A 72,089-nucleotide genomic window follows, 5' to 3' on the forward strand; every position below is an offset into this window, starting at 1 on the left:
GCCAGCTGGGTGTTGCTGGACCTCAGTAAAAGACCTCTCTGGTAAATACCTGGTGGGATGCATGCTCTGGCCTACAGGTTGGGGGCACCACAGCCACCCATAGGCCACCCACACATCTAGCAGACATGAGCTGAACACGTTCTGGCTGGCTGTGGCTCCCAGCATGCCATGACAGCTGCTGGCGATACTCAGCACCTGGAGCTGCAGACAATGCCATGAGGTACATGAGTGGGAAGGGGGTGGGTGGGGCTGGACTGCCTCTCATGGGTGGGAATCCCCTCATTGCCCATGCTACCCCATGGCTGCCAAGCCATTGGACAGGAGGGTGGGGGTCTGCTGCCCCCTGGGGTGTGGGGGGCATGGCTCTCAGGGCACTAGTGCAGGACTGACGTTCCTTCTCTTGTTCCAGACAGTCCACAGGAGGTGGTGAAGAGGGCCCAGGCACCCCCCGCCAACAGCACCATGGTAGGCTGGAGGGCATGGAGGTGTTTGGCGGATGATCCTGCCAGCTGTCACTAGGCCAAGGTGGAGGAGTGGCATCTCTGCCTGGAGGAGGCTGACTTAGCATGGCAGCGGCTGACCTGGAAGAGCTAATGGCCAACCTTTCGGACCTGATGGGCATGCTGAAGGAGCACTTGGCCTGCCTGGTCCCCATCCACCGCCTCCCTTGCTGACCCCTATCAGCCAAGCCTGACTGTGCTGATGCCCTCCCATGGCCCTACCTCCCTGTGCTTCCTGCCCCATCCCAGCCCTGATGGGGATCCTGAGCCCATGGAGGGGGGGATAATGGGGCTCATGGACATCCCCCCCCACCTTGGATTTACTGTCCCCCCCTTCCCCCGCTCCCCATGTACATAGTTTCCCCCTGTTCCTCATTGTAAATGATTCTGGTCCCTGTTTGTAATAGCCACACAGTTAAGTTTTTATCAAACAATTTATTTTTGCACCATCTCTGTGTCCTATGCTCGCTGTAGCAGGGATGGTGAGGGGTGCATATGTGTTGGGGAGGCCTTCGTAGAGTGGCTGTGAGGTCACTGGGGTCCATGGGAAAAGGTCTCCTGGAGGGCCTTCCTGGTGGGAACCCATCCTGGTGGCTTGGGGCAGTGGCAGGACCAGCTTTGGTGTAGGCTGTAGGTGGGGCCAGCCTCAGCTGCCCACCCCTGCACAAGGCCTCGCTCTTGCCCTCCATTGTATTTTGGAGGATAGAACCGGCGCCCACCACCTGGGGGACATTATGCAGGCCGACCTCCAGGCATGTGAGGGAGCACCACCACTGGCCTTTCAGGCACCTGAAAGCCTGCTCCACCACATCAAGGGCCCGGTTCAGGTGGGTTTTGAATGCCTGCTGGGTGGGGCTGGGGTGCCTGTGAAGGGCCACATCAACCGGGGCTGCAGGGGAGTACATGGTGTCCTCCACCACCAAGCATAGGGGCAGGGTGGTGTCCCCAGCCTGAAACTCAACTGGGGCGGGGGACATATGTCCTGGCCTCCTTGTGGCAGCAGAGGCCGGAGTTCTGGAACACCCAAGCATCACATGTCCAGTCTGCCCACCCTGCACTGATGTCCATGAACCGGCCCTTTCTGTCTACCAGCACCTGGAGCACTACTGAGTGTTAGCTTTTTCAATAACTAGCTGCCCATGCTGTGTTCCAAGGCATGGATGGTGAGGTGCATGGCATCCAGGGTGCCCAAGCAGTGTGGAAAGGCAAGCACAGCAAATTCCGTGATGACAGTTTCCGTATCCCCCATGTGGACGACCATGTGGAGGAGCCTAATGTTAATGGCGTGGATGACCTGCATTGGAAGGAGGGTGTGCACTCTCATGAGGGCATGATGGGGTGTGCCCAGCCCCCACCACCTGCCCCCTCCCAGCTCTCCTCCCCCCATGTCCCCAGTCTCCAAGGGTCTCCCATTCCCTAGACCCGCTCCCTGTGGCAGGTGTGTGACCTGAGCACACCTTACCTCCACAAAGGCAACCCTGATGATGGCCTTGTCCACCCCAAATTGGTACCCCACAGCCCAGTAGGTATCTGGGGTGGCCTGCTTTCAGACAGCAATGGCAGCCCTCTTCTCCAGTGGGAGGGTGAGCCATATGTGGGTGTTCTGGGTTTCTCATTGCAGGGATGAGCCAGTGGCAGAGCTTCTGGAAGGTCCGCTTGCTCAAGCAGAAATTCTGGAGCCACCTGGCACCTTCCCAGTCCCCCATCACCAGCTGCTCCCCATAGTCTGTACTGCTGAGCTGACTCAGATGCACTGGGGCACTCAGGGGTGGCACTCCGATGACCCCGTGAGAGGGCTCACCTCCCAGGAGGTGGAGGATGACCACTTTGGCCAGGTGGGTGGCCACAGTGCTCAGGACAGCCAGTGCCAGAAGCTGCTGCTGATCCATTGGGCATGGGCAGCTGTCAGAGCCGGGCCCAGGCACTGTGGGGTGTGTGGAAGCTCTGCAAGCCTCAGTGTGTGCAGGGTATGGGTGCCTTGGAGTGGCCTTTTAAGGGAGTGGCTGGCTGCAGGCCCTGGAAGGGCTTGTCCAACATGAGACTCCATCTGTGGTGTTTCCTGCTCCACCCTTTCAAAACAGGGGCTGTGTCGATGTTCTCTTTCAAAAGAGCAGATCTCCGGCTTGATCTGCTTTTTGTATAGAGACATGCTCTTTCAAAAGGCGATCTTCTGGAATATCACCTTTTGAAAGCACACTATAGTGGAGATGTAGCTCAGGTATTCTAGGTCTTGCTACGGAATGGAAGTACTGGGAAGATCCCGCAAGGTTTAGAATGCATTGAGTAATAGGAAGCTTACAGTTTGCTATAAGAAAGTTTTAACTCAAAACTTGGCTACTGTGAGATTTATTTTAAATCTGAAATTCAGAACTATAAACATTTTTTTAAATAGAACTATTTGGCAAAAGAATGGTTGCAAAAAATCTGGTTTTGCACAGCTGGTTATTGCAAATGGAAACAATAAAACAGCTGTAGCTTGCGGTGTATTCATTGCATATGTGTCATAGTGAGTTGGTTTTGGAGTTCTATACATTTGCTGCTGAAAATCCACCATGCTTTGTTTTTGTTCTCTTTCCCGAAATGGACCTATATAAATTTGTGTAGACAACTCTTGCTATTTTATCATAGCTCTTGAGATATTTGATGTTTTGCCTGTACCCCTGGCATCTGGATTCATGGGTTACATGAAAATCCTAAAAATAAGTCCTGTGGCATGCTAATAAATTACCCAAAATATGCTAATGAGGTGTGGATGTAAATTCCTGGTGTCTCATAAGAATAAGGTCACATGATTTGGAGTCTGGAAGCAGCTCTTCTGGACTCCAAAACGGCATGTAGAAGCATGGCCCTGGGGAGATCTTCTGGAAGGAAGTTCTCCTTCCGGAGGCCCCTTCTTCCCAAAAATTTTCAGGAAGGGGCCTCCAGAAGGAGGACTTCCTTCCAGAAGATCCCCCTGGAGCCCTGCTTTTACATGCTGTTTTGGAGTCTGGAAGAGCTACTTCCAGACTCCAAATCATATGACCTTATGCTAATGAGGTGCTGGGAATTTACATCTGTGCCTCATTGGCATGCTAATAAATGGCCCAAAATATGCTACTTTTAGAGAAAGTGGAGTGTAGAAATAGCCCAACAGATTTGTCGGAGCATAAGCTTTCAAAGGACATGACTACCTCTCTGATGCATGAAAATCTCAGCTGCCCAAGGTCAGTTTATGGCCATCATGACTTTGGAAAAGCTTGAAATTATGAATGTTTGAAATGCTCAAAGCTGAATGCCCATTTAGGCTCCCAAATAGATATTTGGATATCTTTTAGTATAAGTGGGTTTCTTTTTATTTCAGGTTAATTTTGACTTTTAGCTATGTGCTGTGGATAGGCAGAGTATCTGAAACCTGTCCGGTTTTGGTTTTAAAACTCTGAAGAAATCATATTTAGTAAAATAGCTTGGCCTTTCTGCAGATATCTCTAGTACACTAGCCATTGTATAGCTGTTTATCTTTTTCTCATGTCACATCTGTTTCATTTACATCTGTAAAAATCTGATGTTGAAAATAAATTTATAATCACAAAAATAAGGAAGTCTAGCAATGTCTAAACTGGAGAACATAGAAGAATTAATAACTTCTGAAATCTGCAAGGGTCTTAGAACAGACCTTGCCACCTCACAGCTGCAGTATATTACTGAATTTATCATTGAACATATTGTTGAATAATCAATACTTACTAAATGATGTTCTTTATCATGGTTAAATGTGTTTTTGAACATTTGTAATTACTATACATAATATATGGAGATATACTTATCTCATACAGCTGGGAGGTACCTTTAGAGGTCATTGAGTCCAGCCCTCTGCCCTCCCAGAAGGACCTATCACCATTCCTGACAGATTATTTTAATTTATTTGCCCCAAAGCCCTAAATATCCCCCTCAAGGATTGAGCTCACAACGCTGGGTTTAACAGGCCAGTGCTCAAGCTACTGAGCTCTCTACTCCCCCCTACGTGACTTTATGGCTGACGTAATTAAGACTGAGAACCATCATAAGGTACAGAGGGCGAGACTGTAGTTTCACCATAAGTTTTTCCCAAGTGTCATGATTCAAAGAGTTCTCTTTCCAACTCTGCTAAAGTAATTTTATGCGTACTCAGTACCAAGTTCAATTATATAGGAAGCCATATTGTATGGGTAAGCTCTGCTCATTTTCCACCTCCCTGAGCCAGGTCATGCCCCCCTATCTGGTTATGGGAGTCGTGGTTCCATGAAGGCTATTCTTCCTCTTGTGCTAGACTCACCACGATATTCCTAGTGCAGGGCAGATGACAAATACCAGATGCTCCCTTACAGTATGTGTACACAACTCTGATTCCAAATGTGCCCAGAATGAGTAACAGGGCTTTCTAAAGGGCCCTAGTTACGTACAAGGACCCATTCAGTTTGTCAAGTCCCATATGCTAACTGGGAAATTTAAAATGACCTGTGGCATTTCACTATAGAAAATTTTGTTTGTGTTAAGGATTTGCTTTTAAGTCCATAACTACCACCACAACCAAAATTAAGGTTGATGTGATGGTTTGGCTTGGGCTCCTGCTGTAATGACAAAACACAATGCAGTGAAAGAGTCAAGCTATGCTTACCTTGCTTTTGAGCATTCAGATCTGAAGGATCTTAGCATTCCTATTGGTACATACAGCAAATAAGTTACTGATTTGCAATGAGTTTTACAGGGATAAATACCTGCAATTTGAGGTCCTGATCCTGCTGTGAACTCTGAGGGAGCAATATCTTTCATCTGGTCATGCACCAAAGGGCCTGAAGCAAAAATATGAATCAGTGAGAGAAATCTCCTGTGACAGGGAAAGTCAAAATCAACACTCAAGTAATGTTTTTAACTGAACTTTTTTTAAAGACTTGGAGATGAAATCAGATCTTAGTTACCTTTAATGTAAATCCAGGTTAATTGACTGCTTTGCACTCTTGTAAATAGGCAGATAAGAATCTGTCCCCATGGGTATATTTTCATCTTTCTTCATTTTAGAATTTGTATTCTGTGCTAGCTGAAGCCTTAATATAACACTGACATTTCCCCAGGCTTCAATGTTTTCTGACTATAACCTTCAAAATTGTTTTTAAAGATCTGACTTCATTTTTTTTAACAGTACATTATTTTTGTGTGACTTGGGTAAAGCTGTACAACTCTGATACATGACAGAAAATTCTGTGAATATCATTTTAGTGGAGGATCCACTTGGTTAGCAGATTGTGAAGGCTGCCACTTCCTGACGACTCCTGACCAACAGAACAGATTGCTGAGCATTTTAAAGGACAAAGGGTACAAGACAAAATCTGTTCTGAATTTGTGACTTGGACATTTTTTTCACCAATTTAGCATTTTGAGTATGTGTGTTGAACATTAATTTATTTCTATTGTACCATTATTTTGCTTTTATTGTGGTTCAGTAATATACCTTTCCTGTACTACACAAATGCAAATTTCAAATATGAAGGGCTTAAAACAGGATACTCATGAGGAAGATAGTGTTGTGTTGTCTAAATGAGAGTAGAAGTAACTCTTGCAGTACAGAATCTATTATCCAGCACAGAAAGGGGTTTTGCTTGTGGGACTTGCAATTTGTACTCATGAGAATTAATAGAACTACTTGATACAACAATCTGCACTAAAGGATATGGCCTTGGATTTTAATAGGGACAGCAGTCTAGGGACTCTTTGGAGTACTACCGGAAGGTCTACTGATGTTCCAGATTTTTGGACGGCTCAAATAGCAATCTCTCCTCAAAGATTATCCATTTATAGAGGTTGCATCTCTGAAAACTGGCACACTCTGGTCTGGTAAAATCCACTGTTTGGTAGGACCACAGAGCCTGGGAGCCTAAGGGCAGGAGGGACTAACCAGACCTGCAGACAGTGTACAACCCAGGGCTGAAGCCCTGCAGCAGTCCCTAGTAACCCTTAGGAGCATGCAGAAAAAGCACCCAAGGAAGCTGGCAGCAGCTGGGCTTGGGGGCAGTGTAAGGGGATCTCCCCTTGTCCAGCAAATTCTCGTCCAGGTCTTGTGAGGTCCTGACAGGGCCAGACCAGGCAAGTCCAATCTGTATTTAGATATTTTTTTGAATTTTCTGTTTTCAACCATTTATTAATCAGGACACCCAGGCAAATAAGAGAGAGATCCAGTCAATAGCTTGGCTAATTTAGATCTTCTCCCGGTTGCTAGCCACTTATCCTCCCTCATGTGCCAGGTATAAACTCCTGCTGTCATGAACCTGATGGGATCTGAGCCAGGGGTTGGTTATAGCAAAAGGATAATCAAAACTATCAACTTTTGGAGTAAGTTAAAAATAAAGTCACCTTGGACAAAGGATTTTAATTAATAATAAAGACTAGGAGTTGGTATGGAGGTCACCAGCTTTTTGACATCAGGACCAGACAGCGGGGTTTTCCTCCCTGCTATAAGGAGGGCTGGAGCTCTGGGCCATCAGTGCCCCCATGTTGCAGGAGAAATAGCTTTCATGTGAGCCCTAGGTTGTAGGAGCTGAGGTGGGGACCCACTCCTTAGTTTGCATCCTGGGCTCAACCTGTGGCACTGGATAAAAGATTTGCACTCAAATTGCACTCCCCCCAGCTTTTTTTTTAAATGGTACTGTTGTTTGGGCTTCAGGGATTGGGTTCATTATAGGCAAAGCATCATCATAACGAAGGGCATTAGAGAGAGGGTGTATTGTAGTTGTGTCTCATATAGAGCTCTCACTATGTAATGAATACCTTTGGGTAGGTTTTCAGCCTACCTCTTAGGACTCGGCTTGTATTGGAGTCCTCTGGCTCTCCCCTATCATGAGGGATCTTCTTATCACAGGTGGGGGCTGGCCCTTTTAGCCTTCAACTGTGGCAGATGGGGGACGTGTTACAATGAACTAAACATTCCTATGCTACTGCCTAATATTAGAATTCCTGGTCTCACTCCTCTTAATCTAAGATGGCTTTCAGTATGCTCCAAGGAAAGCAAAAATCCTTCCTGATATACTTATATGAGCACTTTGGGGAAAAATCCTTAATACTGAGAAGAGGTGATTGGTCAGACACACAGCGTCCTGGAACCATGACTGTACAATGAGCTACATCAGATTTTGTCAGCAACCAGTCCATTCATGCATACCCATCCCTGAGTTCTCCCTGATACAGTTTAGGTGGGCAACACAATAGTCCCTGCTATCAAAAAGGCTGAAAAACAGTGGACTAGATGATCTCTCAAGGTCCCTTCTAGTCATATCTCCAAATACAGGGAAGGAGGGCAAGTCAGCAGTCTCAGCATGACACTAATCTTCTAGGAAGGCTTTATGTCAGGGGTGGCAAACCTTTTATGGGGCAGGGCAGGGCAGAGGTCTCCACAGACAAATCAGTGGGGTTTGGGGGGAGTGCATAATGAAGAAGCAAAAAATAAAAAACCTCTCACTGATATGGTCCTTGACTGGGCAATGAAAGCCATTCCTCTCCCGCACCAACCCCACAGCCCTGGGGGTGGGGCAGAGGCAGTACACTTTGTGGACCTCTCTAGGTTGTTGGGGGTTAAAATAAGGGGTTCAGTGTGGGAGGAGGCTGCCGCAGGTGGACATGGAGTTGGAATCTGGGCAGGAGGGAGGGTGAAGGAGCAGGCTGGGAATGGGGGAATCTCAGCAGGAAGGAGAGGGTAGGAGTGGGCTGTAGGCGGGGGGCCTGGGTAGGAGGAGTATACAAGAGCAGGCTGTGGGGGTCTGACTGGGAAGGAGTGCAGGAAAGGGGAGGGGGCCTGGGCAAGAGCAGGCTGGGGGTTCAGGGTCTGGGTTGGAGGAAAGGTGCAGGAAGTTTTGGGGTGCATGTTCTGGAATGAAGGGATCGGTGTGGGTTTGGCAGGTCTGGGAGGGTACAGGAGCGGCATGGATGTAGGGGTCTGGGCCAGAGGGAGGGTGCAGGAGCTGTCTGGAGAGTGGGGGTCTGGGTGACAGGGGGTGCTTACCTGTGTAGCACGCCAGACACATTGCTCTGTGCCTTCCCCCAGCTCCCACTGCTCCTGGGCACCCTCTACTCTCTGGCTAGAATTCCACATAGTGGGTGAAGTGGGGTAAAGCCTCCACGTAGTGCTGATGCTGTTCCCCCCCTCCTTCCCCAGCTGGGGGAAAGGCAGCAAGTGGCAGCAGCACCACATAGAGCCACTTCCTCCCCCCAGCGTACTAGCAGCTCACATGGGAGAGATCCTGCCCCAGCTTATTTGGTCTGGTCCACCAGGTGCGGACTCCACACCACCACCTTCCCATAGGCTGGATGCTGAGAAGGGGAGTCTCTGAGCCTTGTGGTCAATTCTAAAGGACTGGCACTGCATGTTTTGGGTAAGATTCAAGAATATATTGAACTGGGACTGTCGCCGGGCCCTTTGGGGCCCCAGAGAATCTGTGCGCGGCTCATGAAATACGTTTAATAACCTCTCTCCTGAGTAGAGGGCTGTTGGTCTGGGCATTTATGAATGGCTGGAGAGTCTGTGGATTTGCTTGTGTGGCTTCTGGCCAGCCAATGGGACTGGCAGAGGTACTTTTGCGGCTGGTTTGATTTGCCTTAGTGAACAGGAAATCACAGTCTGGTCTGTAAGTGGCCCAGTTCTAAGCAAAATACCTGGGCTGGTTCCCTCAGTGATGCCCAGAAACCCTGTCATATTACAGAGGGTATTTTCTTTGTGAATATCAGTACTGTCTTAGCTGGTAATATAGCACCTGTGGTTGGTATCCACAGAACAGTCCTGGGGGAATTCTACAATTTTACTATGGTGCCAAATGCAGCAATTGCAGAATTCACTCAGAGCTAACAAAAGGACTTGAAATGCCTAATTTATAGATGCCTAGAAGATGACTGGATTCCACATGTTTTGAATGAGGTACATGTACTCATTATGTAATGAATGTTGAGAGAGTTTCCTTAGAATGGGATCTATCAAATGCCAACCTGCTCTGGCAGGGACTGCCTAAGTTAGCTAGTGGGAGAGGCCTGTGAGATAGGTGTGTCTGAACTCTGCTCCTTTAGTTTGGCATCTAGGTCTGAGGTCAAGGCAGATTCCGATCTTTGTCTGCAATCCACAGATGGGAACCCATCCACTGGCATCAGATTGCTTATGTGCCTATGCCATTCCTTATCAGAAAGGTTTAGTCAGCTGTATAATACCACACAAAACCTTTTAGCTTAGATGAGGGAACTCACCCAGGGTGTTGCAGACCCATTTAATTTCATCCTCTGCCTAATAAAGAGAATAGAATTGAATAGCATTCTTCCACCACTTAAGAAAGTGTCCTAAACCCTAGACTGTAGTATGAGGTGTACAGGGAGGGGTAGTACCTCTGTTGGAGGGACTTGTCATACCCCTTCAGGGTAGTCCGTCCACTTTGGTCCCCGCCTTTCACTCAGCTCTCACTTGTGGCTCCAAGTAGCTGCAGCATGCACAGCAGCCCCACCCTGGGCAATGGCTTCGACAGGCTGGCCAAACCAGGTGAGTGTAACCAATGGAGCTCAAACCCTTGGTGAATTTTCAGATGTGCCTACCCAGCATGTAAAGTCAGTTCCGGAGGACTGGGTGGAAGAGATCATTTAGATCCAATGGCCAAGAAGGTGGTTCTGCAACGCTTTGTGGAAAGTGAAGGGCTTGACAAGGCACGAAAAACGTCAAGGCCATCCACTGCAACCAAAGAAGTTGGCAGTTGTGACGATTCTCCGTACCACTGGTGCCTGGCTTCCAAGGTCGAGAGAGGGGATTGCTCCCATGCAACGGCTCTACCACTTAAAAAGCTTTCACGCACACGTCCTGTGCAAATCATCATATCATCACATCACCCAAGTCTTGCGGCAATGGGGGAGGGGCAAAGTGACAGGTGGAGGTTACCACTGGGAGTCATAGTCCCAGTCCTGCACATAGGCGGCCTGTGGACAAGTAGTCATCCAGCTCTGTACCTGGGGCAGCAGAGTTGCCCAGCAGCATCCCAGGCATCTGAGCAGTCCTCTTTAGGACAGCACTGCTCACCCTAGTAAGGGAGGGGCCTGGAAAAGGTGGTCTAAAAATTGCCTGCCCTACAACAATAACTGGCCATTAAGCTGCAGCTGGCAGTTCAACCCTACTTGCAGTTGAAATCAAAAGAAAAATTTGAGAAAACTTACCATTGGTGCATGGAATGTTCTTACTTTCATGGATCGAGAAACTGTTGCAAGACCTGAGAGAAGGACAGCTCTCCTTGCTCGTGAACTAGCCAGCTATAACATCGATATAGCAGCATTAAGTGAAACAAGATTGGCTGGGGAAGGTTTCTTGAGCGAACCAGGACATGGTTATACCTTCTTCTGGAAGGGTAAGACTGAGACAGAGGATAGAATACATGGAGTTGGTCTGGCAATAAAAACCTCATTGATGCGTCAACTCCCAGACCTTCCAGTGGGTATCAATGAAAGATCGCTGAAACTACGCTGCCCACTAAATGTCAAACTTCATGCCACCATCAGTGCACATGCACCCACTCTAACATGCCCTGACAACTCAAAGGAACAATTCTATGAAGATCTCAAAAGACTGAAAGGCCACACCTGCAACAAACTACTCGTACTTGGAGATTTCAATGCCCGAGTCGGGGCTGACAATGAGAACTGGAAAGGAGTAACCGGGCCATATGGTGTAGGCAGAATGAACAACAATGGACTACTCCTTTTGAGCCTTTGTTCTGAAAATAACCTGACTATTACCAACCCTCTGTTCTGACAAGCAGATAAATATAAAACGATGAGGATGCACCCTAGGTCTAAACAGTGGCATCTGATAGATTATGCCATTGTCAGAAGGCGAGACATCCAAAACGTACTGATCACCAGAGTAATGCAAGGTGCAGAGTGCTGGACAGATCAGAGATTAGTCAGGATGTCTCTTCAATTTTACATCGTTCCCTCTCAGCATAAATACCTTAAGCATGTGCGACCTGCTTTTAACATAGCCAAACTGAAGGATGCCCAATGTTTCAACAATTTTGAGAAGAGTCTCTGACAAATTAACTTCCTACAGTCAACTGATGTGGTACTGTAACCGAAAAGTGGGATCAGTTCAAGCAGATAGTGACTGACACAGCAATAACATCGCTTGGACCAAAGAAAAGAATACATCAGGATTGGTTCGATAAGAACCAAGAAGAAATATGTTTAGCACTGGAAGTAAAGAGAAAAGCCTTTATTGAATGGCAGAATGACCCCTCCTCAGCCTCCAAACGGGACCATTTCAAGCACCTTCAGAGCAAAACACAGAAAGACCTCCGTCAGATACAAGACAGCTGGTGGGAGAGCAAAGCCAAAGAAATTGAGCACTATGCTGAGACCCACAACTCAAAGATGTTCTTTAGTGCTATTAAGACTGTCTATGGACCTTCTAAACCAAGGACTACCCCATTGCTCTCATCAGACAACACAACGCTGGTCAAAGACAAAGAGGGCATCAATGAAAGATGGCGAGAACACTTTAGCAACCTCCTTAACAGACCATCGACTGTGAATAATAACGTCCTCAATGAAATTCCACAACAACCCATCCTGACAGATCTTGACTTTCCGCCCACTATAGATGAGATTAAGAAAACTGTTAGCCAGATGAGTTCAGGAAAAGCTCCTGGAAAAGATGGGATACCAGCAGAGATATATAAAGTGGCAAGTCCAGCAGCACTAGCAGCGTTCCATAGCATGATCATCAGCATCTGGGAGGATGAAAACATACCACAGGACCTCCGCAATGCTATTATTGTCTCCCTTTTCAAGAATAAAGGCAGCAAAGCAGAATGTGGAAACTACAGAGGAATATTCCTCCTCTCTGTTGGAGCGAAGATCATCACCCGCATCATCTTGAACCACCTAATAGCCAGTGTTTCCAAGGCAAATCTACCTGAAAGTCAATGCGGTTTTCGACCTGGCCGGAGCACGGTCGACATGGTGTTTTGCTGTCGGACAAATACAAGAGGAGAAGTCCTTTTAACAGAACATGCACCTGTATGCTGTCTTCATAGATCTCACAAAGGCGTTTGATACCATCAACAGGGAGCCCTTTGGACCATTCTAATATGACTTGGCTGCCGAAGAAAATTTGTCCAGATTATACGCCTTTTCCATGACAACATGACAGGCGAAGTACTGTCTGATGGAGCCACATCAGCCCCCTTCAACATCACCAACAGCATGAAACAAAGATGTGTTCTTGCTCATGTCTTATTTAACCTGTTCTTTGCATGCGTCCTTAACCATGCAATGAAAGATCTGGACCAAGTTATATACTTGAAATACCAGCATGATGGTTCGCTTTTTGACCTTCGTCGCCTGAATGCAAAGACCAAGACAGTGCAGGAACTCCTTTCTGAGGCACTCTTTGCTGACGACTGTGCCCTTATGGCCGACACTGAAAACAATCTTCAGCACATTGTCAACAAGTTTGCTGAGGCCTCTTAACTTTTCGGACTATCAGCCAACCTAGGAAAGACAGAAGTTCTCCATCAACCTGCACCTGGATCAAATGCTTCTGTCCTGAGTATCTCCGTTGACAGCACTCAGCTTAAAGTAGTGGAGAACTTTAACTACCTGGGTAGTGTCATATGCAGTGATGGATCACTGGATAATGAGATCAATGCATGAATATCCAAAGTGAGCCAGGCACTTGGCTGTCTGCATGTCAAAGTTCTAAACCACCACAACATCTGGATGTCAACAAAACTGCTTGTGTACAGAGCTGTTGTTCTCTCATCTCTTTTGTACAGGTGTGAAACATGGACACTATATAGGTGTCACATCAAGCAGCTCGAAGCATTCTACACTCGCTGCCTCTGTAACATCATGAAGATCCACTGGAAAGACAAAGTGCCCAATCTTGAGGTCCTCAAGAGAGCCTAGATGACAAGCATCGAAATGATGATTATGAAGTCACAACTACGTTGGACCAGTCATGTCAGCTGCATGGATGCCAACAGAATCCCTCGCCAGCTTCTGTATGGTGAACTCTCCCAGGGCATCCGGTGTATAGGTTGTCCACGGAAACGCTACAAGGATACCATCAAAGCCAATCTGCAGTACAGCAGTATCAAACCTAGGGACCTTGAGGATACCACCAGTGACAGAACACAGTGGCATGCAACTGTCAGAAATACCTGCATTGCCTTTGAGGAAGATGATTGCTGGTGTCTACAACAGGCACGTGAACGACGTCACAGAGCATCAGCAATGCACAACCGACAGATTGCAAACTTCCCATGCACCATCTGCGGCAAAATGTGCACTTCTAGAATTGGCTTATACAGTCACCAGAGGGCACGCCATGAGACCAATATCAGATGATTTGCACAGATTTGTCATCATCGGATCGATGGAGTACCATTAGTAATTCCCCCTTTTAATGCCTAATTAATATTTAATTCTTGAACATTAAGTAGAATGGCTTCAACAAGAGAATTGAAAGAAGCTTCCTATAAGATTATCATGTGGGCCAACGATCGCAAAACTTGTGAGAGAGGTAGGAGAAGCCCTGTTCAAATTCCTTCTTCTCATTAAGTAGAAGGGGTGAATTGAACCAAGGTCTTCTATATTTTGGATGAATATGTAAAACACCAGGCCACAAACAAGAGAGGCCAGGTCCTGGCTGTTGTGGCAATATATGTGCTCAGAGCACGCCTACAGGTTCAGATCCCATAAGTCAAACAGGTAAGGGAATGCTTGTCTCTCTCTGGTTTGAGGATTGTACTGGGACTGAGAAATAACGTGCACTGGTGTCTCGTATGCCTATGTCCAGAGAAAGAAAGGAATGTACCATGGCAGCTTTTGCAGTAGAAATATAGGTGACCAGGAGTTTAGGCACCTAGAGGATTCAGTGGCATCCGCATGGAGATGTGGGTGTCTAAACCCCTTTGTAGATCTGTGCCCATATCTTATGTGCTTTCATGAGAAGGCTGTAGTTTACAAGAATCCTGCAGCTATGGTGTGATATCTCTTGGCACTTCATATTCAATATGCTTAAATGTAAGTCATAAAGAGAGAGAGAGAGAAATAGAATGGGGAGTTTGAAAGAATCTACAATAAATGTTACAATAAAGTATGAACGACAAACAAAATTATGCAGCATACTCATATACCTATTCTATTGGCCACATGCCTGGAGTAAATCTGTTAAGAGCTCACTCAGACCAAATTATAGAAAATGTATTATAAAACAAAACAGCATATTAGCAGTAAAAAGACCATGTTAGTGTGGGTTACAATTGTCCACCAATCAAAGTAACTCCAGACTGCAGAGGCAGTTTCAGACAGGCAGTTCAGCTCCCATAAACTTTAATGATTATACCAATTACACCAGGTCTCAGGTTACCAATACAAAGAAAAGAATAAAGGGTTTTGTCTCACCTAGCCACTTTAGTAGAGCCCCTAAGTGAAGTGAATATCACATGTTGCAATCTTTTAGCTGCTTGCACCTGTGATTTCTTTTTCTTTGCAGAAATATTTAAAGAAAGTGTCTTCCATACGTAAAGGAAAAAGTACTGTTGAAGTCTGGGGAAATACAGGCAGTTAAATACTACTTATACAGGTATTGCAGTTTCTTCCCCAAGCCAGTATGTAACAGAGAAATTCTGCAGTACTTGTAAAAATGTTAAAGAATAAAATGGAGTGCTGCCAGAGTGATAGAGAGGATAACTCCCCCCTTCTTTAAAAAAAAAACACAAAAAAATTTCTTAATCCAAAAAAGATGAGACTTAGCATTGTGGAGGACCATCTCCTGAGAGCTCTTCGTTAGCTAAAGAAAATGGAGGAATATAATATTTCTTGAACCAACAGACCTCTTGCACTGACCTAAAAGTCACTATTTTTGTTAAATTAACATAGTTGCTCTGGACTGCTGGCTGTGTTAATCAAGCTAAAGTAGGGTGTCAGGGATAGTCAACCAGCAGACAGAGCAATAGCACAATATATAGGCTTCACTCTCTAATCTATGTATTGCCTATCAGGCTATTACATATAATTAAAAATGATTGACTGAAGAAAGCGAGTGACTGCATATATTATGAAAACATGGTTTAGTATTAAAAATCAGTAAACACTTTCGAGCTCTGAATCATATTGTCCACTGATAGACGAAATACATTTCTGTAACTTGATGTTTACTTTTAAACCTGAAAAACGGTACTTCTCTGTAATAGATCTGCTCATTGTCAGTATTCCATCATAAACATTGACTTTAGATGGAAAATATGATTTCAAAATTCTATTTCTGTTGGTTATCATGTCCTGTTTATCCTAACCTCCAAATCCATTATGCTGTATTTGAAGATTCTTTGTTGGAATGTGCAACCATGTGCAATCGTCTCTTATGAAGATCAGACAGCTAGCAGAGGAGAAGCGAGCACACAGAAAGCACACAAAGGACTTGCCAGACACCCACTACATCTGCAAGAGATGCAGCAAGGACTGTCACTCTCGTGTGGGCCTTCATAGTCACAGTAGACGCTGTAAATGAAGTCCTCAATTGAAACTATAAAGGGCGCGATCCATAGTCTATGCAGACTGAAGGATGCCTACTATTACTTATTACTTCTATTATCTTTACATAGTTACAAATATTCTAGTTATCTGAAACCACCCAAATAAAAAATCCAGCTGTAGTAGATAAATTTATTCCCTTTAAAAAAGAGAGAGGCGCAGGGAAGCCCTATTTTGAACTTTTGAGTTTAACTCTTGGCTTTAGTTTGCTGTCTGCCTTGTTAGAATCTTTTAAAGAAAGTGCAGCGAAGTTGAGATGCCCTAATTTCACTCCTGACATAGTCTCAGTTCACAAACTTTATTCTTATCATTTGATATATTCATAAACAAAGTGCTGTGTGAATTCTGACAATGAGTAGAATATAGTGCAGAATATTTCCTTAAATTCATGCTGGTGACTCTGTTGATAAATTGTCAGACATGGATATTTTAATGAAGAGGTAGTGGGCTTTTAGAGCTAGAGTGACAATATTCGTGACAGCACAGTGAATCTGTCAGCCATATTGCATTGCTGGGCAGTGGGTACAGTGTGGACCACCTAGGAATACTCCTTGAAAGCACAATATGCCTAGTTGCACTCCAGGATTTTTACTGTGCTGTTCCAGGTCCTCAAAGGACACTACTGTGAGACAAACCTGTATGCTGTAGATTCGTGTCGTCAGTCCTGCATGAATACAAAAATGTGGAACTTAATCTAATCAGCAGCTGCCAGGCTCAACTCCTCATCTGATCCACCATCAATTATCTGGATTTTACTCCCATCTGCACAACAAATCTGAACTGTAGCAGGAGTACAGATGAGCAAGGAGGGGCCAGGGTCATGCAGAGAAGATGCAGTCAGCATGAAAGCAGGGCCTGGAGGTCAGGGGTGGAAGGAATCTGGAGCCGGAGCAGAAGGGGCAGAATGAATGTGGAGCCAGAGCGCCACAGGTAAGCGCTCATGAGGCAGGGCGGGGGGTGGGGGTAGAGGTTGGGGGGGAGCAGACAAGGCCAACAGTTGGCCACTTCTGCAGAGAGTTAGGACACTGCTTCTTGCATCCTTTCCCTGACAGCAGTGCAGGGGCCTGGTGCCAAACTCCCTCTTATGCCTGTGGGAATGAGGGAAAGTCCTGTACAGGTATCTGCTCCACCCAGATATGCAGTGAATATGTGTGGATATGTAGGGCTCTAGATACCTTAGCTTGCTATGCAGTACTTTGCAATGTAGACTAGCACTGTTTGTACGCTGTTCTGGTTTCCCGACAGATCCCTGATGCTTTTATACCTAACTCTAGCCCAAGCTGCATCTTCACTTGTTGAACACAGCAGTAAGAGAGTGCAGGATGCATGTCAAAACCTGTATCAGGCTTTGACTTGATTCCTGTTCCTATTGTGTGCTACAAAGCTGTGCACCTGTTAGCTTTTCTGTTATTATTTTTTCTCCTACAAGCTACACTTCTCAGTCTTCCTTTCTGCTTACACCACCTCATAAATGTCTACATGTGAAACATATGTTTTTTAAAAAGATTGATCATATTTAATAAAACCTAGATGTTGATTCCTATGTGGTTTCCATAAGTAACTTTAATGATTTCTAGGTTTTGATATTTATAGTAAAATTGGCATGGATGTAAAGAACTTGAGAATTTGGCATTTGTGAAATGCCAGCTTTCTGTAGATAACAGAAAATTGAAAATTAGCTGTACTTCTATTCATTAAAATCCCAAAGTAGGTAAATAACTAATTAAACACCATCTGTTTGCTTACACTGCACTAATAAAAAATGTCTGTTTATTCAGTTTCCTGAATCTTCCCTTCTATCTCTAAAACCAATTCTTTGCCAATATTTTTTTTTAACAGAACACTGCTTCTGTGAATCTGTATGAATAAAACGTATCTTGAGTATTATCAGAGCTTTTTGCCTTTTGGACAATTTTCAGTAGTCTGTTCATCCCCCAAATCCCTTTTCCCCCTCAAAACTTGCAGCATTTCTGTGGTTTTTGTTATACTTCAGCAGGGCGGCCAGTGCACTAGGGTGTAGGGAGCAGCTGCCAGGTAATATCTGCAGAAGGCACTGTTCTGGTCATGGACCAGCAGTGCTACTTGTTACCCTGGAGAGAGAGACTTGCAGGAGCTAGTGTGTTTTAGTACCCCGACAGCTACAATCTCTTAACCTTTCAACAATTTATTCAAAAGCTCTAAGTGCCTGTATTTTGCCAGCAGGTTAACCTTATGTATTCCTTAAAAAGCATTCCCTTACAGTACCTAGAGTCTGTCAGTGGATGGATGCTCACAAAAATAATCAAGGCCGCTGTCTCCAAAGAGCCAGTAGTTACTTGTTACTGCTTGTAGGAGCAGTTGAGGATTCACACTTCAATATATTGCACAAAAGTGAACTTACTATAAAACCATGAGTAAGTTCATTTAAAAAAAAAAGAGAGGTTAATGTGATAAAAAGCAAAGACAAAGAAGTAGAATATTGTTTAAAATGAAATAAATCTATCTAATTTTCTAGTGACTAAAACTTAATACAACAGACTATCCTTTTTCTTTGGCAGTTTCAAAGCTAATGCCATGCCTCTGTGATACAGGCCTGATGGCTTAAGAGTCACTGTTCAAGAATACAGAAGGAACAGTCTTTTTGTACCTGTTAGTGAGGGCCAACCACAATACCTCTCCCACTTCCACACACACACTTCTTGTAGCCTAGAAAACCTTTGAAAAGTATTCTTGCTATTTGTTCCTCAGACAACTGATCCTTTTGTCATCCTCTTGGAAATTTGCTTTTTCTGTTGACTTCATATGGTGGAAACACATTGCCATTTTTGGCCTACTCTGCTCCACTTATGTTCAAATTCTACATGGACAGGCTAATCATTATGCTTTGTTGGAGCAAAATTGTTTCATAACTTTGCCTGGCTTGAACATAATTTTGGTACACTGGCCTACAGCTTCTTGTTTCCTATACATACATTGCACAATGATAATGATAGAAATGTTCATAGAGCAGTCTTTAGAGGGAAATACCATGAAACTAATGTATTTTATGTAGTGAGGGGTTTTTTTAGGTATCATAGGAATTGCTGTTAAGTGGCTAAGGATACTTTTGCCAATGGTGAAAGTGATATTTTGTCCAGATACTATGAGAAATGCATTTTGTGTGTGCACTCTCCACAAGTTTTGTTAGCAAAACTAGGGTTTTCCCAGCAAAACTTGCTAGTGTAACCATAACCATAATGTTTGGCTAGTGACAAGTAGCAAACTTCTTCATGAGCTGTAATCAACAACCCAACTGAATTGCGTGAATGACTTCTGACCACTCTTGCATCATACACAGGGAAACACCAGCGAGTCCCCCAGGCTTACACCCCAGAAATATAGAGTCTTACACTTCTCAAGACCTTCTCTGGAGCAATGCAAGCTTATTAATTAGAGAATATGCAGGAGCTTTTGTAATCCGAGCAGAATCCCTAGCTCACTGGTTGGATAAAAAGTTTAATGTGAGTTTTAACTACAGAAAAATAGATTTTAGGTGATTATAACTGGTAGGTATGGAAGTCAGAGATAGTTACTAATTAAATAAAAAGTAACACATGCTAATACCTTAACTTTCAGACTAAACATGATTTTAATCAAGCAGCTTTTTTCACTATATACTGAAGGCGAGTTACAGTTCTTAATACCCGGGCTGTTTTCTTCTCAGCTTAGATCCAACCTTATCAATTTAAAGTCTTTATTTTCCTAGCATTCTTGTGGCCTTCAGAATAGGTGAAGGAGGAGACACATGGTCTCATTATGCCACTCTTCCTTATCTGATGTTCTCAGTTCATGTCCCAGGAAAGGTACTGGCCGAGGCATGTCCTGGGGGCCTTGCTGAGTCAGAGTTGAGTACTCCCCATGAGCTGTGTCTACACGTGCACTTTACTTCGAAGTAGCGGCACTAACTTCGAAATAGCACCCATCGCGGCTACACGCATCGGGCGCTATTTCGAAGTTAACTTCGACGTTAGGCGGCGAGACGTCGAAGCCGCTATCCTCATGAGGGGATCGGAATAGCGCCCTACTTCGACGTTCAACGTCGAAGTAGGGACCGTGTAGACGATCCGCGTCCCGCAACGTCAAAATTGCCGGGTCCTCCATGGCGGCCATCAGCTGGGGGGTTGAGAGATGCTCTCTCTCCAGCCCCTGCGGGGCTCTATGGTCACCGTGGGCAGCAGCCCTTAGCCCAGGGCTTCTGGCTGCTTCTGCGGCAGCTGGGGATCCATGCTGCAGGCACAGGGTCTGCAACCAGTTGTCGGCTCTGTGGATCTTGTGTTGTTTAGTGCAACTGTGTCTGGGAGGGGCCCTTTAAGGGAGCGGCTTGCTGTTGAGTCCGCCCTGTGACCCTGTCTGCAGCTGTTCCTGGCACCCTTATTTCGATGTGTGCTACTTTGGCGTGTAGACGTACCCTCGCTGCGCCTATTTCGATGTGGTGCCGCGCAACGTCGAAGTTGAACATCGACGTTGCCAGCCCTGGAGGACGTGTAGACGTTATTCATCGAAATAGCCTATTTCGATGTTGGCTTCACGTGTAGACGTAGCCATGGTGTGCCATGTGCAGGATTGAGTCAGAGTTGGGAAGTTCCTATTGTATGGTGCTTGTGTAATGGTTCATTTTTTGAATTATAAATCTTTTGTTTATAATTTCTGTGCTGATCAGTCATGTGCACCCACCTCAGTATGGGTCACCCCTTTTGTTGCCACTGGAGAGCCAGCCGTCTCCCAATCTTGCATCATTGTTCAGTAACAGCCATATAACAAAATCTTGTAAGTTCATACCCACTGGCATATGTATTTTGCCAGAAAGTGACTATCACATGGTACCTTACACGGCATGCTTTGTATGAAATATCACAACCCTGTATGAGTGGTGAATATGGGGTTTGAAGGTTCTATTTTGAGGTATGGTGTGTCACAACATCACAAGAGAGAAGGTTTACTGAACTTGTTTCCAGAAGACTGTTTTGACACACTGTATAGCTTGTCATTAAATTTGATTGAACTCTCCTCAACCCTGAGGAGGAATCTTTTTAGCGTAGATGGCAGATCAGGGTTGTACATATTCTGTTGAGACACGTCTTGGTTTGTGGCTATATGATTCCTAGATAAGGCAATGCTGTTACTTTTGTTTCAGAGAGTTATTGGCAATTAGTAGTATAAAATAAACATTAGTTTACCTTTTTGTGCTGACATAACATATATATGTCTAACTTTTATTACAATGTACACAGAAATCCACAAATCAAGGCAATCACTCTCAGTTTTATACCTACTGCTTATATGTTCATCTGACATTTGTTATGAGGGATGGAACTGGGTGGAAGAGAGGGCTTTTAAAAAAATCTAAATGCTTCCTGTGACCCTACAGCAGAAGAAGCATTTAAACTACCTTTTATTGTGTATATGCATGACACCAACTCTATTTTACTTTTTCTTTTCTTTCAGCTGATTAGGTTGTAGAAAGAGGGAACCTCAGGCCATCCTCTTTATGTACAAAAAGGTCTGCAAAAATGTGAGGTTTTTTAGTTAGAGATTTTAAATACATAATCTGTCTTCATTCCATCTTTAGGAGTGTATAATATTTTTGATGAAATAGAATGTAATTAGGAGCCTGTCCTATTTTGGGAATAAAAATTATAATAATGAAGCATTGTACAGTAATATCTAACTATGAATAATCTAAGGCGAGAGTCAGCTGTCATGCAGACTTTAAGACTGTAAGAGCCAAATTTTGCTCGTATAAGGTCCCGAAGCTCTGCACATAGCCTCCCGAACTAAGCAGGGCTCCTTAGCCAAAAGAGAAAACATTTGGCTGTCTGTCCACTTTGTTCCATTTTTTACAAGGCGATGAGGTCATAGGCTTAATCAAACATCATTTTGTGAAAGTCCTGGAGAGAGAGAGACTTTTGTTAGATGAATATTTATGAAAGCTGGTTAATATATTTATCTTAGTTAGACTTATGCCTGAAAAGCTCTTTGCTCCCCGCAACTCTCTGTATTTCCAAAGAGATGTAATTCAACAAATATAATCTCTCTCTCTCTCTCTCTGATAGTGTTTAATAATGCAATGGCTGGAGGAAAAAGCATCAGATTAGCTGGTTGGACACGTTGGATATTAATTCTAATTCTGATGGCATGGAGTCACCAGTCCAATGGCCAAGGGCAAGGTAAGTTCCTATACTTTATAATGACCTGTTCATTGATGACTGAGACAATGTTGAGGTGCGGCCAGGACATCTGATCTCTTGAGAAGTTTGTCATTGTTTAGCACTGTTCATATTCTAGCAATTAACTAGAGCTGATTGGAAAATGAAGGAGGGGTAAAGAGGTGTTTCTATGGAAAATGTTGATATTTTGATGAAAAATCTGAAACATGACACATTTTGCGCTGGAAACGTTGTTTACATTGGTGCCTCTAGCTTCCTTTTTCCTGAGTATCTCTGGCCGAACTGAATATCGCGTGGTATACCATAGTTCCACCATTAGGTGATGGTGGTATGTCATGGGAGTTGATGATCATGGTGAATTACTATAGACAAAATATGGTTTGGAGCTTGGTCCATAGTGGAAAATGGGGATTTGAGGCAACTAAATTGTAAGTCCTTGTTTAGGCACCACAGCAGCATATCTAAACAAGTTATTTTGTGTTTTGGACCAAGTATTTGTTTTCAGGGATTTGTTTGTTTTGACAAACATCAAAATATTATTAAGAAAACAGGTTCTTTTAGTGATGATTTCTGTTTATTCAGAGACAGAAAAAAAATCAGCCAGGTTGCTAATGGTTGAGTTTGTTTTTTGAAAGTGTCTGGCTTACAATTTCCCAAACATTTTGTCTACATTTAAATCTTTAGTCATGTGCTATTCTGGGAAACACTTCAGATTGTTTCAGCTCTGAAGTTCTGGGACTTGATGTAAACCGTTGGAAGAAAGGCAAAAGCTGTACTAATGCTTTTACATATTACAAAAAGGATGTGTTGTGTGTTCAGTGTGATGAAACCTGAATATGAAATCTGAGTTTACTGTAGTTTTGTGTGGGGGGGTGTTTTCTTAATGATATTGTATGCAAAATGAAATGTAATATTACACAAATCTAAAGAACAGCAACCTCATTTTCAGGTAACTCTGGCATTTTGTATTTGTGTTTTTGTTCATTTACTTTCTTGAATGTTTTTGCATTTCTCTTTGGAGAATAATCTGTGTTGGTAATAATTTTGTGATAGAAAAGAATAACAGAACTCAAAAAAGGAAGGTGAAAATGCTTGTATTTTGTGTGTGTGTGATGCTGAATATTTTTTGTACTCTGGGAGTAAGTGATTTATGAGGCACTGAAGTGAAGAGGAAAAGTGAATAGAAAATTTTGTGAGATGTGCTAAGCTTACTTTGGTAAATTAATATTATAGAAGAGATGCAAGGTTATCGTACCCTCAATTTACTCAACTAATTGTTTATGGTATGCTTTTGAGATTAGTAGAAGTAAAGAATGATGTTAGCTAAAATGTGCGCCTGTGCAATCTGCTCTGATGATTGTGGGGTAGTAATTGGGGGTGGGGTTTGATTTGGTTGTGGGCTGTTGGAATGGTCTTTATATTTAGCATATTGTGTGAGATCAGTTGAGTGTGGAAAATCTAGGCTGGAATCTGAATATAAACAAAATGTCTGTTGCATTTTCCCAAAGTAGTGCCTTGATCCTGCAGATACTTAAATGTGCAAAGAAATGTAGCAGCTGTAAAACTGTTTGAATGATTCAGGGTGAATGGCTTAATGCAAGACCGTTGCACTAATGGAAATCAACTGCTTATTTTAAGAGGCATTGAATCAGGTCCAAGATAAACTGGCTACAGCAGATCTCTAGGTGTAATTTCTTTACTGGAGTATTTTGATTGATGTGAACTATTTCTTTATAGAGGTGATTTGATATTTTCTTATCTTTGAAGAACATTTTTGAAAGGAAGTGTTCATGAATACACTGTTACTTCGAATTTAGCTGCTGCATGTGGTGTGGAATATACATTTTGAATACAGTTTGAAGGTTATGGTTATGTATGCTATAGTATAGTGATCTGCAACAAGTATGGTAGAATATTATCCTATGAAATGACTTAACACGCTGTTGATACTATTTATGAATCAAAAGAACAAAAAGCTGTTATAAGAGAGCTTCTATGTCCAATGGGGTGAAAAACACTCAAGTTGTTGGAAATAATGTTTCAGGAGAGTACAGTCTTCCACATTTATTGAAAATGAACTAAATATCACTCTTTGAAAAATAGAATGTATCATACAAGTTGGTCTATAATCTTTACTGGCTATGAGCCAGCAAAGCATGCAAGCGTATTGTGACAGGGTCAGGCTAGAGGGCTGCAGAAGAGTATTTTTGCTCTCTACACTTGGAGGTCACTGAGTTGGGGGGAACTAAGACCAGACTCCGTTTCTCCTGTGAGCTAGGCCAGATGGTGATCTTGCAGGCCATACTGCTTCCTTACAGCAGAGTATTAGATGGGATAATGAAATCTGTTTAGTGTTAATTATAGCTTACCAAAGTTTTCATCTAATTAGGTCATATGAACATGATATATTAATTATAACTAGGGATATAACACTTTAAATATGCATGCTGACAGTTAATATTTTCGTCTAGATTACAACAATCAACCTGGGTTCCTCGCCATTTTTAAAAGTTCTGCAGACACAAACAACGCAGACCCCCTCCTTTCCTAACTGAATGACCCCCCCCCAGATAAATACAAATCTTTTTCCTAATTTACCTAATTTGTTGCTCTGTAAAACTCTGTTTTAGTGTCTTTTAAGAGATGGTTACATACACAGAGAACATCTGAATCATAAAATTCTCATTGTCAGGCCAACCTATTTATCAGAAAAAAAGTCCAACTTTCTCTTTCAAATATTAACACCAATCTGAAATGAAAGGCTCTAATTTTTCAACTGCAATGCTTACTTCCAAATGATGGTCCAAATTAATCTCTGGTGCAACTTCTTTGAAGTCAATGGATTTGTACAAGAACTAGTCAACCTGCTAAGAGTGCAGGGTAAAATGGCAATTATTAGAATATTGCTACTGAACACAGAGTAAACCCTCAATTTTATGGACCCTGATTTAGCAGAGCCCCCATTGTTCCCAAAGTGTGTTGGGGTCAGTAAAATCACCCCCCGCCCCCAAAGTGAAAGGACTTACTGCTGGTGCAGCCTGGAGGAGCCGCCATGCATACGTGGGGTCTCCAGCGGCAGCTTCTCCAGGCCATGGGGTGGCCCCTCAGCTGTAAGTGGCAACGCAACTCAAACTGCATGGTAGGGTGCCTCCAGCCACGTGCAGCTGCACAACGGCAGTTGCAGGCAGTGAAGCAGCTCCAGCTGGGTACCCGCAGCCGCATGGCCAGGTGCCTCCAGCTGTGTGTGGAGGGATGCCTCTGGCTGCATGGCAAGGCACCTCCAGCTGCGCTACCGGGCACCTCCAGTAACATGACAGAGTCCACCAGCCCCTCTGGTGAGTTGCTGGGTTTTTTTGGGAGGGGGTGGGCAGGGTTGGGGAAGCCTGGCGGGGTGGGTGGGCGGGCAGGTAAACCCTTGCGTATAACAGACTTACAATAATAGTGGACAATCATCCCCTTAGATCGTTATATCAGGGGTTTACTGTAATAAGTGCACCAACTGTAATAACATATGGAAGAAAGCTCTATGTACTGTCTTAATCAGCATTCACAGATATTGAACTTAGAAACGGTTCCTTTTCCTCAGCCCAACAAAGTCTTTTCACCACTTCTCCAGAAGTGACCCTGGCAGACTCCATCCCTTTTTAAAACTCGTGTTTCCCAAATTTATATTGCTTGGACATCAGCCAGTTCTGACTTTGTATGGGGAACATTTATTTGTGTAATTTCAAACCTACACAAACATCAGGGTTTTAAAATTTTGGTCTAAACTTTTAGACTAATTATAAAAATACATGCAGTTATGAAACACAGGCGCTACCACACACTTCTACCTCAAAGTTAACTTTATACCGAAATGAATATTTCTACTCTTTTAGCATTTTACCTTTAATTTAGAATTTTGTACGTATGACGTGCAGAGATACTTAGTCGGGACAAACACCTACTCAAAAATTTTATAGGAGCTAATATTTGCATCCTTGAAATTTTTAGCTGTTGCAGCACAATCTAATACATGTCAGGAAATGTATAAATAAACTGTGATGGAGTGTGTGTGTGTGTGTCAGGCAGAGCAGCTCACAGTGGGGAAGGATGACCCCCTGGGGCTGCAACCTAAGCTGGCAGGCAACACCTCTGACCTGAACAAAGAGCAGGGAGGAACTGAGCTGGGGTTTGAATTGGAGGTGGCAGTCAGAAGCTGGGGGAGGGAGAGAGAAGGCAGCCAGCCTGGCCTGAGGGGGAAGCTAGACCCCAGATGGGGCACCCCTGGGGCTCCTCTCCTCAGGATAAATTGGAATGGCTGTCTCTGCCTGCTGTACTGACACCTCTGTACTGAGCTGTGCCTCTGTCGACTAATAAACTTCCCATTCTATCTGCTGAATGAGAGTCACTCCAGCCTATGGATGGGGTGCAGTGCTTGGGGAGTGCAGTCCCTGTCACACAAAGGAGTATTATGACCTTCATGCGTTTAATATGTAAGATCCTAGTAGTCTAACCCTGAGTATTCTCTAAAGTGTGTGCATTGTTTTATGTTGCAACAAGTGCATAAACACTATACCTTAACGAGGTCCACCTATTAGGTGAATGTATGTGTGCACAATACAACGTAAACTTCACCAACATGAAAATGATCATGCTAGCCAGAGCTTAGCCAGACCCCTAGGTACCAAAAATTCTTGTCCCTCATTGTGTATTCAGTGGATACAGTGTACTTAGAGTTTCAGAAAGCCATTGACAAGTTCCCTTACCAAAGGCTCTTAAGCAAAGACAGTAGTGATGGGATAGGAGGGATCCTCTCATGGATTGGAAACTGATTAGATAGAAAATAGAAAGGTAGGTAGAGATGACTATCTTTCAGAATAGAGAAATAGTGGAATGTACTGGGATTAGTCCTATTCAGAATTCATAAATCATCTGGGAAAAGTGGTAAACAGTAAGGTGGCAAAATTTGCAGATAGTTAAATTCCAGGCAGACTGCAGAGAGCTACAAAAGGATCTCACAGAATTGTGTGACTGGGTAACAATTTTAGGTGAAACTTCTTTTTGATAAATGCAGAGTAATGGCTACTGGAAAACATAATCCATACTATATATATCAAATGATGGGGGTATAAATTAACTGTTACTGCCCAAGAAAGATCTTGCATTCACTGGCTACATCTATACGAGAGTTTTGTGGACAAAAGCCGTGGAGTGTCCACACTGAAAATGCATTCTTTCAACAGAACTTGACACTTCTGTTGACCCAGCCTTCTGCCTCTTGCCCCTGAGACAGAATGCCTTTCTCAACAGAATCGGTTGCCAAAAAAGCTGTGTGAGTGTTCCAGGGCCTCTGTTAACAGACAGGGCTTCCAGGGCACCAGGCAGTCTTGTCTTCTAAGTTTTCAGTTGACCGTTTTGTCAAGAGAGCAGCTGGGCAGTCTGGCCACTCTCTCGACAGAGTGGCTCAACAGAGTGATACCTTTTCATGTGTGGCTGCAATCTGTTGCCCCATCTCAAAAAAGACAGTTTAAAAAAGGACAAGAAAAATGATCGGGGGTATGGAAAAGTTGCCAAATGAGAAGATACTGAGACTGGGAGTTTTCGACTTGGGAAAGAGGAGACTAAGTTGTGATTGAGGTCTATAAAATCATGACTGGTATAGAAAAAGTACTAGCACTTCCTTATGTGCTAGTCTACTCACAACACGAGAACTGGGGGTTATCAAATGAAATTGATAGGTAGCAGGTTTAAAACTAACAAAGGAAGTATTTCTTCACACAACGCACAGGCAACCTGAGGAACTCCTTGCCAGAGTATATTTGAAGGCTGGGACTGCAACAGAATTCACAAAAGAACTAAATAAACTCATGAAGGATGAATTGATGGCTATTATCTAGGAGGGGGCAGGTATGATGTTTGTGATAAGGTGGGAACGAGGGACAGGAGATGGATCACTTGATGGGTACCCTGTTCTAGTTATTCCCTCTGAGACACCTGGCATTGGCTGCTGTCAGAAGATAGGATACTGGGCTAGACTGACCTTTTGTATGACCCAGTATGTCCATTCTTATGTTTAAGAAGCATGCCCTCAGGCTTTTCTAAAAGCCCTACCAAACAGATGCCTTTTGTAGCATGTCCAGGAGCCTGCCAAAATGAATGAATTAAATGGGAGCTAATTTTATACTACCTAACATTTTGTGGTATAAAGAATTCTTGTTACCTTTCCCTGAACACTTCCACATCTGTTATTTGCAGTTGGCCTTAGATATTCAGGAGTCGTCCCCTCAGGCTACAGAAATGCTTTTTCTTTGTTCTCTGTAATTCTTTTTGGATTTTGCTGAGATGGATTTCCAATGTGCATTACTTTGTGAATAAATAAAGAATTGAATATTGGTTCTTCTCTTCTCCCCTCTATTTTCCTTGATGAGATTTTGGCTCCCTGACAATCACTTAAGATTCCAAGCTGAGCTCAAGCTGCTGCAACAGCACCAGGTATTGTGACAAGAACACTTGCAAGCTATCCAAGAAGCTGTTGAAAAAGGTGGTAGATAATGTTGGGCTTCAGTATCCCATCACTCACAGGATGCACAATCCTGAGCAGGAGCGTCTCCTGTTACTATGGAGTGTGTGTGAGTGTGTTACTTGGTCCCCTATTACTATCTCTTGATTCAGCATATAGCCCCATGTTTAGGGCAACCATATCTCCCTGTCCCAAATACAGGACAGGGATATATGGGGGCAGGGGAGGGGGAGGATCAGCTCCTTCTGGCTCCACCAAGCCCTGGGGAGCTGGGAAGGAGGCAGCAGCTGCCGATGCGCCACAGGAGCAGGGGAAGCAGCAGCCCCTAGAGCTGCCCGGGAAAGCGGCAGTCACCAGCCCTCCCCAGGAGCCCCAGGGAAGCCACAGCTGCTGACTCTCCCTGGGAGCTGGGGAAGCAGAAGCTTCCAGCTCTCCCCAGGAGCCCGGGAAAGTGGCAGCTGCTGGCCCTCCCCACTCCTAGGGGAAGCAGCAGCTGCCAGAGCTCCCCCCAAGCCCAGGGGAAGCAGCAGGCACCAGCACTCCCTGGGAACACTGGGGAAGCATCAGGGGTGCGGCAGCTGCTCATGCTCTCCCACTTCCCTGAGGCTCAGCGCAGTTGCTGGCGGAAAAGGTCAGCAGGGGGAGAGCCCAAATACGGGACAGTTGAGTCCCTTTTAAAAAATAAGCAGGGTTGCCTTTTTGGCATCCCAAATATGGGACTGTCCCACCTGATACGGGATGGGTGGTCATCCTACCCATGTTTCTTCTATTGTGTGGAAAGAGCTGAGCTGGAGTGAATGCATAAATTGCTTGGACCTAGTGCATGACCCCAGCTATCTCCCAACTCTTACATCAGTCTGTCTACACTTCTATCATTTTAAAAAAAAGTGTTGCTTGGGGTCAAAAAAGAATACCCCTGAATGACAAAAAGCCCTTATGTGGACAGTACTATATTGGTTGGAAATGCTCTCCTAACAGTGACACAACTCCCCCACGCTAAGGTTGTATTTTTGTCAGCTGGAGAGTTGTTTCCTAGTCACAAAGAGCAATTATGCTTCTTACCTTACAACAATATGGCTGTGACAGCACAGCCACACCATTGTAAGGTGCAGGTTGTAGACATAACCTAAATCTTTTCATACAGTCTAATGTGTGTACTCCTAATGTAGGTACTCCTATAGCTCAAATAGCCTGCTGCAGTGCTGAAGTCTCAGCAAACCCTGTGGATGATGCATGATTTTTCTTTTCTTTTTGTGTGTGTGGGGGGGAACATTGCACATAAATAATTTTATTTTTTACTTTTGGTCTGATGGGTGGAAAAGAGGTTGGAGAGAGAACAAACTGGGAATTGACATGTAAAATCTCAAAAAAACACAAAGCTTGCCAAGTTAAGCACTCAAGTAGGAACTGCCAGATCTACGGTTGACTGTGAAACACTAATTCAGCCTCTTTGTGCATATACGTTATGATAGTCTTTTAATTACATGATCATGTACTATTTTTCCACAGGATCCCTGAATCATTCCATGCTCTGACTGCCCTTGCAAGGAGGACAGATTGACAGTTGCTGATGCAACCTTTATCTGGCACTTCCTAGTTGTTGAGTGCTTGACTTTGCAAATTGAATAATGTTCTTTTGTCATAGTTTTGGTACAATATAAATACACTGTACAGATATTTTTATTAAACATGTATACAGGAGCCATACAATTTCAGGCTAAATGTAATGCCTTAAATTTAGATGAAGGGAAATTGTAAGATATGAATAATCAGAAATATACTTGAGTGAGTTTTTGCTCCAAAATCCTGCATCAATTATACCTTAAAAATTGCAATTATCCCTACAAACAGCAGACTTCTAGAAAACTATGGCTGCAATACAAAAAATAAAATAAGCAAAATGATTCACATATTAGTTCCCCTTTATAAATTGTTTCACTATAAGTTGCATTATTTAGGAATGTAACTTGGATTTGTAAGGAGGACCCCTTGTATTCAAGTATTTTAATGTAATCCACATGGACACAAATTACTACACATACTAGTTTGAAAAAATGTTCTGAAATTGATGTTACTTCTGTTGCTATAGAAACAGTAAACTTTTATTTCATGCTAATAAGTGGTCAGCTGGTCAGTTATTTACTAATTGTATGAGGATCTTTTACAACACAGCAAGGAAAACTCACAGAACTGAAATGATTTGTGAGTTAGGCTATCGTTTTTGTTAGGTACTGGTTGCTTTTGTGAACAGGCCAAGATGATTTTAGTATATGTAAAATTACTTAAGGAGCACTTCTTATACTGTATAAAGATTGATGTAGGTGGGGTAAGCACATATTCACCCTCTTTCTTATGTAAAGAGAGATGCACGGCTGCTTGCCCCTCCCTCAGCTAAAAATTATTTACACTGGGTTTATTAATAAAAGTTTTTACTGAGCATGACAACTAGGATTTAAGAGGCTGTGACTGGGTCTACACTTGTCCCCAACTTTGAAGGAGGCACGGTAATCAGGGCAATGGGAGATTACTAATGAAGTGCTGCAGTGAATATGCAGCACTTCATTAAGCTAGTTGTGCCCGGTGGCAACTTCAAATAGTCAAACTTCGAAGTACTGGCATTTTGAGGAATAAAGGCACTTTGAAATGCTCACAGCTACAGGCATGCCAGCACTTCAAAGTTTGATGCTTCGAAGTTGCCATAGGGGAGAATTAGCTTAATGAAGTGCTGCATATTCACTGCAGCACTTCATCAGTAATCTCCCATTGCCCTGATTAACATGCCCCCTTCAAAGTTGGGGGCAAGTGTAGACAAGCCCTGTAAGTAACAGGGCACAGAACAAAGTTAGTCAGCAAAACAAAACTAAACCCCAGCTAAATTTCATACACAAAGAAACTAATTACCTGGACACTCTCACCCTCAGTTGTTCTAATACGCTTTTTTTCACCTTCAAGTCTGGATTAAATCCTTACATCTGTTGAGTCTTAGCTGTTTCTAGCAGTCATCTTGTGTGGTAAGCAGGGGTGTCCTGATGTCCTGTTGTTTGGCTTCTCACTTTTATATAGATTTCACCAAAGGTCGGAATCCTTTATGTTCAGTTTAAACCTTTGCTCACTTTCAGTAGAAAAGTACATTAAGATGGAACTCAACATCAGGTGACCTTAGCACATGTGCTTGGGTAGAATGTGAACCCCTCCTATAGTTTGGTCCATATGAAAATCAAACTCCCTGACTCTATAAATGAACCATTAAATACCCTTAATGGTACTCCCTCAGCATGTTTATGATAGTAACAAGGGTTTATTATTCATATTTCTAACTTCAAATACAGGAATGATACATGCACACAAATGGGAAAATCTTATTCAGTAGGCTTCAGTAATATTTTTTCAAATGATACCTTGCACAAAGTATTTTGCATAAAGCATTTTCCAATTATGCATATTCATATTCATATTTCGATAAAGTATATAGCTAGCCCAATGACAGAACTTTTGAGACTAAAGATCAAGGATCAGAACTAGTTAGGTAAAACAACAACAGAGAATCCATGCTACAGCCAGAAGCAATGCACTTTGTCCTTTGCACTTTTTCTCAGTATACAAACATACTTCTTGTTTCAAAGTGATGATAATCTAAATATGCACTGACAAAGGGTAGAAGAGAAAACAGGGCATACAAGACGACATGACCTGGTTGAAGGTCAAACAATAGGTGAATGACTGAGCTGCGAAGAATACTAGGGTCCGTGACTTCCAGTCCAGCACCATACCTAACAGACCATTCTGCTTCTCAAAAGGGATACTGGATTTCAGCCATACGCTGGTGTGGTAGCTGACCACCATCTTACAAGGCTTTAATAATACAATATAAGCACAAGATTCTAGAGCTTGTTTTCTGAATGAATAGAACATAATCTTGTCCTTAACCTTTGCCCCTTTTACCGTATGCAGTCTTGAAGAGTGACACTAGTAATTGTGCAAAGAGTAGAGTTCTTCGTCTGTGATCATAAGCACCAGGGCTGTGTCTGCACAGGCACCCTCTGCCTACAGACGGTGTTGTTGGCAGCATTACCTCGGCAAAATATCTGCCAACAGAGAACAGCCATACATTAAAGAGACTACCGCTCTGTCAACAGAAAGCATCTAAATGGCAGCCAGATCTGTTGACAGAGGGAGCCCATTAACCTCAAAAGTGCAGTGTGCATGTATGGCAAGCTCTTTCAGGTTCGCCAGCTCCACCTGTCCTTAAAGGGCCCCCTGCTCTGCTGCAGTCCCTGCGCAAGGCGAGAGTGATAGAGCCCTGCTGGATGCAGTTAAGCACCTACAGGGACCACATCCAGATCTCACAGGACCTGATGGTGACACCCGGCAGCAGGGCAGGGCAGCCTCCAACCACTGCCTGGGACAAGGGGCAGCTGCTGCTCCACCTGCCCCTGGTCCTCATGGCGGGGTCTTCTACCAGATCTGGGAGGACAACCCCAAGCAGGACCCCACAGACAACGGCCCCATGGTCCCAGTACCCTAGCAACCCTCTCCCACCATTGGGGGCCCCAATGAGTCTGGCAATATCCTGCCAGCAGTGGCTGGTGGGACCAAATATTGATGGGGGAATGGGATGACCACCACTGGGTTCAGAATTTCCGAATGCGGAAGGCCACCTTCCTCAAGCAGTGCCAGAGGCTCGCCTCTGTCCTGAGAAGACAGGACATGAACACGCGGCCTGCCCTCAACCTCAAGAAGAGGGTGGCCATAGCAGTATGGAAGCTGGCGACACCCGACAGCTACTGCTCTGTGGGACATCAATTCAGGGTTGGGAAATCCACTGTTGGAGCTGTCCTGATGCAGGTATGGCAGCCTTGAGCTGCATGTGGGGGTGGGAGTTGGGGGAGCAGGTGGTGGGAGGTTGGGGGGAGGGGAAGGGGCCATGGAGCTCCCAGAGTCCTAGGTGTTCCATACCCCACCCCCAGTGACTCACAGACATGTCCTGTCTCCTCTGCTTGCAGATGGTGCATGCTATTGAGACCGTGCTATGGAGGCTCATCCAAATCCATGACATGAGCACCCTTGTGGCCAGCTTCTACCACCTGGGATTTCCCAGTTGATGTGGGGCACTGGATGGCAAGCATATCCCCATCTGGGCCCCAGAACACAGTGTGGTCATGCAAGCCCTAGTGGACCACCAAGACTGGTTCCTGGCCATATATGTTGGGTAGTTGGGCCGGACGCATGACGAGCAGGTGCTGTGGAACTCCAGCCTGTTCTGCTGGATGGAGGAGGGCACCTGTGTCCCTCCCTGGGAGCTGGCTGTGGGAGATACATGGATGCTCCTCTGTATGGTGGGGGATGCAGCATATCCACTCCTCCCATGGCTCATGAGGCCCTTCATGGGCCACCTTGATACCACACAAGAGGTCTTCAATGCCCACCTCACCCGGGCAAGAAACCTCATGGAGTTTGCCTTCGGCCAGCTGAAGGGGAGGTTCCAGTGCCTCCTCACACATCTAGACGTTGGGGAGGAGGCCGTCCCCAGGATCGTGGCCGCATGTTGGGGAGGGGAGGGGGCAGGAGTTCCTCCAGGGATGGGCACCTGAGGAAGGGGGCTGTTAAGAGCAGCCCAGGGCAGCCCACAACTGGCAGGTGCACATGAACAGCATGTGCATTTGGGATGCTGTGTGGGAGGCGTTTGCCTGTGGCCTCCTATGACCATCCCCAGGCCACACTGGGGGGAGATCACCATCCCAGTGTGCCCATCTCCTACTGCACCCTCTCATGAGTACCCACAGCTACACAGTATGGCAGCACTTTGAAGTGCCTTTACTCTTAACACTCTTTAAAATTTTGGGGATTAAAGGCACTTTGAAGTAGTGCGGGCACTTCAAATTGCCCACGACTACATGGCATGCCGGCACTTTGAAGTTGCCGTGGGGGTGAATTAGCCTAATGAAGTGCTGCATATTCATCGCAGTAGTTCACTAGTAATCTCCCATCAGCCTGATTACCATGCCCCCTTCAAAGAAAGGGGGCAAATGTAGATGTAGCCATTAAGTTTTTATTAGCGTATGTGAGAGAAGTAAACCAAACATTTTGTTTTAGAATGCTAAAGAACTGGGTATTTGAATTTCACATGTTATGGAGTAGGCAGAATGTTGCAGGTGTCGGGGGCGCTCCTTTATATTCTGAGTTTTGGACTTTCAGTAACACAGAGCTCTAAGGCAACCTCTCTTGCTCATTCATCTCTGCTGTTCTCTCCCCAGCATAGACCTCACTTACTACTTTAAGGCTACATCAACACTAGCCAAACACTTTGAAATGGCCATGCAAATGGCCATTTCGAAGTTTACGAATGAAGCGCTGAAATACATATTCAGCGTCTCATTAGCATGCGGGCGGCCGCAGCACTTTGAAATCGACGCGGCTCGCTGATGTGCGGCTTGTCCAGACGGGGTTCCTCTTCGAAAGGACCCTGGCTACTTTGAAGTCCCCTTATTATATATATATATATATATATATATTATTATTATTATTATTATTATTATATTCGAATAAGGGGACTTCGAAGTAGCCAGGGTCCTTTCGAAAAGGAGCCCCGTCTGGACGAGCTGCACGTCGGCGAGCCGCATCAATTTCAAAGTGCTGCGGCTGCCCGCATGCTAATGAGGCTCTGAATATGTATTTCAGCGCTTCATTCGTAAACTTCGAAATGGCCATTTGCATGGCCATTTCGAAGGTTTTGGCTAGTGTAGACACGGCCTAAATGATAAATGACTGGCAAAACTTGTCCTTGTGTCGCATGTAACAATATATATTCATAGCTTGCTCCCCGTCTACCACTTTCTTTAGGGATTGCTGAGTCACTGCTATAAGTAATACGTAGCTTATACACTTAAAATACCTATTCTCTGAATCTTTCTCTGTTTTTATTCTAGCAATAATGCAAGGACCTACAAGTTACAAGCCTGTAAGAAGTTAGCTTTAATATTTTTATATTTAGTTAGGTGTGAGTATGTAGAAATTTTCCGCCATCCTGATTAGGATAGTCTGACTGCACAGGGGTCAGTGTTCTGATGTAGAATGCAGCATTATGTTGTGTGGTATCTGAAGGTACCAAAATACAATGGCCCCATTAGATAAGATGTCCTATTTACCGTAAAGGGTCATCATGTAGTACTGCTTAGCATTCTACCCACAGATGCCCATTTTAGGAACTTGTCCAGGAGGACTTGAGGTCATATCGTGTGCATATTTAATAGACTTTCAGTGTCCTGGTTTAATCCTTCAATCAAATGTGCATACCCTCAAAATCTTAAGGTGTGGAAGTCTAGTTTTGGCTTTGGGAGGCTTGGTCGAAGTCACGCATGGAGACCTACCTCCCTACACAAAGCTCTTAACTCTTAACGTCTGTAGTCCAATGTGGAGGGTGAACCTAGAGCTTGTCAGCTTTGACTGGTGAGCTTACACCCAAAACAATATTCCAGATAAAATTCCCAAACCCTGGTCAACGCTACTCTGCATCATTGAAGGGTGTGGAAGGCTTTCTAATCCATTTATTCTGCCAAAGGTCTTGTGGAGAAAAGAAAGCCATTTGCTTTCACAGCAGGCAACAGAAGTGTAGGAGACACTACCTGTTAGCTAAATGGGAAGCTAAAAGATAGCCACGTTGCAGCTCTATACAAAAAGAGCAATCATATCTTACTGAGAGAGGGCACCTTTCTGGATTATTGTGTCTGGCTTGCCCCCCAGCCCACCAACCCTCCACAGACAGGACACCTGGATGCAGCTCACTATCCTCCAGGAGAAGCGGGTTGCCATTGCCCTCTGGGAGCTCACCACTCCACTGGGAACCAGTTCGGCATGGGAAGGTCTACCAGCTGGGCCATACTTGCGCAGCTAAGGCACTCTCAAGCTCCAAGGTCAGGGTGGAGAGGGGGAAGTGAGGAAGCCTCATCCCTGGGGGACCATGCTGTCCCACCCTCATACAGATCGACTACCGCTGGGGGAGAGCCTGAGAGGAAAAGGGGATGTGAAGGGGCAGGGGACCCTGCTGGAGCCCAGGGCCGCCCTCCCTCAGTCCTACAAGTGTGCATTTTGGTGTCCTCCTCCTGGGAGTAGTGACAGTCACCAATATACTCCTCCTCTGGAGGGTTGTCTGCATCACAGGCCTGGGTGTGGTCATGGGGCTACCCTGGGGCTCCCAAACTGCTTCTGTGCCAACAATGGGACCCACATACTTATATGGAGGTACAAATCTTGTAGCGCTGGAAGGGACCTTGGGAGGTCATTGAGTCCAATCCCCTGCACTCTTGGCAGGACTAAGCACCATCTCCCCACTTTTTTTTTAAATTTATTCCCCCGGAGCCCTAAATGGCCCCCTCTGGGATTGAGTTCACAACCCTGGGTTTAGCAGGCCAGTGTTCAAACCATTGAGCTGTCCCTCCCACATCCCCATCCATTCCCTGGACCATAATGTGGCATGGTACATCAACTTAAAGGGATACCACTCCATTGTGCTGCAGGCCCTGGCTGACAGACAGGGTGGTTCATGGATATTTTCATTAGGTGTTCAGGCTGGGAACACAACATGCAGGTGTTCTGCAACCCCAGCCTGTGCCAGAGGATGGAGGCAGGCACTCATGCTCCCTATCTAGAGCTGGCAGTCAGAGAAATTGGGAATGTGCTATTGTGCATGGTGGGGGATGCCATGTATCCCCTCGTGCCCTGGCTCATAAGGCCATACACGAGCAGTCTGGACCCAGCTTGGGACTTGGGCATGGAACCAACTCAAGTGTGCATTCAGCCACCTCAAGGCATGATTTAGGTGCCTCCTGACCCATCTGAGCGTGGTGGAGCACAGTGTGCCCGAAGTGGTGGAGGGGAGGGGGGACGCCTTCCTCTTGGGGTGGCAGGCAGACACCAGCCATGGCTATGAAAACCCAGGCACAGTCTGAGTCCAAGAGGCCCACAGGGAGCGGGTATGGATCCAGGAAGCTTCTCCCAAGGACCCTCCCCAGGGCACACCCAGTGGAGGCATTGGGCCTGCAGCCCTACCCACAACCCCACCCCATCCACTCTCTTCACCTACTCACACCATTTAAGGTCAAATGGGGGTTGAGCATGGCAAGGGGAGCCTGGGGAGCAGGGGTTCTGGCTATGGTTATCGGCCCCTGTAGGAGCTGCAGCATGCCTGGGGGTGGGGCACCAGGGCCGGGGGTTTGGGGATGGCAGGAGGGGGTGTGATGGTGGCAGCATCAAATTGGGGACAACAAGGCCTGGGACAACAAGGCCTGCAATATGGTGGTGGCAGCATCAAATCGGACCATAAGTTGATCCCAGGCCCATATCTGCCACTCTCATTCCCATGCCAGGGATTCCAGGTCAGTCTGAAGCTGCCACTACTGGAGGTCAGTTTGCCTACTGAGCATGGCTACATAGACCCACAGGGTGTTGTCAGCCTGGTGAGAGAACCTTCCTGCTGCAGGCCTGCCCCAGTGGTGGTGGAGTGCCAATTCCCTCGGGCTCCAGTCCTGGGCTGCCTGGTTCCAGGCCCAGGATAGCACTGGCTGTCTCTGGCAAGGGCATGGGGCTGGCCCAGCCCTCAGATGATGCAGCTGTAAGGAGAACAAGGATGAGAGACAGTGAGTCATTCCCACAACACAGTCCCTAGGGCCCTGCCCACCACCTACTGTGAGCAGCAGCCCCTGGGCCAAGGGACAGGGATGTCGCGGGAGTACTGGCTTGTGTGCCCTGCACCACAAGCCCTGCTGTAGGGGGACTCCCCAGTGCCCTGGGGACCCTGCTGACTGCTGCAGGCCCCTCCCTTCCCACTCAGTGGGCTAGCAGTCAAGGGGGTGGCATCTGGCCACAGAGGGGTCTTCTCATGAGTGGTGGGTGAGCCAGGTGACATGCAGCTTGCAGTGCTGTCCATGGGAGCAGATGCTGATTGTTGCCTGTGGGCATGCCAGCGTGCTGGGAGCTTCACTCATGTGTGTCTGGGGTCAGGCCATTGCCCATGTGGCTGGCTCACTTCCAGCTGTGGCAGGGGCTGGTGGGGGCCCCTGACTTGTGGAGCACTGGGTCTCATGTAGCCTACCCTGGGGATGGCAACAGGCTGGCACCCATGCCCAAAGGTTGCCTGCTGAGCCTGGGTGGGACACCCTGCCTTGCACATGGTTGCACATTCTGCAACTGCAGTGTGAGGTTCCACTTGAGCTGGCCTGTTGAGGCTCACAGCATGCCTGACCTTTGCCTGCCCCACACACCCTGCAGTGTGTGACACGTGGGATACTTACCAGAAGGTCCTTGAAGAGGTCCAGTGACACCCTGAACATTGTCTGGCTCAAGGGGTCCGAGTCTGGGGAGATGATAAGTGTGACCTTGTTGGCCTCAGACCCTGTGCCCAGCTCTGGCTGATCCCAGGCTGCTTCTCCTTTGGCTCTGGCAGCACTGGGATGGGCCTCCTCAGTCATGTCATAGGTCGCTGTCAGGGAGGACTCCTCACCTGTCAGGAGCTGATGGAGCTTCTTGAAGTAAGGACAGGTGGCCAGTCCTGCCCCTGACCTGCGGCATGCATCCTGGTCTGAAGCGTACCCCTGCTGGAGCTCTTTCACCCAGACTTGCTCCATCATCAGGGTAGGGCAGCCTTGGTCCCCCAGCCAGTGGACAGCTGGGCATAGACAGGGACATTCCTCCTGTTGTCTGAGAGGTCCAGGAGGATTGGCTCCTCAGCCCAGATGCTCCTGATTTCCTGCAGGTTGGGCCTGCTCCCGGACGGGGCCTGGCACTCTGTGCCCCAGGACCCTTTCTTCAGCTCTTTGGATGGCCCTGGAAGGTCACAAGGTGGCTGACTCAATGCTATGTCACTTGCCTTGGGCAGGAGGAGTGGCTGTGTAGCAGCACACTGTTGTACTACTGTCATGCTTCCCACTTTCTGCCATGGGGTTTCCTGGGCTCCCTGGGCCTTTAAGAATGGGTGGAGGTAGGCAGCATAGAGCTGTGATTGCAGTGAACAGGTTGATGCACTCCCTGCCAGCACCATAGAGGACTGTTCTGTTAACAAAAGCCCTGCCCCCTCCCCCAGAGCATCCACACTCATTTTCTGGTAACAGAATCTGTTGGGAGAGATGTTCTGTCTCATGGGGAAGAGGCAGAAGGCTATCAACAAAAGTGCCCAGTTCTGTCGACTGAACACTTTTATAGTGTCAATGCTCCCAAAGTTTGTCAAAAAAACTCTCTAATATAGACATAGTCTGAATCTGAAGGTCTAGAAAACCTGCCTTGCAGAGGGAGACTAAAGCTATTTAGTTTTAACGAAGGGAATGTTATGAGATGATCTCTCTGTGTGACTACTTGCACCTATTGCAGCCATTTCAAGTGTTATATGCACGATTTTGCGTAGGCATCTGGTAGGTGCTAACTTTCACATTTCACAGTTATTTAGCACGTGAGTTTTGAACACTTTAATTTGTTCAGTGGATATGACGTAAGAGCAATCACTAGGTTGTAGGCAAAGACAGTAAAGTGAATCACACCGTGCTCATTACCTTTATGGTTTACTTGAAAACATCGCTTACATTTAATTCACAATGGACACACTTTTCTAATTGATTAGAATCTTTAGTGTTCCTCTCAGTAGGTAGGCTCAGGATTGAAATGATGACAGCATGGCATTATCATCTGATAAAGGCTCACTGTGAAAGTTGAGGTACATTGGGACAGTGTGGGGATACTTGAATGATTTCTTCCTGTAATGTAGTTATATACTCTGTGGTTAAGAAGAGGTCCTTCATGTCAAGGCCTGTGAACTTAAGGATTCTACAAAAAGTAAATATCTCACAAGAAAGAAGGAAAGGCCTTTGTCCCATAGGAATTCTTTTTTAAAACAAAACAAAACAAAACAAAACAAAAAACCTACAGTGTAACTAGACATCCAGAGTAAACGTTTCCTTCCACTTAAAAAAATAAAAAAAGGTTTCTTTGGTTCCAAGAAAATAGATGAGCCTCAGATGTGTTCTTGGCAGTCACTGTGACATTGCTCAGGAAAGCTTGATAGAAATAAGAAAAGCTGTCATAAAGATGATACAATGTGTGCAGCGCAAAACATTTTAATCCTGGAGTCTGTACAAGTTCTAAGTGTACTAATGTAAATGTATTGAAATACAGCTTGATATTATTTATTCCATTTTAAATTAATGCAGATCAGGAGTTAAATTACTCTCTCTCTATTTTTTTAAACCCCTATCATATCCTAGAACTGGAAGGGATCTCAAGAGGTCATAAAGTCTAGTGCCCTGCCCTCATGGCAGGACCAAGTACCATCTATATCATCAGTGTTAGCTATTTATCCAACCTGTTCTTAAATATCTCCAATGATGGAGATTCTCCCGCCATCCTAGGCAATTTATTCCAGTACTTAACCACCCTGACAGTTAGGACATTTTTCCTAATGCCCAATCTAAACCTCCCCTAAGCACATTGTTGCTTGTCATATCATCAGAGACTAAGAAGAATATTTTTTCTCTTTGTCTTGTAACACTCTTTTAGGTATTTGAAAGCAGCTATCATCTTCCTTCTCAGCCTTCTCTTTTCCAAACTAAACAAACCCAATTCTTTTAATCTTCTCTCATAAGTCTAGACCTTTCATCATTTTTATTGCTCTTCTCTGCATCCTCTCCAATTTCTCCATCTCTTTCCTAAAATGTGGTGCCCAGAACTGGACACAGTACACCAATTGAGGCCTAATCAGCACAGAGTAGAGCAGAAGAATAACTTCTCATGTCTTGCATTAACAGGAGACTTGTGGGTATCCCAGAATCATGTTTGCTTTCTCCCCCTCAACAGTTTCACACTCTTTACTCATAGTTAGCTCATTGCATTTACTTAGTTTACTGATTAAGGTCACGTGATAGTGTATTAAATGCTTTACTAAAGGTCTCTTGGCGGTCACTCGATAATGAATAGGATGTCTTCATGTCACCTCCTGTCTGTGAGTTGATGGCTGATTAGCCCAATTCTGGATCCGCAGATCTGATCACAGAAGAGGCAGGTGTTACTAGCTGTTGGAGGGGTGTGGAGCAGTTATTGACATTCTTTACTTCTCCTCTGCCTCTCCTTGTCTGCACTGCGGTGGGATCTCTCAAATTGTGCTACTCCCTCATGGATTACTGTTCTCCACTGGGAATGGTCGTGGGCAAGGTTCTCCCACGTGTCGACAACGATGCTGCACTTTTTCATGTGTACCTTCAGCACGTCCTTATATTGATTCTGCTGGCCCCCAACACTCCTCTGTTTTCTGAGTTGGAAGAAAGACACTCTGTTTTGGGAGGTGCTGACCAGATATCTGAACCATGAGACCAGACTAAAGAAGTTGCTGATGAATAGTAATGGCTTCAATGCTGGTCATGTTTGACTCTTCCAGAATGCTAGTGTTCATGCACCTGTCCTCACAAGGGATATTTATGATTCTCCTGAGATAGTGTTGATGATATTGTTCAACTCCCTTCAAATGATGCTTGGATGTTGTCCAGGTTTCACATACATACAGTAGTGCTGGACAACCACCACATGATATACAAGGAGCTTTGTCGTGGGATAGATGTCCCAGTTCTCAAAGACCCTTTGTCTCGGGAAGGTGAAAGCAGAGCTTGCACAGTTCAGATGATGCTGGATTTCTGCATCAGTGTCGACTTTAGTGGAAAGATGACATCCAAGGTATGGGAAGTGCTCCACATCTTCCAGCAGTTTTCCACTGACTTCAGCAGAAGGTACATGAGATTGTTCTGTTGGTGCGGGTTGGTGGAGCGCATAGGTCTTTTTCATGTTCATTGTGAGGCCAAGATTTTCATTTGCTTTAGTGAGGCACTTAAGGTGGTCTGTAGGGCTGTGGGAGAAACAGAAACAACCATACAGTAAACCCTCCATTTAACAGATGAATAGTGAGGAGGATTGTCCGTTATTCCCAAAAGTCTATTAAATGTGAGGGTTTACTGTCCACCCCCATGCTTTTCCAGCCCGTCTCCCCCAACTCTAAAAAGAACAACCCCTCCAAAACTGCCCAACAACAAAACAAAAATAAAAACAAAAATAAAAACAAAATGACCTTGCCACTCAAAAAAGCAGCTGCTGGAAGGAGCCTCTGGACCCTACCCTGGCTCAAATCTCACCAAGTGTCTGGGACCCTGCTGCTAGAAGCTCCCCTCCATGTGCCACTGGAGGGACTACATTGTGGGCTTGCAGGAGCTGCCACTGGAGCCACCACATGCTCCTCTCACCAGGAGTGAGAACACAGATAGAGCGCAGTCTGCGGCAGCAGTAAATCCCCTCCCCTTTGTGGTAGGGGAGAAGATTGAGGATTTTATGGACCCTAGAAGACTTTGGGAGCAACCGGGGGGTATGTCCATTGTTCCCCAAGTTTGCTAAATCGGGATCTGTAGAATTAAGCGTTTACTCTATTATCATCTGTGTACTGGAGCTCCATGATTGAGGTCATGGAGGTCTTGCTTTTAGCCTTCAGTCTCCTGAGATTGAAAAGTTTCCCATTCATTCTATAGATAATCTTCATGCCATCTGGAAGCTTGCCGTCAGTAAGATGAACAGTCATGGAGATGAAGATGCAGAACACTGAAGGGGCAATGAGGCAGCCTTGCATGGCTCCCGTTTTCACTTCAAAGGGCTTGCTTTGGGATCTGTTGTTGCTCAGAAACATGGCAGCCGTGCCGTGAAGCAGCCTCAAGATGCTAATCAATTTTTGGGGGCAGCTGATCTTTAAGAGGACAGTCCACAGGGTGCTACTAGCTATTGACTGAGTCAAATGTTTTTGTCAGGTGAATGAAACTCATGTAAAAGGCTTGATTTTGTTCACGACCTATTTCTTGCCATTGTCGCGTGGTGAAGATCATGTGTGCTGTTCCTCAGAATAGCTAGAAGCCACACTGGGATTCTGAGAGAATTTCTTCTGAGAGTGGCAGGAGTTGCTTTGCAAGGATTTGAGGTAAGATTTTCCCTGCCATTGCTCGGCGGGAGATGCCATGATAGTTTCCACAGTCTGACTTATTACCCTTCTTGATAAGACTAGTGATCAGTGTGTCTCTGAAATCCTGTGCCATCTGCTTCCTATCCCAGATTTTGACAATTGGAAAGTGGAGCTGTTTGTGGAGCTCTGCCCCCCCTTTCTCTAAAGACTTTGGTGGGGATTCCATATAATACGGTTGCTTTGTTACACTTCATTACTGATGTCAACTTCGACCTCACTCAGGGTAGGAAGTGTTGCAAGATCATCTCTAGGCAGTTGCTGAGGGAGTTGGTCCAGGGATTCTAAGACCACAGTGGAGGGGTGCTTCAGGGTCTCATTATACTGCTTCCTCCGGCAAGACGCAATGGCTTTGCTGTCTTCCAAGAGTTGGGTACCATCCTTTGATCTGAGGAGCTTGATTCCATGGTTTCTTGGTCCATAAACAGCTTTGGTAGCATTGAAGAAACCTCTTGTATGTTGATGTCTGTGAGATGCTGGAATTCTCGCGCTGTCTCTGTCCACCACTGGTTTCTCAGAGTCCTTGTTTTATATTGGACTTCTGCCTTGGCCATGACTGCACTTCTCTCTTCATCATGCAATTAATGTCACTTTGCCAGGCGCTAAAAGCTTTCCTTTTCACATGAATGCTCCTTCTGCCTCACAGCTGCTCTTCTACCATGATTCCTGGATGAGAGCATGTTAGTAGACTTGTGCCCCGCCCCCCCAACCTTTTATTTTGGTGGCGGGGGAGCCGTTCCAGTGACCAGAAAGATTATCAGATTGAAGTGTACTCTAGCACAGAAAGAGGGACATATGATAGTACAATTTATGTTCAGCACATTGCGAGAGAAATTGATTTTTTATCCTTCATCACATCAAGGAAAAAGATCTTTAAAAAGTGAATTAGTATTTATCCTAATATGTGATATGCATTTAGAAGAAGCAGCTGCTTTATATTTGGAGATGGAGAACCTACTATATCAATTTATATACTTGTTAGTCAAAGACTCCACTTCAAACGTTTTGGAGTATGGCCAACTGAGTATTACTGTCACATTTGATCCTTTATTAGGCACCATAAGAAGGTCAGAGAAAATAAGACCTGGCATAAATGTAAGATGAATTGCTGTATGTTAAATGAGTTTTGATTTGTTTACCTTCAATTAGTTGCTGGATAGCACAAAATAATCTGTAATTGTCTCTACCAAAATTAGAGGCTATGTGCTAATCAATGTAAATATCAGTAATTTCATCAGTAATCTGAGTTCATTATTACAGTATTGTCTAATTCAGAAGTTTCTGACTACAGTGATAGTCGTCCAAGTGATTTAACTCTGCTTTTACTCATGTTCAGCTCTGTTTTATTGTCATTTGCCAGTGAGTCGCACACATTGCATTTTCAAAGCCCTTATAGAATGACTAGCTGAGTTCTTTGCAACAGTGCTGCTATTTAAGCCACCCAGAAAGATTTTCTGTCTCGTACAATCCCAAGGAAATCATGGCAGCAAGAATGCAAATGATATTTTGTCTGTAATCTTTGGTCTGGAAGATAAATCTTTTGACAAAATCTAGAATTCCTAACTCCCAAACTTCTATTCCAACCTCTCTTATGACCATTCTTCCTTAATAGTTCATAAATTTGAAGGAGTGTATGTGGAGCTAAAAGGAGAGAAATAACTGATTTTGGCTTACTTGCTTTACATCCATGATCTTATGGGCAGGGAGAAGGTGTCAAATCTTTTACCATGAAATAGTGCATTTGAGTAAAATCTAAAAAGGATTTTAATGTCGTTACAAAATAATGTAGAGTATACTAAGTGGCAATGAAATCCTTCAGCTTCTTTTTAAAAAAAGGCTTTTTAATTAACTTTCTTCACTTCTAAACATATCTCTCTTGTAAAGATGGACTGATACGCTTTTGAGGGAAAAGCCCAAATTCATCCTTTGTTTCATCTCTTTGCCTGCAGAATGCATTCACGTTAAGTTCACCCGGCTTAGATCTACAGTATTGGTTTAACATGGAAGTTTTGCTTATTAATCAATTTCGAAAGGACCACAAAATATTTTGATTTTTGTCATTCTTATGTCAGGTTGATGACTTATGGCATTAGATTTTGTTGAGCTATCTGAGAGGTGCTCTTTTCAGTTATCTGGCATAGAAATGGACTTTTTCTTTCAAGTAAGCCTGATTTTTTTAATTGCTATAACGAATCTTTCCCCTCTGATACCTGGCATGTTGTCACCAACAAAAGAAATTAACTTTTCTGGCAAATTCTTGTTTGCCGGCTACAACATTTGTAAAGGTAATACTTCATTTAAAATAAGGATGTGTCTCTTTTGTTTGCTGCTTTTTTTCTTTTTTCAGAAGGACACTCAATGAAATATCTGTCAAATTTAATGACATATTTGCAGTAAATTGCAGCAAAGATGTGATTGGTAATACACTAAATCCAGGTGTCCCTGATCCAGGAACCACCCGAGGAAGCTGCTCTCCCTTCTGCCCCCGGCTGAGAGAGTTACAGTGCAGCAATGCTCTTGTCTGGAGACATTTTCTCTGCTGCTCCCATAGGTGGGGTTGCAGAGCCAGGTGTGCCTCTGGAGTGAGGTCCCAAGTAAGCACCCCACCTCATACACTTGTCCTCCCTCCCAGACTTCCCTATCCACGCCCAAAGTGTGCTCCCTGAACCTTCTCTCCTTGCCAGACCCCATGCATATTGCTTTCTGTGTTGAACGTGAAATAAAAATTTAGTACTTTGCAAAACGTTTTTATTTTTTCCTTCAAAACAAAAGGTATACATAAACACCCATGGTCCAGAAAGTTCCATAATCCAGCATAGCCTGTTTGCCAAGGTTGCTGGTTCAAGTGTATAAGAAAAATAGCATAGAAATAAAAATAATTAAAAAAAATTAGAGAAGCTTTTGTTATCTGTATTAGCAAAGAAGAGATTTGTTAATATTAAAATTAAAGAAAGAGTTACATTTTAATATTTCTTTGATAGCTTCTGTTTAGTGCAAAATATACAACTATACCCTGTACAATATATTTAAAGTGTGTTCATATGAGTTTATATATGTAACATAGATAAAAGACAGAGTGGCATAGTTGTGGCAGGGCCAGGCCGGAGGGCTCCTTCATGGGGGAGAAAATCAGCCCAAAGAGGGAGAAAAGGTCTACTAATTAGAAGCAGAAAGTAGCAGGATGGGAGCTGGCTCAGGCAGATTGGAGCCAGCTGACTCCACTGCTGGCTTAATGAAGGCCTTTAGAAACCCTCCACAATTGGTATGGAGGCAGAGGAGAGGCATAGGAGAGAGCAAGAGAGAGCAAAAATTGAGAAAAAGGCAGACTGGCTTTGGATCAGGACAGCAGAGGGAGGGAGTCCCTGAAGCAGTGGCTGGGCTCCCTGGCCTGGAGACCTGTTGCAAGCCACAGCCCCTGGGAGGAAAAGGGGCGAGATGCTGAACTGAACAGTGGCCTGGCTAACAGGGGACCTGGTCACATGTATAAACATTTTATCAGTGTGACTGTGGGACGTGTGTATTAATCACTGATTATTGAAGCCACAAGTTGGTTATGCGTAAGTTGTTTTTTAGGCTTTACTTACTTAATTTTCCAGGGTTTATTTCAGGTGTTTTTGAAATTACATAGCTTGCAATAATCAGAGGTTTTGGGGGCTTTCTCTTTGGATATACTATAATTAGTGTTCTCCTTGTTGCGTTCCCTAGTGAATTTTAGCATAGTAGTATTTCACACACCACTACATTAAAGTGCAGTAAGGAGCCTTTAGTGTGCACTAGCAGGATAAACATATCACATTAATGTGTGTTAGAAATTATGCACTGTAGACTATATGTTACTGTTCCATGTAGACAAGCCCTTACTAGTATTTATTGTGTGGGTGGGTCGGTGGGATCTATTTGCCCAAATCAGAATTGTCTGTTGGTTAAGCCCTCAAATCAGAAGCTTTGCCTATGCAGGTAAAGGACTTGGTTGTGTCTTGCTGGCATTGTGCTGTGAGAAACACACAACCATCATACATAATCTCCTAGGCATGTCAGGGTTTCAAGACTGCTGCTCAGTTGCTTAATTGACTGGAATTGCATACATGGAAAGTGAAGTAAAATACACATTAGGTTCAAAATGACAACTGTAATATTTTGCATCTCTTTTAACTTATATCAGTAACTTTGTATTCAGTGCCTATTTTACATTTGCTGTTAAAGGTAACTTCATATATTAAGAATTTCAGGTAAAAGGCTACATATAGCTATCATTTCTATTCCCATATCAGTGTCTGCCCTGCCCTATACATTACATAAAATAAGTTGCAATAGAGGCCTGAACTGTTACTGTGAAATTCTCTGAAAGGAAACTTTGCAAGAGGATCATTAACCTTGCAAGTGAAGAAATGCTGTGAAGCGTATTTGCTCCACCACTTTTCATGAATAATTCAGAAATCAGAATTGCAATTTTCAGACTTTTCTAGAACACACTTAGCCATTTATTCACTTTTCATCCCTTTCAAAAATCCAATCAGGTTAAGAGCATTTTAATGCACCTCTAATACGTACATTACCCAGAAATCTGGATTAAAGGATAAAAGAGGTTCTTGTGACCGTCATAAGTGATGTTCAAGGGTTACTATGGAAATGATAGAATTAGTTTAATTTAGTATGTACTTTGTATGAAATACTTTTCAACTTTAAAAACAGATGGTCTACAGAGCACCTCAAATGATAGAAAGGTTACACACCATACATTTGAAACTCACTATAGAGACATTTAATCAAACAATCATTTTACCATCAGTATTCATGAAGAGACTGGTTCATCCTTTTGTGCAAAATCTTGGGTTTATAATAATTTAACCAAGGAGCAGGGCTGGGTGACCCCTACTGTGTAGAGTTAATATGAATTGCTGTTGCAATCTCTTTTTATATAGGCAAGGTGTTCGTCTATTACGGTGATAGGCAACAGTGTAGAACTCCTAAGAGAGATGTATGAACTTACCTCTGCAGAGTTTAGTTCACAGTGAACTCACCCATGCTGATTCATATGAGCCCTCTTGCACTCAATACCCCAAATCAACACAGACTTCCGAGAGTCTTTGTATGAACTCCCTATTCACCATTACCAGTTGGGGCTTTACAGTAAGTGTAAGATAAATGTTGTGAGGCACTAGCTGCCCCTGCAGTTGAGTGGAGCCTCCGTGGACAGAGTGCAGGATTTTACCTTTTTTTGCTGTCTATGGAGGGATGTGTCTGGTGGAAACCTGCAATGATAGAAAGTAGAGTGGCCAGCTGATGGCACAAAACAGAATGGAGAATAAAAAGTGACTGAAAATCAAAGGAAGTGACTAATCCTAGTTATTTATGGCATTTAGACATCAAGTGGAGATGAACTGCAAACCTAATGACAATAATCATACCAAAAAAATCTCCATATAACCTCTTGCATTCATTTTCATTTTCCTGTTTATTTCCTCTGTGAAATGCTGTGACTACTGACCACATAAAGAAATCCCAGGATGCACTGTTGAACTTTACTGCAACCAGAATGCTCATCCACTGTATGATAGGGTAAAATAAATTCAAAAACAATGGAAAGAATTCTGTTGTGTAACTGCAGTAGCAGATTCCTCTTAAATGCTGTTTTCCAAGATTTATTCTCTTTCTCGTAGAACACTAGTTAAAATCACAAAAGGCGAGACTGATTTCATAAAACTTTTTCTATGTTGAAATCTGCACGCATTGGCTTGTTTTTAAGCTTCTGACATTATTGGCTATCGTAGCTACATAGAAGTAGATCTAGTGGAAAAATTGGTCACAGCTCTCACAGAAATTTCCTCCTTTTCCTCTTGATGAATCTTTTGAATTGTTTTGACAAGCTCTGACTAGCTACGATTTTTAAGACCTTTAAGACTGCTTACTTTGGACTGCAAAATGGATTCTTTATGATCAATTTCTTCTTTTAAAACATAGTTAACTTTTTAATTCACTTAGCTTCTCCCATGGCCCATAATGACCCTCCCCAGGGCACCCTGGGGTTGGGGGATCGGGTCCATGGCTCTACCCTGTCTCTATCATGACCCCTCCCTTTGAAATCTCACTCCCATGACCCTTCCCCAGTAAGGAGGTACATGGGGATGGTGAACTAGGAACTAGGGGATGGTGAACATAGAAAAATATGTTAGAAATAAACATTATCAAGAAACTATAGACGATTGCAGAACCAGGTAACTATATATGGTGAGAGGGGGGCTTCAATTGTGGGGGGCATCAGAACTTGGTTGAGGGAGTTTGGGATGGAGGTGAGGAGTCATCAGTCCAGGGAGGGAGCAGGATTCCAACCAGTGGCAGCATTGGGATTCCCTCTTTCTGTGGGTTTGAGGTCTCTGTTGGGGCCAGTAACAGGGGGAGGTATGGAGGAGGTGGGGCTGTGGCGGGGTTGGGCTTGCCAGGGGGAGTGGGCATGGCTGAGAGGGCTTGGGGGAAAGAGTGGGTGGCCACGGCCATCACCGACTACACAAGTCCACCACATCTTGAGGGATGGCCAGTGAGTGGGGGGAGCGGAGGCGGTTGGGGGGGAGCGAGGGTGGACACTGTGGGAAGCCAACCCAACTGGTCCCACCAGACACCAGTCACAGCATCTAAGCAGGACATCAGTTGGTTCCAGACCCATGTCCAGCAGGTCAGTAAGCCTCCAGAGGGTGGCGGTGCAGGTGCCCTGGCTGATGTTGTTCACCCCTTAACAGCCACTCCATCTGCGGGCCTGTCCTCACTGTGGTGGGGTGCTCACAGGCACTGATGTCAGTCCTTGGCTATCTAGTTTCAGTGCCAGGATGGGGCTGGATGGTCCTGGTGAACAGGTGGGGGTGGTCTGGCCCTAATGATGCAGCTATAAGGAAGACAAGGAGGTGAGATGGTGAATTGTTCCTGCAATACAGCCCCTAAGGCCCTGCCTCGCCACCCATGCACAGCAGTCACCCCACCCAAGCCATGGGATGGGGGTGGCCTGGGTGCCTTGGGTCCTGAGCTGACTGTAGAAGGCCCCCCCGACTTAATGGGCTAGCAGCCAAGGGTTGGGTGTCTGGCCTCAGAGGGGTCCCTGTATTGGTGACAGGTGATCTAGGTGCAGCCTGGCCTTCTTTGGAGCACCTCTGACACACACAGCGCCTGTGTGACTGACTGACCTGCTTCCAGCCACTGCAGGGGCGGGCAGGCTCCCCCGACCTGGGCCTGGGTCTTGTTCAGTCTCCCATGAGGCTGGCAGCAGGCTGGCACTTGTGCCCTGGGGCTGCCTGCTGGGTCCAATAGGACATGATGCCTTGTACATGTTGGCATGTGCTGTGATCACAGCATGAAGTTGCACCTGAGAGTCAGCCTGGTGACACTTACAGCACACCCCCTCCCCATCCACATGCCCTGGCGGGGTGATGCCTGGAGGGTCCCTTGAAGAGGTCTGGCAATGAGTCCTGGGCTGCTGCTGCTGCTGCTCTCCTCTTCTGGTTCTCGTGGGGGAGGGGGTTGCACCTCGGCCACGTCCACCAGTGCAGTTGGCCAGGAGGTGTCTGCCCCTCAGGACTCAATGGAGATCATTGTAGTAGGGGAAGGTGGCGGGACCTAGTCCTGACCTCTGGCCAGCATCCTGACCGAAACATACCCCTGCTTCAGCTCCTTCTCCTTAGCCTGGACGTGCTCCATCATCCAGGTGGGGTGGCCCCATGCTGTCATGGCAGTGGCCAGCCAGGTATGTGCCAGGGTGTAGCGTGTCTTGGAAGAAGGATTCAAGAGTGTCGCCTCCTCAGTCCACTGGTTGAGGAGGTCTGGAAGCTCAGGCCCAGTCCAGGATGGGGCTCAGAATTTTGTGCCCTAGTGGTCTCCTGGGAGCTCTCCAGTGGCTCTCTGGAGGGCCCTGGCAGGTCATGGGGTGGGTGTCAATCAGGTGGCAATGGGGTCTAGGGAGTGACTGTGGAGCATGGGCAGAAGCAGTGTGCTGCTGTATTGCTGCCACACAGTGTTCTGCCATGGGGTTCCTGGGGCTCTCTGCAGCTTTAAGAATGGCCAGAGGTAGGGAGCATAGAGCTGTGATTTCTGTCGGCAGGGCATCTCCCAGGGGCTGCTGGCCAGCACCATGGAGGACTTATCTGTTGACAGAAGGCCTCCCCAGAGCATCCACACTAGATTTCTGTTGACAGATTCTGTGGAGAAAGGTGTTCAGCCCCCTGGGGGAACAACAGAATTCTGTGGACAAAAGTGCCGTATTCTGTTGATTTACTGTCAACAGAACATGTTTGCAGTGTGGACACTCTGAGTTTTGTTGATAAAACTCTCCAGTGTAGATGTAGCCTGTGTTTTTTAATCTCCTTTTCTTTCGAAGTTGTTCTGTAACACTAAGGCTGTGTCTACCCGAGAGGCTTTCCCCAGCAAAACTGGGCTTTTTCAGGAAAAACCATGGAGTGTCTACATGCAAAATATGTTTTGGCAACGGTCTGTCAACAAAACTCAGTACATATGCTGGCAGCGTTATACCTCTCCATGTTCAGGTATAACACCTTTGTTGACAGTGTTTTGTCAACAAAAATGTCATGTAGATGCCCTCAGGCCTCTTTGTCAACAGAAGGGTCATCTATGGCACCAGCCAGCTGGAGCCATGAGGCACCTTTTCCACCACAAGCCAGGCTCTATGATCCCTGCTGCCAACCACTTTTAAACACACAGGCAGCCCCAGAAATGCTGTTGCAGGAAGCTGAGGGTGTGTCTACCCTCCACCAACACCACACCCCAGCAGCCGCACCCTGGACTTTAAAAAAAAATATGTCCCAGGCTGCCGATGATCCCCGCCTCCCAGCACCCTTCTAGGAAGTGGGTGAGGGAAGAGGTCCTGGAGGGGAGGGGGTAGGGCTGTAGGCCCCAGATGCACCCTGGGGGCAGTCGTTTGGGGCCAAAGGCGACATTCTCCTATAGAATGTTCCAGATGTTCACACTGTTCCCATGTGCTTGGCAGCTGGGAGCCATATCCAGCTGCTTGTAGACACCTCCACCACCCATGCCTGTAGGAAGTCCTCCCTACTTCCACTCCAATAGGTTGTGGAGGGCACAGCTCACCCCACCATGTGGGAGACACTCTAGGCCCCCACATCCAGCTGTGTCAAGAAGCAGTGGAACCTCCCCTTCAAGCACCCAAAGCTGCACTTCACTTGATTCTGTGCCTGGTGATGCAGGCATTAAACAGTTCCTGGATGCAGTCCAGGTGCTTGGTGTAGGGCCTCATGAGCCACTGCATGAGTGGGTAGGCTCCATACCCCAGCATGTGCAATTGCATGTCCACCTCCTCGATGGCCAGCTCCTGGTGGGGGATGCAGGTTCCTGCCACCATCCTCTGGCACAGGCTGGAGTTCTGGAATACGCTGGCATCGTGGGTGTGACTTGACCACCTGTCATAGATGTCCAGGAAGTGTCCTCAGTGGTCCACGAGGGACTGCATGACAAGGCAGTGATAGCCCTTGCAGTTGATGTAGTGTCCGGTACTTTGGTCTGGATCAGGATGTGGCCAAAGTCCAGTGCTCCCAAACAGTTGGTGAAGCCAAGGGCATCGAAGCCGGACATGAGGGTATCCGTACTGGTGATCCACACAAGTCTCCAGAGCAGAATCACGTTGATGGCCTGCACCACCTTCAAGCCCAACAGGTAGCGGTCAATGGCTCAATCTCTGGATGGCAGATGGTTTCAAGCAGAGTGCCCCAGAGCTCAGTTCTGGGACCAGTGTTGTTCAGCATCTTTATTAATGACCTGGATGGGGGACTGGAGAGCACCCTCAGCAAGTTTGCAGATGACACCAAGCTAGGGAGAGAGGTAGACACTTTGGAGGATAGAGATAGGATCCAGAGTGACCTGGTTAAATTGGAGGACTGGGCCAGAAATCTGATGTGGTTCCACAAGGAGAAGTGGAGAGTCCTGCACTTGGGATGGAAGAATCCCAAACATTGTTATAGGCTGGGGACCTACTTGCTAAGCTGCAATACTGCAGAAAGGGACCTAGGGATTCTGCTGGATAAAAGGCTGGATATGAATCAACAGTGTGCCCTTGTAGCCAAAAAGGTTAATGGTACATTGGGGTGCATTAGGAGGAGTATTTCAAGCAGATCTAGAGAAGTTGTTCACCTCTATTCAGCACTAGTAGGTAAGTAAGTTCCCCTAACCCTAACCCTATGGAATATTGTGTCCAGTTTTGGGCCCCACCAGTATAGAAAGTATATTGATGTGCTGGAGCAGATTCAGTGGAGGGCAACAAAAATGATTAAGCGGCTGAAGCACATGACCTATGAAGAGAGGCTGTTAACAAAGGAGCTGGAGCATGCAGCCACATAGAGGACGTAGAGGATTGAAACATCAATCTGCTTTTGTGCATAGATGCAGTCTGCTGACAGAAGTTTTGTTGGGAAATCCCTTCCAAGAGACACTTCTGTTGACACATGCTTCCTGTGTGGACACAGCCCAAATGGTGAGCTTGTTTTATATGCGGGGAAGTAGTTGTTTCTCTTGGCTGAAGTGTCAGACTTGGCTTAGGTCACAGTCAGGGATTTTCACTTCTCTGAATGGTTGGTTCAGAAGAAGAGAGCAGAATACAACCCCAAATGGTGGTAGCGCAAATTTTTCCTCCATTTGCTTCCGTAGTTAGTTTTTTGTAGTGTACAATGTTGACTTGCTCCTTCCTTGGGAATACGCTTGTTCAGTTAGAAATTGTAGCATGTTTGTTATAGCTCATTGTGGACCAGTAATATGTTATTTCAATCTCAGGTCATTGTATAAGGTTGTTCGTGCAGATGTTCACCTCAGACTTCAGTCTGCTCCTGATGACAATCAAATGCCCTCTTCATAAGTGGGGCATGTGGAAAGCTCATTAGAAGGAGCTAGTAACAGGCTTCTACGTAGGTCAGAAATGTTTAAATTAACTTTTTTGACCCTGCTTCAGTTTTCTCACAAAAAATGTGTGCCTGGATGACTAGTCAAGTAACCATAAATAAAAAAAGGAGACAAGATACAGATAGAGGATATGTAAAGAACACATCTGAGATCTTCTGACAATTTTGGAGGAATTCAAACTATCAGGCGTATGATGCTTTTCACCTGGGGGTACTGAAGGACTTATCTGAAGAAATCTCAGAGCCACCTGGAATAATTATAAACTCCTGGATAATGGGAAAGTGCCAGAAGACTGAACAAGGACTAACTTAGTGCTCATCTTTACAAAGGACAACTATAGACCGGTCAGCCTGGTTTTGATAATAAAACATTCAATTTGCAAATACCTGAAAAATGAAGGGGCAGTCACTAGTATCCAGAGTGGATTCACTAAGAAGAAATTCTACCAAACCAGACTGATTTTCTTCTTTTACGGGGTAGTTGGTTTGGAGGCTAGGGGGAAGCCAGTGGATGTATTATTGGTACATCAGCTTGGTTTTTGACACAGTCCCACAAGTCTCTGTCCTTGCTCTGCTTTCCTCCCACTTCCTTCCACTGCCTCCCCTGAAAATACCCTATCCCCCTTCTTCCCTCTCCCTTCTGCAACCTCCTCACTATGGAAAGTGGGAGACGTTGGGAGGAAGGAAGAAAAGCAGGGAACTTAGCTGCCAGTGGGTGCTGAGCACCTGCTAATTTTTCTCTGTGAGTGCTTCAACCAAGACTGTCTGTCGGGGGATGCAGGGCCTGGGGCATCCCTAGGCCCAGCCCTGCATTGATAAACTCTGTTCCCTTTGCACTCCCACTCCACCCCTCCACCCCAAGCCCAGCCTCAGCTCTACTTCGGCCTTTGCTCCATCCCCTTCTGCCTGCATTGCACCTAGGTTGATGTCAGTCTGCACTCACTGTGGGAGCAAAGTGCCCCAGCCTCAGTACCTCCACTCTTCTGCCTCAAGCCCTGTATCGCTCTGCTTCTTGCCGCCATGGTAAAGTGAAGCAATGTGGCTGGAAGATGGCTGGTGGAGCAGCACAGGCTGCGAGTCACTCTGCTTCCTGTGTTTCCTGCTACCATGGTGATTGGGCAACCCCTGTTGCTGCCTTGTGCCAGGCCCTTGGCAATCTCCCAGGTCATCCTGGGCCCTGCAGACTACCATCAATTCATGGGGCCATCCTATACCTAAGGCTGTTTAGGTAGCTGCTGCAGGGCCTCCTAAAGTGTGGGGTCTGTGTTCACCACCCCAAAGCATGCTCTAGATGGGATGGACCTGGCTTCAGCCTCCGAGCACCCTTGGAGCATGCACCTATGCTCTTTTGCCACAGAGGGCAAGATGAGGCAATAAATTCAAAGTACAGCATAGCAGATTTAGATTAAATTTGTGTGTGCAGGGGAGGACTTCCTAATTGTAAGAACAGTACAACAGTGGAAAAGACTGGTGAGGGAGTTTGTGAAAGCTGCTTCATGGAAGGTTTTCAGAAGGTGGCTGGCTAGCTATCTGTCTTGGATGGTTAGAGCAAACCATGCATCTTCACAGGAGGTAGACTAGATGACCCTTACAATCCCTCCTAGCCCTACATAAGGTGCTGACCTCCCCTCGAGATGGGGGATACTTGACTGCCAGAGTCACTCACTCCCATGTTCTACTGCTTTCCCCATGCCCAGACTCTGTTCAGCTTCCTCCCTTGAGCATGCCCTGTGCCTACTTCTCCCCTCTTTCCTGGAGATTCCTGAATGCCACAAATCAGTTGTTTGTGGTGCTCCAGAAGCAGTGGGAGAGAGGGTGAGAGATATAACTTGTCTGAGGAAATATGGCTCTCTTCAGCCACATGCATTGTTTAAAAATCCTCCATAAATACAAATACCAGTTAAATTTAGGGTGTTAGCCAAAGCTATAAAAAGGAGTTAGGGAGTGCACACATCATCATGAAGCACCCAAATGGCTTAGAATATTTATTTGTTCTGGACTGAAGTCACATAGACTGGTTTTTTGAATAACATAAAGTTAGGCTGCTACTGTCATAGATTTATAGTCCCATCAGTTCTCTAAGGAGACTCTTTAGAGCAGGCTTGTGTGAGAGAGGCTCCTTTTCATATACAGGTGGCAATAAATCCCTACAAGCAATAGATTTTTTAAAGAGAAAAAGTATGACATATTATTTTTTATTTGTCTTTTAATTGTATAAAACATCTGCGGCTCCACAAATAACAGCAGCTTATTTTTATATCACGTAAAATAAATTATGAATGGGGAAAAAAGTGAGAGACTTTATAGCCTGCCCTCTGTAATGTATATTTCAAATAATAAATTTGCATGTCTTCTCTAAGCTTTTGGTATAGATTCAAATGAATTTATAAAGCATCTAAGAGAATTAATCCCTTTTGAATTTTAGCTGGCAATTGAGCTGGTGACAGAAGATGCAAAGAATTACTATCTCTCTGCAAAACAACAGTTTGAGCAGGTGGTATTCAATGCTGTTACACATGTAGGTCACCTGGGAGAGTATTTAGTCACTGAATTGAATATTAATTGGGACAGCTTTCTTAGTCATTTTTTAAACAGTGAAACATCTCCTAGAAAAAAAAGAATTACCAAGCCCAAAGAGATTTCTCTTATACTGCAACTACTTTTCTTCAATTATTAGAAAACTTGCTACATTCAAATTAATTTTCAGGGGAGGATTATTTGTGAGATAATTTCTGGCCTAACCTTCAAGTAGGATTCTTAGCCAACCCTTGACTTAAGACTGAAAAAGTACAGATAAATTAATCTCTGCCCCTATGTCCTCTTCCCAGCAAGTCAACTACCTTTCTGAATGTAACTTCTCTGGCCTTTGTAAGACCTTGCGCATGAATCTCAGCCAGCAGGCTGCTTGCTGTCTTCTGGTCTCATGCTCCAGAGCGTTGCTGTGGGCTTGTCTACACTAGCCCACTCCTTCGAAGGGGGCATGGTAATCATCCCGATCAGAAAATAGCAATGAGGTGCTGCTCTGCATATGCATTAACATAATAACATTTTGGGAGTAAGAGAACTTTGAAGTTGCACAGGTACTTCAAAGTGCCCACAGCTAAACTGCTTGCTGCTGCTTCGAAGTTCAAGCAGTGGGAAATATGCTAATGAGGTGCCGCATGTGCATTGCAGCATCTCGTTGCTGTTCTCCGATCAGGCTGATTACCATGCCCCCTTTGAAAGAGAAGGACAAGTGTAGACAAGCCCAGGGTAGGGAAAGGTATTCATACCTTTGGTGTCTGGCCTAGAAAGCCTTGCAAGGACTATTTGATTACGTCAGTAATCCACAGGCCAAGACAGTCTGCTCAGCGGCACCAGTTACTTTAAATGCATCTGCTTTTTAACCCCTGCATTGACTTTCTATTGAGTAGGACACAATTCAGTGTGTCCATTCTGCTACTTAAAGGCTTTCCTAGGATCAGCTCAGGTTATCTAAGAGAGAGCTCTGAAACATTGACCTTTTAAAATGGCTATACTTGAGTGGGAAATTAAACTGTGGACCAAAGAGAGGAGGTTTCTGGGTGCAGGAAACAGAATTTTAATAGAATCTGACTCTAAAGTGTAGAATTAACTACTAAAGGAGACGAATGACTGTTAACCTCAACATGTTGGACTCAATTCATCTCTGAGATGTATCTTTCCCACAAAAGGCTCTATACACACAGACGTACAATAATGTGTAAACTATTAAAATTTACTTTTGCAGCTGGGTATGTGTTCAAGGGCCCTGAAATAATGTGCAGTAATATTACAATATTAATTATCAATATTATGATTAAATATTAATACTGATATTGACAACAATCTCAGGAAAATATAGTCAATCCTTCCAAATTCAAGAACTCGGCAAACAATCCACAATCGTCCCCCCCATTGAGGGACTCTTTAACCCTATTTTTTTACTCTTCCATTGGGTTGTCTGCTTCTCACTTCTAATAAGGCAATTCCATCGTTTGAGAAAGTCCAATGTTTACTTAAAAAATCAATTTAAAACCAAAAGATTTTTTAATTATAAATTTGCATATGGCTATTCTTGTGTAGTTGGTGAATCTTTTTCAATGCCTTGTTTAGCAACAGATGATGATGACATACAGTAGAAATACTGCAGTTTTGACCTCTTTCCAATTGGGAATCAGTCCAAAATTTCCTTTTACATTATCACTACCGCTGTATGAGTGAGTGTACAAATATATAATGCAATGGACCATAGTAAATCTCTGGTGCAGTTGTTGTCAAGCTCTTTAGAGGTTGAATAATGGTAGATGATTAAGAGCTATTGATGAAATTGAGGACTTGACGAATCACTTAAATGAAGGGCTGGAAGGGACTGTAGCCTTTTATTTAGAAAGGATTGAGTGATGTTGTTTTATACCACCATGGTAGCTACACTTTTGAACTCAAAAGAGTGAAATTCACTTCAGCTGTTGGTCTTAGATTTAGAGACTTTAGGAATACATGAAGACTCAAAATAGCGAGCATAGATACAAACACAAAGTCAAAATCTAGTCTGTACCACAAATTCTGTTTGAATAACATCTAAGGTTATGATTACCCAAGCACACACAAATTCACTGAAAATCCATCTACATGTTATGAATATGGTAATACTCGTATTTTGCGGAGATACTCTGATGAATATCTGATCAACTGATCATTAGTAGGGAATAGTCGCTACTGAGGTTCTGCCCATTGATAATCCCTTTGTTACACAGCCTGGGAACCCTCTGTCATATTGGAACTCTGCCTACACCGAACACCATCCTTTCCTTGTCTGTACTTGGCTATTCCATTTTTTCATGGGTTGTTTTATAGTTCTTGTACTTATTAACATTTATTCACAGCATCTGCTCTGTGGTCAGGGCATGTACTTTAAAGAGGCTCTTGTTCTTGAACAATACACTGTAGCTGACTTTCTGTGACAAATGTTTACAGTAGTCTTATGATCTTTAGTGACTTTTATGTCAGGCATTCTTAGGCCTATGGCCTAGTAGGTTAAGATGAAATCTAACAGGCTTCAGCCTGTAGGCCTTGTGTGTCAGATATGCTATACCAATATACCTAAAACATCCTTATCACTCCTAAATACTTGTCAGTCCTATACTTCCATAATCCTACAGTTTAAATCGATTTAATATATACTGATTATATATGACATTTCAGTTTGCTCTTCCTGGCCAATGGGAGGTGTGGGAAGGGGTGTGGCCTGAGTGACTGCGGGAATGTGTTGTTAGATCCTTTTTGCCAATCACAATGGATGGGTTCTGATAAGTTTTAGCTAGCACATGCATCTCGTAAATAAGGACTTGAAAAAAATTACAGATGTAGACTAAAGCAAAAGCCACCTTCTCATTTAATCTTACTGACGCTCAGGTTCTGTTAGTGCACTGATGCGTAAGCCACTGGTCTCTATTTCAGACCGTACTTTTGTAAAAGGACTGCAGGAATACCTTCGTTGGAGACATTTATGGACAACTTAGTTTTGAGCTTATTGTCATACCTCAGAACTTGGGCATCTTTATCTAATTCCTTCAGTTTCTCAAACTCAAGATTTTCATCCCATGTCTGTTGGACATCTTTGCTCACTAGTGCTCTTAGGCTGCTGGGTCAGGTAAATATATTATGCATAAATTAGCCTACATAGTTCTCTATTCCAAGATATATTTTTGTCCTTTCCTTGTCTATTGGCATGGGTGTTGGAGATTCTCTGCCTTACTGTGATCTACCTGTACACTTTGCTGTGTAATGTTACTATCAAGGCATGATATTTCTGTTGCATAGAATTCATATTTTTATTTATATAGTTTTTAGCCGACTAGGTCTGGTTCTTTTCTGGTTATTTTCTTCTACTGTATTTCCTCAGATCAAAACTTCATTTATATAAGCCTTAGTATTATTCACAAAATTGAAAATTTTCATTTTCCGGAGAGTACACAATGAAGGGGAAACCTTAGAAGAGTTTTGACTGACCTCAAACTGATCAGCCAATCTTGCAATTCTGTGTGGGGTAGAGGCAAACATAATCCCTTTAGAAGAGACCAGATTGTGCAATAATGAGGCAATCGCCAACAAACCTACTCTTACAGACCAGGCAGGGAGACAAAGCTTTTGTGCAATGGTGCTCTTCTTAGGAAAACTTGTGCCCTTTCAAGCTGCCTAGAACAACAATCTTCAGTAACTTCAAGTTGTCTGACACTTCCCATTATAAAACGTAATTTTTTGTCACTTAAAATTTTCCAAAAGTTTAACTATTTGGGCTGAACTTTCCTATGTGAGGTGTCTGTATCATACTGATTTGTGGGGTGTGGTAGGGTGCATGTGTGGAGGAAGGGGAGAGGACTGGGGACTTAAAACAATTTAGCCATTTCTTAGAATGAAGGTGAGAGAAAATGCATTGTTTGGGCTATTATTTAAAAAAATCCGAGGTTAACTTTAGTACCCCTGTGCTTTTGTGCAGGGACATGAAATTTGTCTGGGAGGTAGTTTTGTCAGGGATGTTTATGCCTTTTGCCATTCCTGTGAAAATCTGCCCTAAACTGACTGAAAGATAAAACTTGGAAAAGTTAGTTTGCACATATTCATTAGACACATAGAACTTCACAGCTAAAATCTCCAAAGATTCTATCCACACTGAACGTACTGTAAAGGGATGAACAGTGCTTCTCAGCTGCTCTGAGATGTGTCAGAACTGGGTCTTGACACCAATTTGGGATTTTACCTTGGGGGGAGCCCCATACCTGTTGTCCCTTTCTTAAAGGTTTGTTTCTCTTGTGCCCTTCCAGATGGCACTAGAAACTCTAGGGAAAGTCTCTGAAGAAAGGGTAAAAATGGATGTTGGCATGTCTACTAAGAAGTCTGCTGTTGTGACCCACACAGCATGTGCTACGTTTGTCTTCCTCGAGGACGACAGAAAGAATTCTGTATGTCCCAAGTGCAAGCTGGTTGTCATTTTGGAAGAGAAAGTTAGAGAACTTGAGATGCAAATATCAGCCCTCAGGTCCATCAGAGAAGACAAAGACTTTCTGGATAGAAGGCACCATTTAATACTGCAGGAACAGGCTGCAGGAAGAGGAACAGCAGGCAGTTCAAAACAAGGAAAAGAACCAGAAGAGAACTGGAAGTATGTCACTTAAGAAAACCAATTCAGGTCTCTCCAACTCCAGTGGAATTAAGCAACTGCTTTCAGCCTCTCTCCTCAGGTGGTAAGGTGGAGATAGCTGAGGCAGGCATCTCACAGGGAACAGATCAGAAGAAGATCCCGTGGATTGTAAGGCATGGGATGCACAGCCCTTGGGATGGGACTTCTACTACCACCACCCCTAAGAGAAGAAGATGGGTGGTGGTGTTCAGGGACTCCCTCCTAAGAGGGATGGAGTCATCCATCTGCTGTCCCACACCTAGAATCCAGGCAGATTTGCTGCTTACTGGGAGCTAGAATTTGGGATGTTTCAGAGTCTCTTCCAAAAACTGTCAAAACTGCAAACTATTACCCCTTCCTACTTCTCCATGTAGGAACTAATGATACAGCCAAGAGTGACCTTGATGAGGTCACTGGAGATTACATAACCCTAGGAAGAAATATCAAGGAATATGGAGTACAAGTGGTATTCTTGTCCATCCTCCCTGTGGAAGAAAGGAGTCTGGGAAGGAATAGTCGAATTGCCGAGGTAAATGTGTGGTTGTGTAAGTGGTGTTGCAGAGAAGAATTTGGTTTCTTTGGCCATGGGATTCTCTTTTGTGAACAAGGATTGCTAGGAAGAGATGGGATCCACCTAACAAAGATAGGAAAAGAGCATCTTTGTGGGCAGGCTTGCAAACCTAGTGAGGAGGGCTTTAAACTAGGTTCTTTAGAGGATGGTGACACAAGCCCTGAGGTAAGTGGGGAAGGAGTAGGAAACAACAAAGTAGGATTCCTGGGTGGAGTGGAGAAAGTGGGCCAATCAGCCACTTCTCTAAGGTGCTTGTACACAAATGCAAGAAGCCTTGGAAGCAAACAGGAAGAATTAGAGGCCCTGGCACAGTCTAAGAAGTATGAGGTAGTTGGAATAATGGAGACTTGGTGGGATAATTTGCATAACTGGAACATGGTCATGGAAGGGTATAAACTGTTTAGGAAGGACAGGCAGGGGAGAAAGGGAGGAGGAGTTGTGTTCTATGTGAGGGAGCAGTATGATTGCTCGGAGCTCCAGTATATGGAGGGAGAAAAGCCAGCTGAGTGTCTTTGGGTTAAGCTTAGAGGCAGAAGCAACAGAGGTGATGTTGTTGTTGTTGGTATCTGCTGTAGACTGTCAGATCAGGTAGATGAGGTAGAGGAGGATTTCTTCAGACAGCTAAGAGAATCTTCTAAATCACAGTTCTGGTTCTCATGGGAGACTTTACTCATCCAAATATTTGTTGGGAGACCAATACAGCAGCACACAGACAATCCAGGAAGTTTTTAGAGAATATTGGGGATAACTTCTTGGTACTAGTGCTGCAGGAGCTGACCAAGAGCCATGCACAGCTTGACTGGCTGCTCACAAACAGGGAAGAATTAGTAGGAGAAATAGAAGTGGGTGGCAATCTGGGCTGCAGCAACCATGAGATGGTAGATTTCAGGATCCTGACAAAAGGGAAAAAGGAGAGCAATAAAATACAGACCCTTGATTTCAGAAGAGCAGACCTCAATTCCCTGAGAGAACTGATGGGCAGGATCCCATGGGAAATGAAGATGAAGGGGAAAAGAGTTCAGGAGAACTGGCAGTATTTTAGAGAAGTTGCAGGAACAAACCATCCTGCTGCATAGTAAGAAGTGCAAATATGGTAGGAAACCAGCTTGGCTTAACATGGAAATCCTTGCTCAGCTTAAACTCAAAAAGGATTCATTTAAGAAGTGGAAATGTGGACAGTTGACTTAGGAGGAGTATAAATATATGGCTGGATAATGCTGGAGTGTAATCTGGCAAGCAAAAGCACAACTGGAACTGTAGCTGTCAAGGGATGTGAAAGGTAACATGAAGGGTTTCTACAGGCATGTTAACAATAGGAGGGTTATCAGAGAAGGTGTGGGGCCGTTACTGAGAGGTAACCTAGTGACAGATAATGTAAGAAAAGCTGAAGTACTCAACAGTTTTTTTACCTCAGTCTTCATGGATAAGCACAGCTCCCACATTACGATGCTAAAATGCAGTATGGGAAGGTGGAGGGCAGTCATTGGTGGGGGAGGAACGAGTTAAGACGTTGTTAGAAAAATTAGATGTACACGAATCCATGGGTTTGGATGTAATGCACCAAGGATACTGAGGGAATTAGCAGACATCATTGCTGAGCCTTTGGCCATTATCTTTGAAGATTCTTGGAGATCGGGAAAGATCCCAGATGATTGGAAAAAGGCAAATGTAGTACCTATCTTTAAAAAAAGGAGAGAAGGACAATCCAGGGAACTATAGACTGATTTGCCTTACCTCAGTCCTTGGGAAAATAATGGAGGGGATCCTCAAGTAATCCATTTTGGAGCACATGGACTAGAAAAAGTGATCAAAAGTAGTCAACATGCATTCACCAAGGGTAAGTCATGCCTGACCAAGGTAATTAGCTTCTAAGATGAAGTAACAGGCTCTGTAGCCATGGGGAAGTCAGTGGATGTAATGTACCTTGACTTCAGCAAAGCTTTCATACAGTCTCCCACAACATTCTTGCCTATAAATTAAGGAAATATGGATTGGATACATGGACTATAAGATGGATAGAAAGCTGACTTGACAGTCATTCCCAATGGTTAGTGGTCAGTGGCTCAATATCTGGATGGCAGTCAGTTTCGAGAGGAGTGCCCAGGGCTCAGTTCTCAGACCGGCATCGTTCAACATCTTTATTAATGACCTGGATGAGGGACTGGATTGCACCCTCAGCAAGTTCGTGGATGACACTAAGCTAGGGAGAGAGGTAGATACATTGGAGGATAAAGATAGGATCCAGAGTGACCTAGATAAATTGGAGGATTGGGCCAAAAGAAATCTGATGCAGTTCAACAAGGAGAAGCGTAGAGTCCTGCACTTGGGATGGAAGAATCCTAAGCATTGTTATAGGCTGGGGACTGTCTGGCTAAGCAGCAGTACAGCGGAAAGGGACCTAGTGATTATGGTGGATGAAAGGCTGGATATGAGTCAACAGTGTGCCCTTGTAGCCAAGAAGGTTAATGGCATATTGAGGTGCATTAGGAGGAGCATTCTGAGCAGATCTAGAGAAGTTGTTCCCCTCTATTCAGAACTGGTGAGGCTGGAATATTATATCCAATTTTTGGGCCTCCCAGTATAGAAAGGATATGGATGTGCTGCAGCAGGTTTAGCAGAGGGCAGTGAAAATGATCAAGGGGCGGGAGTACATGACCTATGAGGAGATGCTGAGGAATTTGGGTTTCTTTAGTTTGAGAAGAGAAGACTGAGGGGTGATTTAATAGCAGCCTTCAACTTCCTGAAGGGGAGCTCCAAAGAGGATGGAGAGGGACTGTTCTCAGTGGTGACAGAAGGCAGAACAAGGAGTAATTGTCTGAAGTTACAGAAGGGGAGGAGTAGGTTGGATATTAGGAAAAACTACTTCATCAGGAGGGTGGTGAAATGCTGGAATGCGTTGCCTAGAGAGGTGGTAGATTTTCCATCTCTGGAGGTTTTTATGACCCGGATTGACAGTCCTGGTTGGAATGACTTAGCTGAGATTGATCCTGCTTGAAGCAGGGGGCTTGACAATTTGACCTCCTGAGGTCCCTTCCAGCCATATGATTCTATGACCCTAGATAGTATGGAGGAGAAAGTCTCCTGAATCAGATGCAGGTGGAAACAAGTGCTAGATTAGGAATGAAGGGTGTCAGAGGTAGAGAGAAGAGGGAAACTGGGTTGCAGATGTGAGAGTAGGGGTGACTGGGATGAAGAGCTGGTCACGAATGGGAAGAAGAGAATTTGGGCTTGTGGGTGATTAGAGGCAGATGTGTGGCAAGAGCAGAGAAAGACAAAGCAGATAAGAAGCGGAAGGGAAGAGGGGATGGGGAAGCTCTGGAGAAACACAGAATTTACTGGGTGAAGGGAGTGGGATGAGAAGTCTGAGGAGCAAAGACTGCAACTGGTTAGATGAGGAGAGTGGGCATAAGAAGGGGACAGGGATGCTATGTATATCCTTATAAACATAGACTGAGTTTGACTTCTAAAGCAGGAGTCTTGAAAATGGTGAAACAGAAATTATAAAAATGTATTCTGCTCCTTGGCACTGACCTAGCTATTGTCTCAGGAAGAGCTAGTGCTAGTCACTTTGAAAAACAGATAATTAGGTTAGGATAATTGCCAAGACCTAATAGTTCTAAAATATACAGCACTCCATGGGTAATGAATTGTTTTTCATAATTCTAAGCATTGACGTGTGTTTCATGAATTAGAACTAGCATTATATTGATAAAAGCCACTAAATCTTAGAATCATCAGGGTCAAAATAATGTTTTAAGAAGAAAGGAAGCTTCCCTAGAGATTAGGATTTTTTCCACTTTATAGATTTATCAAATCATAAAGGTATATATTGCATAAACCAACTTACAGGAGAAGTAGAGTGTTTTATTTTAAGGACTAGATTCAATAAACAGTGCAAGGTGATACCTCTGTAACAGAGATCTCTTTGGCTTCAACAATTGCTGTGCAAAATAAAATGTTATAACCAGTAATTAAATAATTTTTCTTAAGATGTATTACCCATTCAAATAAATTGAGAAGGGTAGATATGATAGTGACTGTATAAAAATCAAGGAGGGACACGTCAAAAATAATTACAACAGACATTCCCAACCCTGTGATTTGCTGAGAATGTGAATTTGCTGACTTCTGTCAGTTACACTGCAATTAAGGGGAGTAAGTCCTATGTCATGTACAGAACAAAAAAAACTTTGTATAAAATGAACGTATCTCTGTATAGAATATATGCATAAAGTTGTCCAGAGGGGTGTAAGGGAAGACAGCTGTAGTTGAGGATTTATTACTTCTGTCTAGTTGCCAGTGGCACCAACAGCTGGAAGGAGGACAGCCTGGCTCCCCACCCCTAGAAGTGGCATGATTGAGGGCAGAAAGGATGGGGCTCAAGGCAGTAAGTCCTGGCTCCCCCCCACTACATGTGGAGTGGTAACACAGTGCTCCACGGCATTGCAAAGGGGCCTAGAGCTTCACCTGCTGCCACTACTACTGCAGTGGTGACTAGAGCTGTGGGTCCCTTGGAAATGCCAGGCTATGGGGTAACTACCCCTCTGCCTCCCCTCCTATTGGCAGTCCTGCTAGTTGCAAGTAGTGCCCTTGTAGCCAAGAAGCTGACGGCATACTAGGGTGCATTAGGAGAAGCATTTTGAGCGGATCTAGAGAAGTAGTTATTCCCCTCTATATGGCACTGGCAAGCCTGCATCTGGAATATTGTGTCCAGTTTGGGGCCCCCCAGTATAAAAAGGATGTGGATTTGCTGGAGCAGGTTCAGCAAAGGGCAGCAAAAATGATTAAGGGGCTGGAGCCTAAGACCTATGAGGATAGGCTGAGGGATTTGGGCTTGTTTAGTTTACAGAGAAGACTTAGTGGTGATTTAATGGATGCCTTCAACTTCCTGAAGGGGAGGTCTGAAGAGGAGGGTGAGAAACTGTTCTCAGTGGTGTCAGATGGCAGAACAGGGAATAATGGTCTGAAGTTGAAGAGGGAGAGGTGCAGGTTAGATATTAGGAAAAACTACTTTACCAGAAGGGTGGTGAAGCATTGGAATGTGTTGCCTAGGGAGGTGGTGTATTCTCCATCTCTCGAGGTTTTTAAGTCCTGACTTGACAAGGTCCTGGCTGGGATGACTTAGTTGTGGTTGATCCTGCCTGAAGCAGGGGGCTAGACTAGATGACCTCCTGAGGTCCCTTCCAGCCCTATGATTCTGTGAAGTTTCTGATGCCACTGTTGCCATTGGTTAATAGAAAGTGGCATATGTGAGGTTTAAATTAATTCATGATGTTGTGGGAAGGTACCAGTTCCACCTACCCACAACAAAAAGGCCACTGAATCTTTGCAACGGTTTCATCACTTGGGAGTCATGAGTTCAGTTCTCTGCTCCTGTTTTACTTCTTGTTTGACCTTGAGCAATTTACTTAGCGTTTCTGTGCCTCAATTCTTTATCTGTAAAATAGGGACTTCCCTATGTCAGAGCAGTGGTGTGAGGATTAATACCGTCAAATGTGTGAGGTCCTATGATAAGCACCATGTAAGTACCTTCGATAGGAAAAGCATGCTTGCAGTATTTGTGTCACTGCAGTACTGGGAGGAGATACTTTATTTTGGCTGGGACTCTGAAGCAGTCTTGCAGGTCAAAGGGTACTCAAGGATGACCTGAATTGGAACATTTCTGCTCATGTATCCATTATGGGTCCCTGTGGATGAATTTTCTACTCCCAGTGACAGCCCAAAGCCCAAAGAATTAATCCTTCAGTTTTTGAAATTCAAGTTGCAAATAGTCTAGTGTCAATACAGAAAAAGCCCTTTATTGTTTTTGGTGTGTGCCATTGAGTTCTCTCTTTTTCCTTCAGTTCAAACCTTTTCAAGTCTGCCACTCTACAGTGTGGAACAAAGTGTAATCTTCTACCAGTGTGAATGGCTGCCATGCAGTTCCTATATTAAACTTTACGTGACCATGTCTAAGAGTGGCTCCACCTGGAAGCCATGTGGGTGCCTCAGTTTCCCTAGGCATAACATCAATGCATATTTGGTGATGGGAATTTCAGTGTGATGACTTCTGACACATACACGATGACCCTCTGTGCTCTTGTAGTGCAGGCAACCAGGTGACACCTTTTCCCCAGGAAACAGGACAAAGGCAGAAGTAGAGGCCTGGCTGATTTGAATTTAAACTGGGCAGTTGGGGAGGAAGGAAGGAGGGCCAGGTCCCCAGCTTGGGGACCCCTTCTGGGCCCTCTCTGCCTAAAATGGATTGTACTAGCTGCTGCTGGTTTCTATGCTGACAAGTCTTTTCTACGCTATGTCCCTGTCTCCTAATAAGCTATCTGTTCTACTTTGCAACTTCGTGAGGATTGGGTGCAGGGCCTGGTGTCCCTCACACTCTGTAACATGCAAGGCTTTCTTGCCTTGATACCTCTTTTGTAGTAGGTGATTACAGAACTTTGTGCAAACAGTCTAAAACACAAGTCCCAAATAGTCCATTTATCATTCCACTGCATACAGTCCTTAGTAGCTGATGACACAATGCCCCACATACTATCCACTGGCATATTGTGGCACATGTAAAATTATTATTGGTTGTTGTCTATCCTTCTGCCTGGGCAGCTGGAGTACAAACCTTCTTTCCCCTGCAAGAAGGTCACTGCCTCTACAAAGGAGGATCATCCTTGCCAAGGGAGCATTCTACTCATCCCCATCTCTGACTGTTCTCCTGATCCCCGCTTTCTGGTGTTTAGAGGTCTGTGAGTGAGCCTCTTGGCTTACAGTCAGAAAGCACTTAACTCTTAAGCTTTTCTGCCTTGGCTTTCTGGATTAAGGAGGTCAGCTAAGGCTCCCCCTTGGAGCAATCCTTGCTTTTAGCCTTTCTCCAGGAAATACTCTTTAGGTCTTATACCCCAGGCAGTCCTGTTTCATCAGGTCAGTATTTGTTTGTTTCTCTCTTGCTCTTGCTCAAAGTCTTGTGGTATCATGGCTAAAGGGGAGCCACTGTTCTGGCAAATAGGCTCTGGGCCAACTTCATTTACAGTGGCCAGCCACCTTGTGGTACGCCATCAGTTTTAATTTCATTATTAATTGTCCCCTGTGCCATTTACCTTCCTGATGCACAAGCTGTTCCTGCACAGCAGTACTTCTAGTGACTGCAATTGTCTCCATCCCAGTCTATAAAGTTGCTCTGAGCTTTCTTCTGTGATGGGGTGCCTTTGAAGTTATTCCCAGTTTGAAGGAAAAGACTCAGGTTAGCCTTGGCCCTAGCTGCTGCTGGTGGTGTTCTAGCACATGCTGAGCTGATTCCTCAAGTTCATACTTTTAGCCTTTGTAAACCAGGCAAACACAGTCTAGTTTTACTGTTCAGAAAACTGACTTACTGATTTAAAAGGTCAAGCTCATCAGAGTGGTATTTGGGAAGCTTTTCTGCCCCCTCAGTCAGTGATTTAGGCTTTAATATTGGTAATAGAATTCCTTATGGAGAGAGTGGAATACGTTTTCTCATGTGTTACTGCACTTAGCTCTTTTGTACAATATGTCAGAATAGCATGAACAATGGGGTGGGAAAAGGAAAGTTCCAGCATACAGATTGCTAGAACCAGGGGAGAACATTTGAGAAGCATAGGGGTGGGGAACATCATACTTACTGGCAAACAGAGCATCTGCCCCCTAGTACACTAGGAATAGGAAAACATTTTGGCTGCATCTACACTAGCAGGTTTTTCTGAAAGATTTTTCTACACACAAAAAGCATTCTTTTGATAGTAAATTGAAAGAACATGGTGCTCCTTTCGAAATCACTCTTCCTTTCCTATTTCAGGAAAAGCTCCCCCTTTCAAAAGCTTTTTTTTCAAAAGAAAACGTGTCTAGATGCTCCACAGGGCCTCTCTTTCTAAAGAACAGTCTTCATTTTTGATCCCTGGCCTATTGTTTCAAAAGAGCAGGGGCTGTTTGGACACTTTCTTTCAAAAGGACAGATTAATCTTTTGATTTTTTTTTTTTTTTTTGTGTGTGAACGTACTCTTTTGAAAAAAGCTCTTTTCGGAAGAGATCTTCTCAAAGAGCTTCTTTACAAAGATCTGTGTAGCGTAGATGAAGCCTTTGTGTTCTGCTTCCTCTCTAAGGGTATATCTGTACTTCCAGGGGGGTCAGCACACCCTGATCAATCTTCCAGGGATTGATTTTGCCGCACGTGTGAAGACAAGGCAAAATCAATCTCTCTGGGCTCAGCTGTCAACCCTGATACTCCAGGCTGACGCGTAGAGTAAGGGACATCAGCGCGAGCCCATAGATCCCTGATCTACACCCGGGAAGCAAGTAGATCTTGATATGTTGATTCTAGTTACACAAATGGTGTGGCTAGGATTGCGTATCTGGGATTGACTTTGATCCCTAGTATAGACCAAGCCTAAGTAACATTATTGTATGACTCGACCAAACAGGGCCATAAGGTATGCTGCTGATGCTCACGTTCTTTGAATTTGACCTACCTTAAAGACAGGTAAGCAGGAACTGTTGCTGTTGCATATTATTCAGAAACAAAAAAGAGTTAAGTGTAGTTGTTAAATTGCTGACAGTACAAACAAATGTGGAACATACTACCTGTGCCTTTATGATGTGGAGTATTGTAGGGCTGAATCTCAGGTTCCCAAGCAAGTCAGAAAAAAATCATCTGTATGTATTGTGGATATTACTATTCTTTTGAGCAGCTCTACCTGAAACACACTGATGCCTTGTGTTTTTAGCTCTACAATTATCTACTTGATTTCAAGATTACTTGTGTTAAGATTTGGGCCTTATTTTGCCAACTCCCCATTTAACCACTAGATGGAGCCATTTCATTTTGCTTAGTGCTGTCTAGCAAACTAGATTGTAGTACCTGAATGAGATAACCAGTAACAAATTTGTTTTTTAAAGAATTATACTATGGTTAATATTTACTTTAAAATATCAGAAATAGAAGAGAAATATTGTTGAAGAAAAATAACTGCATGCTTGTATTAATAAGGGAAAGCGTAATTTTGTTTTTAAAGCCTGTTAGTCCTGTTGTTCTGTTTAAATATGTAGACTTAAAAAAAATTAAGATACCAAAAAATATGAGCGTGCATCAGGGTTATATGCAGAAATATCATGCACCCTGTACTTGAGCAGCAATGACCATTCCGCTGTAGTCTGACAATTGTTTTCCCGAGTAATGCTTGTGTGGCCAATAGCACAAAATTTTTGTAGGAGATGAAGCAGTAGCAATTTGTAAAAAGAAGTCATGCTTCAACTACTCTGCCAAACAAAAATATCTGAAACCTCTCTATGTAATCCATGGGGCCATTTCTTTTTCTTTTTTCTTTTTTTTCCCACAAGTTAATTTAACCCAGAGGTATAGTTGACTTGATTCTTCATTGCTTTTAACTTTCACGGCTGTGACAGCCATCATTGTGGACAAAACAGAACTGATCTGGGGGAATTCCAGAGCTTGAAGGCACAAGTCACTCTGAGCTAAAGAACTAGACTCTATGGATTGAGGGTGAGGTGGGGGACAGATGAAGGGTGTAACAATTCTTGCACAGGAGTAAGAGCTACGGTGGAAATGAAGAAGGTGAATTCACTACAAGTCAGTTTAAGATTCATGCACTGTGTCTCAGTTATGAGAATATTTATAGATGTGTAAATAATAACTTACTGCCTATACTGG

This window comes from Carettochelys insculpta, chromosome 1 (assembly GCF_033958435.1).
Source record: "Carettochelys insculpta isolate YL-2023 chromosome 1, ASM3395843v1, whole genome shotgun sequence".
Classification (NCBI taxonomy): domain Eukaryota; kingdom Metazoa; phylum Chordata; order Testudines; family Carettochelyidae; genus Carettochelys; species Carettochelys insculpta.